Source organism: Gossypium hirsutum, chromosome D03, assembly GCF_007990345.1.
Source record: "Gossypium hirsutum isolate 1008001.06 chromosome D03, Gossypium_hirsutum_v2.1, whole genome shotgun sequence".
Classification (NCBI taxonomy): domain Eukaryota; kingdom Viridiplantae; phylum Streptophyta; class Magnoliopsida; order Malvales; family Malvaceae; genus Gossypium; species Gossypium hirsutum.
In genome coordinates this window covers 52,700,105-52,772,193 of record NC_053439.1, presented here as the reverse complement: position 1 = coordinate 52,772,193, position 72,089 = coordinate 52,700,105, and the positions used below count along the sequence as shown (strand labels likewise).

The 72,089-nt window shown below is 32.4% G+C and overlaps 6 protein-coding genes and 3 long non-coding RNA genes across 12 annotated transcripts; 3 read left to right on the top strand and 6 right to left on the bottom strand.

The window, feature by feature from the left end:
* The first annotated feature begins 14,856 nt into the window (after positions 1–14,856).
* LOC121215603 (auxin-responsive protein SAUR36) lies at positions 14,857–15,590 on the top strand. The gene has a single exon (XM_041090526.1). The coding sequence runs from the start codon at positions 15,054–15,056 to the stop codon at positions 15,534–15,536; it is 483 nt and encodes a 160-aa protein (XP_040946460.1). The 5' UTR covers positions 14,857–15,053; the 3' UTR covers positions 15,537–15,590.
* A 9,178-nt stretch (positions 15,591–24,768) lies between these two features.
* Positions 24,769–26,515, bottom strand: LOC107918618 (NADH dehydrogenase (ubiquinone) complex I, assembly factor 6). The gene is made up of 2 exons (XM_016848209.2): positions 26,361–26,515; positions 24,769–25,961 (listed from the first exon to the last, which is right to left on the bottom strand). Exon 2 carries the CDS (start codon positions 25,938–25,940, stop codon positions 25,035–25,037), a length of 906 nt encoding a protein of 301 aa, XP_016703698.1. The 5' UTR covers positions 25,941–25,961; positions 26,361–26,515; the 3' UTR covers positions 24,769–25,034.
* Positions 26,516–36,867: 10,352 nt separating this feature from the next.
* On the bottom strand, positions 36,868–37,845 carry LOC107919624 (uncharacterized). The gene is made up of 3 exons (XM_016849048.2): positions 37,728–37,845; positions 37,343–37,567; positions 36,868–36,998 (listed from the first exon to the last, which is right to left on the bottom strand). Exons 1-3 carry the CDS (start codon positions 37,766–37,768, stop codon positions 36,953–36,955), a joined length of 312 nt encoding a protein of 103 aa, XP_016704537.2. The 5' UTR covers positions 37,769–37,845; the 3' UTR covers positions 36,868–36,952.
* A 6,603-nt stretch (positions 37,846–44,448) lies between these two features.
* LOC107918846 (uncharacterized) lies at positions 44,449–46,550 on the bottom strand. 4 transcript variants are annotated; one of them, XR_001690261.2, is made up of 6 exons: positions 46,311–46,550; positions 45,697–45,791; positions 45,389–45,460; positions 45,010–45,055; positions 44,777–44,891; positions 44,449–44,701 (listed from the first exon to the last, which is right to left on the bottom strand). It is a non-coding gene; the product is annotated as an uncharacterized lncRNA (long non-coding RNA). The 4 variants fall into 4 exon arrangements; XR_001690262.2 differs by lacking the exon at positions 46,311–46,550 and having other exon boundaries at positions 44,453–44,701; positions 45,697–46,037; XR_001690263.2 differs by lacking the exon at positions 45,389–45,460 and having other exon boundaries at positions 44,456–44,701; positions 46,311–46,538.
* A 1,038-nt stretch (positions 46,551–47,588) lies between these two features.
* On the bottom strand, positions 47,589–48,560 carry LOC107918594 (21 kDa protein). Its single transcript, XM_016848184.2, has one exon. It carries the CDS (start codon positions 48,513–48,515, stop codon positions 47,904–47,906), a length of 612 nt encoding a protein of 203 aa, XP_016703673.1. The 5' UTR covers positions 48,516–48,560; the 3' UTR covers positions 47,589–47,903.
* An 11,133-nt stretch (positions 48,561–59,693) lies between these two features.
* LOC107918720 (non-specific lipid transfer protein GPI-anchored 7) lies at positions 59,694–61,390 on the top strand. Its single transcript, XM_016848303.2, has 3 exons — positions 59,694–60,152; positions 60,643–60,675; positions 60,995–61,390. The coding sequence occupies exons 1-3, from the start codon at positions 59,843–59,845 to the stop codon at positions 61,075–61,077; spliced, it is 426 nt and encodes a 141-aa protein (XP_016703792.1). The 5' UTR covers positions 59,694–59,842; the 3' UTR covers positions 61,078–61,390.
* Positions 61,391–63,029: 1,639 nt separating this feature from the next.
* Positions 63,030–67,674, top strand: LOC107918586 (uncharacterized). Its single transcript, XR_001690165.2, has 3 exons — positions 63,030–64,370; positions 64,494–64,596; positions 67,249–67,674. It is a non-coding gene; the product is annotated as an uncharacterized lncRNA (long non-coding RNA).
* Positions 67,675–68,429: 755 nt separating this feature from the next.
* LOC107918924 (uncharacterized) lies at positions 68,430–68,938 on the bottom strand. The gene is made up of 2 exons (XR_001690302.2): positions 68,900–68,938; positions 68,430–68,698 (listed from the first exon to the last, which is right to left on the bottom strand). It is a non-coding gene; the product is annotated as an uncharacterized lncRNA (long non-coding RNA).
* A 1,010-nt stretch (positions 68,939–69,948) lies between these two features.
* Positions 69,949–70,659, bottom strand: LOC107919155 (non-specific lipid transfer protein GPI-anchored 9). The gene is made up of 2 exons (XM_016848675.1): positions 70,350–70,659; positions 69,949–69,965 (listed from the first exon to the last, which is right to left on the bottom strand). Exons 1-2 carry the CDS (start codon positions 70,657–70,659, stop codon positions 69,949–69,951), a joined length of 327 nt encoding a protein of 108 aa, XP_016704164.1.
* Between the last annotated feature and the right edge of the window lie 1,430 nt (positions 70,660–72,089).

Genomic DNA, 72,089 nt, shown 5'->3' with positions numbered 1-72,089 from the left:
GGAACCGTGTGTAACACTGAATAAGGAGCCACCGAATACACCAACTATGCCTTACATGTGAAATAGATGCATAAGGATATTGTGTTAAGCTTAGAATACAATCATGAAGTTGAAAGTACCAAAGATTCCTAGAGCCATACCATCAGAAAAACTTCCTTGACCACTTGAATAGATTAAGAAAATAGCGGTAGCAGTTGCAACAGGAATTGAATATGCAACAATGATCCAAAGGTGCATACTTAGACGGAAACTAAGTTCCCGCTCACGACACATGTAACAAGCTACACCAACTAAGAAGTGTAGAACAATTAGCTCATAAGGACCGCCACTGTATAACCATTCATCAACAGATATCGTTTCCTAGCTAGATTATTTAATAGAAAAATTGAGTTTCACTTGGATTCCAACCCATGCCAAGGTTGAAAAGAGCGGGGACTCCTTGTGCCACAGAAACAAGCTCATTTGCTTGGGTCGATTTTGTATTGGATCTAATTATTCATGCCTTCCAATTTTGATTTATATAAAAAAAAACAAACTTAAATAATTATCCAACCCAATACTTAACTTTTCTATCCATAAATAACTATTTAATTTAATTATCCCTACTTAAAATTTAAAAATTTAATGACTTAATTAACCTATTATATTTTAATTAAAATAATAAAGTTTATTTTTATATGTTTAGCTCATTTAAATTGAAATAAACTAATAAAAGTACATACTTAAATAGAGAAAAAATAATTAATTTTAAGTTTAAATAAATTAACAAAAATATTTATTCATTTGAAATTAAATAAAATTAAAATTAACATATTTAAATAAAATAAGTGTCAACTCTAAATATTTAAAGGTATTTACATCATTCACAATTAATTTGAGACAAAGTAACCCAAAAGGGTTGTAAGTAAATACCCAATTGTTGTATACCTATCAATTAGGTAACATGAGTTGATTTTATATTGGGTTAATTTAAATAAGATAATTTAGATTTGAATTTTTTTTTTTGTTTGTTTCGAGTTTTGATCAATTTAGATTTGGGTTGTTTTAAACTTTGGTTAATCATTTCATGTTTGACCCTTGAGTTCATATCATTTTGAGCTGCTTGTTTGAGTCATTTTTGGTTTAATCATTTTGGATTATTCTAGATCTAAATCATTTTAGGTTTAAGTTGAGGTAAAACTATTTTAAATTTGAATTATTTTCGGATTCATCTATTAACCTTTTATAATAAATTAAGTTATATTAACCAACAAGTTTAGGTCAAAATTAACATATCAAAATTGCTATGAGAACTAAACTCTTGGAGATGACCCATCTACAACACAAACAGCTAAGATAACACCATGTTTTTTCTCTGACTAGAAGCCAGATTGCCTTGTCTGTTGCTTACCCTCAAAGGCCCTGAAGTCTTGAAGAGTACTCTCCTCATGTACACCATATTGCCTTTAGCATTTGCCTGCATGTGAAATGTTACAAAAAGGGGTTGGCACTACACAATAGGGAGCTCTTCCTATGTATATATTTTTATCATATTATTTTCCTTTATTGCTCAAGGTACATCATATTGAATATAGAAATGATTAGAGTTGTCCCACAAAGCAATCCATCTAGGGATTGTTGTGTAGGATAGTAATGTAGGATAATCCTTATATAAAGGGGTAGCCGTAAGGTCCATATATGGTAGCCAATCCCTTTATATATAGATATTGAATTATGTATGATTTTGTAATTACATTGAAGATGATAAAATGAATTGGACTTTTTTGTTTGATGATTAATTTGATCTAACAAAATGAATGTGAATGCCTTTTTTTCCGTTCCAATAGATGAAAAAGATGGCATAATTTCAATGTTGTTGGGTATGTTTTTCTTGTAGTGCTTATGTTGTTAGGTATGTTGGAAGAGGTAAATGGGGCTGGTTTTCCTAATAATTTTGTATCTAATAATCATACCCACGGTAATGAACGTCTAATTATCTATATCCCAATGTAGCCACACAAACCTATATGCTCTCTCTTATAAATCATTTGAAAATGTAACCAAAATTATCATTTCAAATTTCCACAAAAAATATTAAATCATTTCAAAAATTTCCCTAAAACTCACATCGATAAAAATGATAAAACTTGAATAATATAGATTCAAATTATGTTCAATGATTTTAAGAGTTGGACTACTCGTCCAGGTCTGAAGGTTTAGTTAAAATTTGAGTATGTTTGTGAAAAATTATTAGGCCCAAAATATAAGCTTGGACAAAAAATTTAGACTTGTTTAAAATATAGATTAGGTTCGAGTCTTGAATGAGCCCAAACCCAACTTGATTTGTTTTCTAAATTTATAATATAGTATAATATATTATGTTATATATTATATTATATAATTTATATCACATATAAATTAATTTTTTAGTTATTTATAATATTATAATATATAAATATTAAATGAATGTTAAGTTTCCGTTATATAAAATTTTAATGAATGAAAAATATAAAAATATTAAATTAAAATGATAAAAATATTTTAAAATTTTAAAAGAATATAAGGGTGGACCTAAAATGAGATTGAGTTAATCATTTACAAATATAAATGGATTCAGGTAAAATTTTAAGCTCATATTTTAGATCTGCCTAAGCTTGAGTAAGTATAAAATATATTAAAATCATACTTAAACCTAGTCTAAATCCAATTCAACTCATAACACCTCTACTCCCAACAGTAATAATATTTTTATGGATATTCTTCATGTTCATTTAATGATCTATGTTCAGAATTTATAATTATCCTTTCTAATAATATCACCTCCAAAATTCAAACCTATGTCTCCCTTTAGAATTACTATGTGTACCCAGCGTTTGTTGATAGAAGAATTTTTTTTAATGAAATGAGAAACTACATATAGACACCATAGCCCTAACCCAAAGAAGGCTTGAGAAATAGTATAGCCCAAGTATGTCATGTCAAATGTTGGGCCTGCAGTAAGTTAACTTTCAAATGGCTTTGTTATCTGAATTTGTTCAAAAGTATTTAGTCGGTAATTAAAATTTTTATTACTTAATTAGTACTTGAACTTGTATTCCGTCACTTAGGTCGGTACCTTTGCACTAACATCATCAGTTTGTACTGACATGACACCGGTAACCAATTTAGTGGTGACACGTAACAAATTTTCAATATGTCATGTGACGAATATAAATTAAAAATATTTAAAATAAATAAATACATAAAAAATATAATTTTTTTTCCAAATTCATTCTTGATGTAAAAAAAGATTTTTTTTGAATTTATATATTTTAAAATATTTTTTAATTTTTAAAATTTATGTTTGTCACACAGCGTAGTGAAAGACTGTCACGTGTCACCAACGAATTAGTTATCAATGTCATGTCAATATAAATTAATGGTGCTAATGCAGAAGTACCAATCTAGATAATAGATTCAACTCACTACATATCAACCCAAAATCTATTTACTTTACCCATCATTTTCAACCCTTGTTTGAACAAAAGTCTGGAGCAGCTGGCCAAGCAAATCTATTTTACATCCAATATGTTCATATAAATTAGTAGGGACTAGGGAGGGAAAGTAGGAGTAGACAAAAGGTTGCCCATTTTAATAGTTTAAAATGAATGATAGAATTAAAAGTAATTTTGAGTCTTTAAAAATAAAGAAGTCTTTATTTATTCTTTTTAAATGTGATTATATTATAAATTAATACAAGATAAAATTACACTCTAATTTTATAAAATAAAAATTATATTTCAATTTCAACTCACTTATAAGAAGTCATCAAAGCCTTATTTGATAAGAGTACTTATAAGAGTACGACAACTCTTGCTGAAGGACAGTGGTGGTTGAGGTATATATCTAGAAAAGATAACATAATTGTGGACCGCTTAGCCAAATTGAGTCTCACATGAAAATCAAGCTTACAAATCTCCGATACTATTCCTAATGAAATTTTAGATATATTTCAACAGGATAAAGCGAGAGGTGATTTTGATCTTTCTAACATGATGTAATAAGTGTTCTTTTTCACAAAAAAATAAAAAAAAATTCTGAATTCCGCTTGATTTTCAAGCCATGTTTGAACAAGGTCTAGAGCAGGTCGCCAAGTAAATCTAATTTCCATGCATTCTTGAATGATCCAAGGATTTTGTTTTACATTTACTTACAATAAATATTCAATTCTTAATTGCATTTTAGTTTAATTGGTATCATTATTGTAATTCGAATGAGCTTAAATCTGTAAAATTCTTATCATTCAGTTAATCTAAAATTTGAGAATTATGAATATTTTAAGATATATATAGAAAATGTTAAATTTTGTTATTAGTTCTTGTATTTTATAAAAATTATAAATTTAATTTTTGTATTTTTACTTTATCAAATTTAATCCCTGAAATTCTGGAATTGAAAGCACAAGAGTAATGGGAGAGTTTATTTCTAAAAAGAATATATAAATGAGGGAAAGTAGGGTTAGACTAAATGTTGCCCATTTAAAGGGTTGAATATGTATCAAAATTTTAAAATTTCAAGGGCTGATTTGTTAGGTTGGTGCAGGATGACTACCAACCAATTAACAAATGCTGTTCTCCGCAAATTAAGGTCTAACCATAGGACAATAAAAAAACCCTCATTATCTTTGAAATGTTGTAAAATTGGCAACATTGGTCAATATTCCTCAACCAAGTCAATATGATCCTTTATTCACAGTTGTTTTCCTATATATATTCTAGAGTGAGACTGATCCTTTACTCAATCAATTCATCTCTCACCAATGCCGTTGATGTTAAAACTTACATGAAGAGATGATGTAAGAGATTTTTTTGAGGGATTAAATTTGAATTATAAGTTTTTGTGAAGGTTAAAAATGTAATTTCAATAAAATTTTTCAAATGATTAAATTATAATTTTTTATTTTTAGAGAAGTCATAATTAAATTTTAAATTTTTGGAGGGATTAAAATATAATTTTACTATTAAATTAAACAGTTTTTTATTTGAAGTAATAAAGATGATTAAAGAATTTTAGAAATAAAGATGATTAAAGAGCTCTGCCTCAAATCTGGAAATTTTATTCAAATAATTTGAATTCAAATTCAATTTAATTTAACGTGAAAGTAAAAGGTGAATGATCGAATCTATTTTACTGTAAATTTAATTAATCAGAATTCAAAATGATTCAAATCTAAAAAAAAAAAATATGATCTCAAGATGACTTGAATCCAAAGTGATTTGAACTTATAATAATTTAATCCAAAAAATTCAAACTCAAAATGATCTAAATCCGAAATTATTTAATACAAAATTATCCAAATATTTTAAAACTCAAATTTACCAGATTCAAAATTAACCCGTTTAATCGATAAGTATAAGTAAATTCACTTGAACTTGTCATCATTTTATCCTTATCGTATTCTTTTAGAAGTGTAAAATAAACTACATCAAATTTGTTCAAAACAAACATCATTAATTAATGATAGATAGGTCAATTTCTTTATATTAAACATAGAAAAAGAAAAAGCCATCAACGTGGAATATAGCCCCCAAAATAATTTTTTTTTTATTTTAGTTGTTTTATAATTTATAAAAATTTAAATTAATAATAATAAAATTATATTTTAAATTTTAACCTTCTAAAAATAATAAAAAATTAATTTATCTTTTTAAAAATTATAAAAATTTAAACTATTAAAATAATAAAATTATATTTTTAAGATAATAAAAATATATAATTTAATTTCGACCCAAAATTTTTTTTCCTAACCTTTAGATTTGTATCCATATATTACATAACAGTGGAAAAACAATAAAGTGGTAAATAAGGAGGTGGCCTTTTGTCCAAATGTCTAAACAATTTCATTAAATGCTGATTCCGGAACATAATTATCTAAGTAATTTGTTGGTTTTAGGGTTTGCGATTAAAGTAGTTAACTGCAATGAAACAGACAAAATTAGAGTTTGGTTAATGTTTCATACATTAAATTAATGTAATTGTATAATAGGAATGGCTGCAATGTTGTCTCTTAGTTTTTGTCCCATATGGTAGCATTCTAACCCAACCGCAATTGAATTTTGTTAAGAAATGGCTTAAAATTGGTAGTGGATTGTTGTTGTTGGTAGTGGGTTGTTGGTGGTAGTGGATTAGTGGATGGTTGTTGGTGTCCATTTTCAACCACAAATCTTTGCCAAAGTTTTGGACAATTATGTCCTTGAACTCTCTTATAAATAGAGAGGTTCATTAGCCATATTGATTATCCCAAACCAAGAGAGAGCAAAGCTTGTTCTTTGAAAGCTAGGATTTTAGCTTTCGGGTTTTCTATAGGGGTTGAGAGTTGTGAGGTTCTCGGGTTGTGTCTTGAGTGTAAAACACTTGTAATCTTCATCTTGTTATAGTGAAATTTCTTTTCGCCTCTGCCCGTGGACGTAGGCATTAAAGCCGAACCACGTAAATCCTTGTGTTCACTTTATTTTTCGTTCCGGTCAATTTACTTGTAGTCATATCGGAGTTCTCGAAACGATCCTTTCCGCAACAAATTGGTATCAGAGCGTAGTTGAAGGAGTGATAATATTTTCTGAATTGCCCTATGACTGCAGCTTTGTCTGATCTTTCACATCAGGAAGAAAATATTATCATTCATTCAAAGGTTCCAAATTATGGCTACAAGTGTTTCATCGACTAAGTATGATGTCGAGAAATTTACCGGGAAAAATAGTTTCAGTTTATGGCGCATCAAGATGCGGGCAATGCTGGTTCAACAAGGATTGCTAAAAGCATTGTCTGGTAAAGATAAATTACCAAGCACGCTTTCGGAAGAGCAAAAGGATGACATGCTAGAAAGAGCACATAGTGCTATTCTGCTATGTCTAGGAGATGAAGTGCTACGAGAAGTAGCGGATGAGAAAACCGCGTCCGGTTTGTGGCTCCGGTTAGAGAGCAAGTACATGACGAAGTCATTGACGAACCGGCTCTACCTCAAGCAAAGACTCTATGCCCTGAAGATGGAGGAAGGTACACCTGTTTCCCAGCACCTGGATAAATTCAATTCCATTATCATGGATTTGAATAATATCGATAACAAAATCGATGATGAGGACCAAGCAATAATTGTTTTGTGTTCTTTGCCTCCCTCGTATGAGAATTTTGTTGATACAATGATGTACGGTCGTGATGACCTGACTCTAGAGGAGGTGAAAAATGCCTTAAGTTCCAGTGAGTTGAGGAAGAAAATCACTGGTAAGGTGGTCGAAAACAATGAAGGCGAAGGCTTGGTTGCTCGAGGAAGATCCAAGGCAAAGGGTGGAAGTTCAAGTAAAAGCCATCCTAGATCGCAGTCCAAGAAGAGAATACAGTGCTACTACTGTAAGAAGTACGGGCACATGAAGGTAGATTGTCCGAAAAGGAAGGAGAAATCAGAATCACAGGAGCAACAAAATGATCGTGCGAATGTAGCTGATGCAGATTCTTCAAGTGATGCCGAGATCGTTCTTGCAGTATCCGACTCTTACGCTGGTGGGAGATGGATTCTTGATACGGGAGCTACATTTCATATAAGTACTTCGAAAGATGCATTCTCAACATACGAGAAGCATTCTGGTTCAGTACTAATGGGAAATGACCACGCATGTCAAGTCATGGGGATTGGCACAGTTCGTATAAAGATGTTTGACGGTATTGTTAGAACTCTAACTGATGTTCGGCACATTCCAGAAATGAAGAAAAATTTGATCTCTTTGAGTACGTTGGACAAGAAAGGCTTTCGGTACTCTGCTGAAGGTGGAGTTCTCAAGGTATTCTCGGGTGCTTTGACTGTGATACGTGGTAATTTGGAGCGGGGCCTTTACTTCCTCGATGGTTCCTCGGTTACAGGTGTTGCGGGAGTGTCATCATCAGATGATCTAGATTCTGACACCACGAAGTTATGGCATATGCGGCTCGGGCATATGAGCGAGAGAGGCTTATCGGTGCTAAGCAAACGAGGATTATTGTCTGGGCAGTGTACAGGAAAGTTGAATTTCTGTGAGCACTGCGTCTTCGGTAAGCAGACTCGGGTAAAGTTCAGCACTGGGATTCACAAGACAAAAGGCACAGTGGATTACTTCCATTCTGACCTTTGGGGGCCTTCTCCGACAATTTCTAAAGGTGGTTACAGATATCTGCTTACCTTTATCGATGATTACTCGAGAAAGGTTTGGGTGTATTTTCTGAAGAGCAAGTATGAGGTTCTCATCAACTTCAAGCAATTTAAAGCTTTGATCGAAAATCAAACAGGAAAGAAGATCAAGCGATTCCGGACGGATAATGGCTTGGAGTTTTGCTCAGGTGAATTCAATGAGTTCTGCAAAAATGAAGGAATAGTGAGACACCGCACTGTTCGTCGAACACCACAACAAAATGGAGTTGCAGAACGCATGAATAGAACTCTCTTGGAGCGAGCTCGTTGCATGCGATCAAATGCTGGGCTCGGTGAAGAATTTTGGGCTGAAGCTGTTAATACTGCTTGTTATTTGGTTAACAGATCTCCGTCAACAGCTATTGAGCTGAAGACTCCTGAGGAAGTATGGTCTGGTTCTCCTGCTGATTACTCTGGTTTAAGAGTGTTTGGCTGCCCTGCGTATGCTCATGTAAATGAGGGAAAACTCAAACCGAGGGCGAAGAAATGCATATTTCTTGGATACGGCCAAGGGGTGAAAGGATACAGGTTGTGGTGTCCTGATCCGGTTTCGTCCAAGTTCATCATCAGCAGAGATGTGACTTTTGATGAGTCATCCATGCTTCGATCCACCACAAATTCCCGGGAAAAGGAGGAGTCAGATAGAATGGGAGATCACGGTGTTGAGAAGCAGGTGGAGTGTCAGGTGGACGCTCCAATTCCTACGGAAGGTACTTCAGTCCAGGATGATCAAGTTGAGGTGCAAGATTCCGATGAAGATGAGTCACCTCAAGAAAAACCATATAGCATTGCCACTGGAAGAACGAAGAGACAAATCAAACCAAATCCGCGTTACGCTAATCTGGTGTCTTTCGCGCTCAGTGTGGCGGAGTCCATTGGTATAGAACCTTCCAGTTATAATGAGGCTGTCACGTGTGATGAGTCGGCACAGTGGGCAATTGCTATGAGTGAGGAGATAGAATCTCTTCACAAGAACCATACTTGGGAGTTGGTTAAGCCGCCAAGTAACCAGAAGATAGTTGGTTGCAAATGGGTCTTCAAGAAAAAGGAAGGCATCCTAGGGGTTGAAGCAACTAGATTCAAGGCACGATTGGTTGCTAAAGGCTTCACTCAGAAAGAGGGGATTGACTACAATGAAGTTTTCTCCCCAGTCGTAAAGCATTCTTCCATTCGTGTATTACTTGCCATGGTGGCCAAGTCTGATCTAGAACTTGAGCAGCTTGACGTAAAAACGGCGTTCTTGCATGGTGAGCTCGAGGAAACAATCTACATGCGTCAACCAGAGGGTTTTACAGTTCCTGGTAAAGAAGACCATGTCTGTCTATTAAAGAAGTCTTTATATGGATTGAAACAATCCCCAAGGCAGTGGTACAAGCGGTTTGATAGCTTCATGATTCAGCATGGTTACACAAGATGTGACTATGATGCTTGTGTCTATCATCGGAAGCTCTCAGATGGTTCGCACATTTATTTGTTGCTGTATGTTGATGACATGTTAATTGCTTCCAAAAACATGTCGGAAATCAACAAGTTAAAGTCGCAGTTGAGTGGTGAGTTCGAGATGAAGGATCTGGGTGCTGCCAAGAAAATTTTGGGCATGGATATTCACAGAGATCGCAAGGCGGGCAAGCTTCGTGTGTCGCAGAAGAACTACATTGAAAAGGTTCTTCAACGCTTCGGCATGGATAAAGCGAAAACTTTGGAAGCGTGATGTATGCAATGGTTTGCACTCGTCCAGACATTTCACATGCAGTTAGTGTGGTCAGCAGATACATGAGTTGTCCTGGCAAGGAACACTGGCAGGCCGTGAAATGGATTCTCAGGTACTTGAGAGGTTCTGCAGATTTATGCTTGGTATATGATCAGAGTGACTGCACTAGCAGTGTCACGGGCTATGTGGACTCTGATTATGCTGGAGATCTGGACAAAAGAAGATCTCTGACGGGTTATGTTTTCACTTATTCTGGAGGAGCCATTAGTTGGAAAGCTGTGTTACAGTCTACCGTAGCCTTATCTACGACTGAGGCGGAATATATGGCGTTAGCAGAAGCAGTGAAAGAAGCATTGTGGATGAAAGGTCTAGTAAGCAGTTTGGGTTTACAACAGGATTTCACTGTTGTATTTTGCGATAGCCAGAGTGCCATACATCTGACTAAAAATCAGATGTTTCATGAACGGACCAAACACATTGATGTCAGATATCATTTTGTTCGGGAACATGTTACGCAAGGTGACATTGTTATCAGCAAGGTTGCTACCGAGAAGAATCCTGCAGATATGTTAACTAAGGTGATCCCTGCATATAAGTTCAAGCATTGCTTGGACTTGATAGGTATTCGGGATTGATTAGCGCCAGAGAGGCGTTTGGAAGAGGTGATCCAGTTCGAGGAATTCACTATGATGTTCAGCTTGGTAAATTTCAAGCCAAGGTGGAGATTTGTTAAGAAATGGCTTAAAATTGGTAGTGGATTGTTGTTGTTGGTAGTGGGTTGTTGGTGGTAGTGGATTAGTGGATGGTTGTTGGTGTCCATTTTCAACCACAAATCTTTGCCAAAGTTTTGGACAATTATGTCCTTGAACTCTCTTATAAATAGAGAGGTTCATTAGCCATATTGATTATCCCAAACCAAGAGAGAGCAAAGCTTGTTCTTTGAAAGCTAGGATTTTAGCTTTCGGGTTTTCTATAGGGGTTGAGAGTTGTGAGGTTCTCGGGTTGTGTCTTGAGTGTAAAACACTTGTAATCTTCATCTTGTTATAGTGAAATTTCTTTTCGCCTCTGCCCGTGGACGTAGGCATTAAAGCCGAACCACGTAAATCCTTGTGTTCACTTTATTTTTCGTTCCGGTCAATTTACTTGTAGTCATATCGGAGTTCTCGAAACGATCCTTTCCGCAACAAATTTTAATGGTGATAAAATAAAGATAAGAACTAGAAATGGGTACAAAAATTGTACTTTTAGCTAACAAACATGACATTAATTTAATCAATACAATAAAACACATTAAAATATGTCTTTAAATTACTTTATATGTCTTTTAAATTATGTATTCAATTTTAAATCGGTAAATCTCTGAAGTATAAATATCATATCAATTAGATTTTTGTGTTCGCGTATAGCATAGTTGTTAAATATTGACTTAAATTTGACGAGGATCCTATTTCAAATACATGTTTATCTATCGTAGAAGTAATTTGAATTTGACTTGTTAAAAAAAGGTCCTGCTAAATTTTATTGAAATTGTTTTTTTTTTCATAATCAATGTATCCATGATTGATAGCAGTGGCTAATTTTCTCACAAGTAAACCTGTTCATAAGTTGGGCTATTCGCTTAGGCCTAAAGACCCATTCGAAATTTGGGAGGATTAAGATAAAAACATTGGGCATAAAAAATGGGATTGGGCAAAAAAATTAAGCTCGTTTAGAAAATGGGTCAAGCTCGAGTCTGAGCCAGTCCAACCCATTTTTAATTTTATAATATTTTATATTATGTTTGTAAAAACTATATTAAATATATAATGCTACTCTAATGTAAACATTAAAATAATGTTAAGATGGTTTTATAAAAAATATATAAAATTATTAAATATTAAATTAAAAAAATATAAATATTTTTATAAAATTTTAAAAAATAATATGAGCAAGCCTAAAATGAGTTTAGTTTAGTCTTTTGTAAATATGGGCGGGTTTTGACAAAATTTTAGGCCCATATTTCTAGTTGAGTTTGAAAAAACATAAAGTATGATAATATCATACTTAAAACCTACCTCGGTCTTATTCTTGAACACCTTTACTCACAAAAACATATGCTTACGATTTGATCATTATATTTTAGATGTAATCCATGTCATATCCATATTTACATATAACATCTACATTAATAATTAGGTTAATGAAAGAATCTATACAATTTTAATAATTTGATGACTCAGTTTAAAATTTAGACATAATTATAATTTAAGAAGATTTGGTACAATTAACTCTGATTTTGATATTAAAAATAGATAATTAATCACACAAGTACCATACCTAGGTGATTTGTTTCATACAAAAGGCTGCTTTTTCGCCTAGCTTCCATTTGTGTTGTGTCTTTTGGTCTAACCAATGTCTGTCCATTTTCATAGTTTAGTTCTTATTCAAATACAATAATGCATTTCCTCTCACCATCTTCATGCATCAAATGGAAAAAAAGGGCGGCTCTTAAGTTCTTGTTTTATTTTTATTTCTTTCAAATAAAAATATGCTTTATTTTTTCTTGGTTTTGGGATGAATAATTTTGGCAATAATCTTACATATGCAAAAAGAGTGCCTTTATATAGATATATATGTAATGGTTTAATAAAAAGGAAAAGTGTGTGGTTTTCTTGAGAGACCGATGTCTACAAGTTATTTACATGTGGTCCTTTTTATTCCATAATTCCATATGTTCAACGTGACCATAGTTTTCAATCTATAAAAAGTTCCTTGTTATATTAAAATTTGCTAGTATTCCAAGTAAAATTGGCAACAAAAAAAGAAAAGAAAAGAGAATAACATTTGGAGAGCATAAATCTTGTAAAGTATCGAAATATGGCATATGGTTCAATGCTTTATCTCACTTTTTCATACATATACATATTATAAAACGTAATGGCACACTGATAACGTAAGTGAAAAAAAACGAGTATAATAAATATATTTATAAAAATTTTATACTATTTTTTTTTATTGAATTGATAAAGTTGAGGCTTCAAAAACTATGATCCAAGTGAAATCGAATTTTTTTTCTAGCGAGTGGAATTTAAGTTATTATTTTTGAGAGAGTTAAAATGCAAAATTCTCATTTCTAAAGGGTCAAACAATGCTTAGAACTACTCATAGTCCCTCCCCAACCCCTAAATAGAAGGATAATGTACTTCAGCGTACTCGAACCTATGTCCTCCTGCACTGACAGGTAAGACTCAATCGGCAGTTTTTAATCATTTCTTAACTAAATTGATATCCAATTAATTCGTGACACCAACTCAATCAAACATATTGTATACTACATATATAATTATATGTACCTAACAAATGGTTAGAACTTTGAACCATCTCTTTGAACGCAAAGTCCATTCGCCTAGCTACTAATCTAGTTTAACTTCCAATCGACCCAATTAATTATTGATTATATTAAACGATTAATGTGTTAAATATTTATAAATATTTATTAAATTAATGGCACACCTTCTTATACTAAAGTCCTGGTAGATCAATTATTGGAAATTAGTCAAATAGATGGGACATTGTAAGTTACTAGTTAATTATAATAACTAAATAAGAACATTATTCTTTAAGCTTTAAAAAAAAAAAGGTTACTAAATAAGCATAAAAGCTTACTTGAACAAATAGTTGGTAATTTGTGTATTTTGGGTTTCTCCAAATGTGTGTTACTTTTCATTAAAAGGGACTTATTTAGTTAAAAAACTACAAGGACTTATATGAATAAAATGTACTAGTTTAAGTACCTTTTTAGTATATTAGCCATAAATTTTTTTGTTTTGTAATATTGAATTCGGTATGTACTTTGATTATTTGAAGGACAAAAAGTCCGTACTAAAGGTCAAGAGTTTAACACAAAGTAGCATACTACCTAGAGGTAAAGAAAGTAGATAATTTAATGGTAATTAGATTTTAATCCAAAACTAAATGGGAGTTATAAATCCTTGATAATTATTATTCAATTTGATCCTTCAATTTAACAAAATCCATTTGATTACACTCTAATTAGAGGAGTTTAAAAGTTTTGCCAACAAATTTGATAGTTATCTACTTTTATGTACATCAATGGATGAAAAAAAAAACGATTATTAATAAAAAAATATAAATAGTTTAATTAAAAAAAGCTACGTGAGAGACTAAATAAAGTATGAAGGAATAACTTTATTCAATTATTGATAAAAAAAATTTAAGGAAAGAGTCAACAATCATAGAAAAATGGAATAATATAATTTTCAGCCCCTCAACTTGGCAATTAGGTTAACTTTGGTACTTATATTTTTTTGTTTACTTTGGCACTTGATATTGACAGTTAGGTCTATTTTGATCCTTTAGCTTGAAAAATATATATATATATATATAGTATGATGATGTGGCATTCTAAAATTGTGCAACATCATCACGTGAAAAATTATATAAGTTATCAGGTGACGATGGTACAACCTTAGAGTATCACATTCAGTATTTTAATAACCACGCCGATAGTTGAATAGATCAAACCATCAACTCTCAATTCAACCAATTTGATAGCCAGACTAATAATAATCAAATAAATAATTAAAATTTTAAAAAATCTAAAAAAATATTAAACAGGTTCAACATTTTCAATTGTCAATTTTTATCTAAAATTTCAATTTTTACTGATATCAAGTAATTTTCGAGTCAATCAGTTTAACCTCTTTGTTCGGACTATTATATCAATCAATTCTCAACCCATTCAAAAAAGTATTATTCTAATACAACTGAGCTCATAATCAAATCGTGATTGAATCCAATTTCAGAAACCAAGATAGATTTAATTGCCAAATTTAAAGATAAAATAGTACAAGTACCAAAATGAACATAATTATCAAGTTTAGGATTCAAAATTATATTATCAAAAAATAGCTTGTTAGTTTGTAGCGTAGATAGATTGCCTCTCTATATAAACCGAACATTATTCTCTTTCTCCTGCTTCAGTATTCACCCCTTTTCCTTCACTACATAAAAAGACCAAACCTCAAAAGCCAACAAAACCAGAGAAACATAACCAAAATAGCTTCCAGACCCATGTCTGAAACCAGACATCATTAACAAACCCAACAAAAACCCATTCCCCAAATCTATATTTCAACACTACCCATTTCATTATTTTTCGCAAAAAATATGAAGAAAATTGGAGGGTTCAAGCTTCGACGCAAGCTGGTAACAGTTTTCAAATGGATATTCCGACCCAGAAAAAGCAACCGCTTCAGTAGTTTCTTAACACGTCCGATCCGAACCCGTAACCCATTATCCAGACTTTGTTCTTTCCTTCGACGGGGTAGAATCAAGGGGATATCAAATTCGGATCCTGGATATATCCAATTGGGTGAGCAAGAAGTGAAGCGGGTTGAGGTACCCAAGGGACATCTTGCTGTGTACGTGGGCGAATCAGAGAGTGACACGAGGAGAGTGGTGGTGCCTGTGATTTATTTTAATCACCCACTGTTTGGGGAGTTGCTGAAGGAAGCGGAGCGGGTTTACGGGTTTAATCAATCGGGTGGGATTACGTTGCCTTGTGGGATTTCGGAGTTTGAGAAAGTGAAGATGAGAATAGACGATTGGGATCATTGCCGACGAAAAAAATATCGTCGCTATTTGTTATGATATTTATTTTCCTCTTGTTTTTTAATGGTGTATAAAATTTCTAATTTTAGCTAATTTTTGTGAATCTAGGATATTAATGATTTTTTTTCAAAAAAAAATATACTCCATCATACATTTGTAATGTACCCTATCTTTTTTTTAGGATTTAAAAATATAAATTAAAATTTTTTATTAAATTCTAGTTAATTATAATATTACAAAATTATTTTTTTGTTATATAGCTGCTGAGGTTTTTTCTTTTTTACTTAAAAATATTATTAAAATGTAAAAGAGTATGTGAACTTGAAAATGTTTTTATAATCTTCCTATCTTTATTTTTTGTAATATTATCTTTCTTTTTCTAAGGTGATGTTTAAGGTAAGTTTTTTTATAGTAAAATTTCGTGATATCTTTTTTAAATCAGTGAGTATAGTTAAAAATAGACAAGAATAATTATAACTGTTTGATAAAATCACGCTAGAAACTAAGAAAATGTGCTAGTAATATAATTAAATATATAATTTTTCTCTAAAAATTCTTTTGTAATATTGAAATGATTGAATTAATTTAAAGGTAAATTCTTGTGACAAAAATCGAGATAGTAATTATTAAGGCTCCTTTTATAATTTTTTTTTTCCTATCTTCGATTTCCATGACTGCTATTTGTTTGGCGGATTATTTGGAGGTTAAACTTTTTACATAATTGAATATTAATCGTCACTAAAAATTAGAGCTTATCTTAATAGCTTATTCATGCAAGACAGCTAGATTGCATTTCATGTAGTAAAGGGTTTTTTTGTTTCAAATTTATATCAAATCGTTTGAAATTCAACCTTCTCTTTTACTTTTGGGTCGCACCAATCAAACCCCTTCAAAGTACTTATATTAAAAATATTTTAATTGAATTGTCTAAAAATATTATTAATCTAATAATCAATATAAATATTGTATTAATTAAATTATTTTAGCAGTTTTAATTATCATATAGTATGTTTTTATTGGACATTATACATCTTTAAAATAAAATAAAAATTAACCACTTTTGATAATAAAAAAAACTTTGAAATTGGAAAAATATAGTTCAAGAATAAAGTTTATATAAAATATTTTTAAATTTTATAAAACAAAAAATAGATTTAGGGGTTAAGTTTGATGTGACATTGAAAAATGTATTCAAATTTTATTTTATTTTGGAAACCTAACGCGATAGACAAAATCCATGAGACGATTTTTTATTTGATTAACAGAAAAGGAAAAAGAAAAACAGAGCATGTGCAAGCTTGACTTGCTCAAGAAAAATAAAATAATAATTGTTAGATTAATATGCAAAACACGAGAAACCACCATGGTGGGAGTTGGCCGTACAAAAATAAAATTAAGATGGCCATTATCCAAATACACTAAGCAACGTGCCCCGACAGATCTGGTTTTCCTTTTTTAATCCATCTAAAACCTTTGATCTTTAGCCGAAAGGCTAATTTAGGATGTTTTTTCGATCGAGTCTTAACTTAATTGATATGTGTATTATTGTTAATGCATAAGGATTTAAATTTGACTATGATAAAGCACATTATCTTTTTATTTATGAGTTCAGAAAAAGTTATTGATATTTTTAAATATTGTATAAAAGAGAACAGATATAATTATAACTTATAATGAGATTATTTTAAAAAAACTAGACAATTAATTAGAAAAAAATAAAATGTGTCGCGGGTTCTATATGGCTTAAATAGCTTTTTGTACTTAATAATAATTTTATATTAGAGTTTGAATTTTTTGGATTAGTTTTAAATTTGGTAATTTTGTATTGGAGTTTGATTTTTTTTTTCAAATTAGTTGTTGATATTCTTTTGAAAACCCTAAAATTCAAGTATTAATGTGAGAATAATTGCTAAGTTTAAGGGCTAACTTGAAAAAAAAAGTTTCAATAATGACCTAATTCAAGCAATAACATTACCCAACCAATTGATCCATAACATGATAGTTAAAAGGAATAAATATCAAATTTATATAAGAACTTTTGTCCAATTTGTAATTTAATACATGAATTTTGATTTGATGCAATTATTCACATGAAATTTAAATTGTGATTCATATGTATGGGTCGAATTTTGATTTTGATTTAACCATACATATTTAAAGAGATGAATACACTTATTTATTTTCATATTGGGTTAATATAATTGTTTGTGTGTGTAATATCAATGTAAAATGATGCTAATTCGATAATATTGTTAGTGATTTGTGAAAAATGAATTAAATCAAAATTTCATGTATAAAATTGCACAAAATTAAAGTTCATGCATTGTTTTGATATTTATCCCTAGTTGGAAAATACTTGAATTTTGTTGGTGATAGTTGAGTTTTTTATGAGTCAGGTCGGGTCATTGGTAAATCAATTGAGTATGACATATTTTGTCCAAATTATCAACAACTTAACGAAAATTGTAATGGTGTCATGATTTGAATAAATTTTAGTTGTTTTCTTTTAGGTAAATATACAGGGGCCATTTACCAATAAAAGCTTAATTTTTTTATAAATTTACCGAAATGGGCCCGGTATTTTATTATTTACTGGAATGAACCATTTTCCAGCAAATCGCGTCCACGTCAGCGCGATGTCAGAGGACGTGCCAGGAAATCGCGTCCACGTCAGCGCGATGTCAAGGGACGTGCCAGGAAATCGCGGTCACGTCAGTGCGCTTTGCTGACGTGGCAACAAATCGGTCCTCGAGGGGGCGATTTGTTGCCACGTCAGCAAAGCGCGCTGACGTGGCCGCGACTTGCCCATCTAATGAAATTTCATGTATACAGTTGCACTAAATTGTTTAAATTATTTATAATACCTAAATTATCCCTATTTATTTGTTATATTACATAAAATACTCCTTTGAAAATACAAAACATTATGATAGCTAATTTAAAATTTATTCTCCACAACTAATGAAAATCATTTAAAATGCTAAAACTAGATCTATCTGAACAAACTATAAGAAAATCCCTGGAATGCTGTCCACGTCAGCGCGATGTCAGGGGACGTGCCAGGAAATTGCGGTCACGTCAGCGCGCTTTGCTGACGTGGCAACAAATCGCGTCCTCGAGGGGGCGATTTATTGCCACATCAGCAAAGCGCACTGACGTGGCCGCGATTTCCTGACTTGTAGATTTTTGGATTTTAGAGTTTAGGGTTTTAAGGTTTTTAGGATTTTTAAGGTTTTGGAGAAAAAGTAAACAGATAAGTCGCGCCCAAGTGTACGCGCTTCTTTATTGAAACATCTGCCCTTGAATCTACAAATGTTGAGCATGCATTCATTGAAATACTAACTCAAATACATCATGTGATCAGTCGAAAAGCACTCGAATGAGGGAATGATCAAACAACATTGCCCAACGGACAAACCATCAATGTCGGCTCTCGGGATGATGTTTCAACTGTGAAAAAAGACTGCTGCTGTTCTGCATAATTGTTAGATGATTCTGAGTGTCCAAATTTGCTACCTCATTAAGCACAAGCTTTCCTCACCGTGATCTTTCTTGAGATCTTTCGTTGAAGACGAAGAAATCACAGCATTCTAGGGATTTTCTTATAGTTTGTTCAGACAGATTAGTTTTAGCATTTTAAATAATTTTCATTAGTTGTGGAGAATAAATTTTAAATTAGCTATCATAATGTTTTGTATTTTCAAAGGAGTATTTTATGTAATATAACAAATAAATAGGGATAATTTAGGTATTATAAATAATTTAGTGCAACTATATACATGAAATTTCATTAGATGGGCAAGTCGCGGCCACGTCAGCAAAGCACGCTGACGTGGCCGTGATTTCCTGGCACGTCCCCTGACATCGCGTTGACGTGGACGCGATTTGTCGGAAAAAGCCCATTCCGGTAAATAATAAAATACTGGGCCCATTTCGATAATTTAAAAAAAATAGGATTTTTTTGGTAAATTGCCCAATATACAGTTTGGCACGTGAATTTAGCTTCAGGTTTAAATTGGTACCTAAGAATTTTTTTATCCAATTAAGTACATAAACTTGGCTTCAAAGTTCAACTTGGTACCTAACTTTTGTTGCTTCAATTAATCTCATGAACTTAGCTTAATAATATAAGTGCTAATTTGGACAAAGAGCCAAGTTCATTTACCTAATTGGACCAAAAGAAAAGCTTTAAGTATCAATTTGAACCTTAAAACTAAATTTAGACATCAAAATGTATATTTATTTATTTTTTCTTTTTTAATCTAAAGCTATTTTAACTGTAACCCGGAAGATTTAATATATTTATTCATGTTTAGGATTTTTACAATAAAATAAATACATAAATTACCAAATTTAGTCAATACACTGCTTTGGGTACTTCATGATTAACACCCGGAGGGAATAATATGTTATGTCAAAACTAGGAAATGGGAAAAAGGAAACAAAAGTCAAGGTTTAGTGAAAGATAAAGAAAAGAAATCAAATTAAAATTTCCAATTTTCCTTGAATAAAAGTGATGATCTTTGTTAGACTTTCGAACTCTATGAATACATTTGAGAGGTAACTTTTTCGATTAAATTATTTTTTTATTATTAAATAATTTGATTTAATTTTTATATTATTTAAAATAGCTTTTTTTTTGTTTAAATAGAATAGAGTTAATCTTTATTGTTTAATCGAGTTAATATTTTTAAAATTTTTATAATTTTGTATGAAATTAAATTATAATTAAAAAATTTTAAATTTTTTATACAGTAAATATTAATTTTATTTAAATTTAAATTGATTTAATTCTTTTTTAATAATATAGAAATTAAATTAATCTATTTAATAATAATTTAATTTAATTTAATTTAATTCTTCTCTCCCAACATAAATGAGACATATTCTTAGGTTGAATGTAGAGTGGGAAAATTGGACCGCAGTTGTTGGAATAGTCCCACGAAAACAACACAAATTTTAATTAATGGATGGCGATGTTAATTATCAATAATTTTTCAACTTCATTCTGAGTTATTTTATGTAAATAAATTTTGTTACATCCATTTAAAGACAAGATAATAGTTGACAGTAGAAGTTATAATGAATTTATGTAAATTTTGATTTAAGTTTCAATATGTATAAACACCATTTGAATATATTTTGAATATCAATTCAGTCATATTTTATTATAATTAATTTTAATTATTTAATCCAAAACAAATTAATTATAATTATAAATATGGTTGTAGCTATAACTTAAAAAAAAATTCAATCAATATCTTAGCTTTCTTTTCATTGCAAAAATACAAAGGAAAGGAACCTTGTCAATCAAATTAAATTTGAAATCCATCTCCATTATTTCTCAAATCCAAAATTAATCATGCATTTTAGTGCTGCTAATTAAGTTCTAAGGAGATTTTTATCCTATTTCTCCAATAATTGTTTTTCGAATGAGATTTTTATCCTATTTTTATCCAATATGGTTGTAGCTATTTATCCTAATAAATTTTACCATTCTTCATTACTTTTGTGTGTTATTATTCAATACAAATTTGATCATTAATGCCAACACCGGAGCCTAGTAGAGGCTCAGGTGCCAAAGTTTAAAATTTGTACAATTTAGCCTTTTGAAAATATACTATATTCCTCCCAAAAATATAAATAGGCCTCCCAAGGTTTAAGATTTTTGTAATTTCCCCCTTTGTATATATACTTGTTTTTGGATGATCAAATTTGGTTGATTTTGGATTGAATCGATTATTTTTATGTTTAAATCGATTGTTATGCTAGAATATTGCTTTGTTTGAATCGATTGTTTATATGTTTAAATTGATTGTCATGTTAGAACACTGCTTCTTTTGAATCGATTGTTATGTTGGAATATTGTTTCTTTTGAATCGATTGTTTATATGTTTAAATCGATTGTTATGTTGGAATACTGCTTCTTTTGAATTGATTGTTTATATGTTCAAATCGATTGTTATATTGGATTGCTGCTTCTTTTGAATCGGTTGTTTATATGTTTAAATGAATTGTTACGTAGCATGTTTAATTTTAGCTCCCCAAAAGATTAACATATTGGCTCCGCCACTAATTAATGCTTTACTTGATGGAGTAAAAAAGAAAATTGAAAAAATGGAGATGGAAAATCGAAAGGTAGAAATATTAAATATATATATATTTTTTTTTCTTTTCATTGGCATACTTGGTGGGAAAGATGATGAAATTGAAAGAAAAAGTAAATTTCTTTTTATCTATTACTTGGTAGAGTTAAAAAAAATGAGAGGAAAGAAAGTGAAACTTTTGAAAAATGCATTGTCTTGTTATAGCATATACCTCTCTCACATTTTTTCTCCTATTATCGTTCCAATTTGGAATGATTGGTTTTTATGTATTAGAATGAAAAAAATGATCATCTTTCCTTCTTCTTTTTTTCTCACTTTTCTTCCCTACCAAGTGCACTCAAATTTTATTTTATTTTTTCAATTTTCCACTCAAAAGTGGAAGGTGAGGAGGAGGGAGTGGGAAAGTGGGAAGAAAATAAATCTTGAGTGTGCATAATAGGGAAGAAAAGTGGGAGAAAAAAAAAGAGATTATCATTTTCCATCCTACTGCATAAAACCAATCATTCTAAATTAGATTGATAATAGGAGAGAAGATTGAGAAGAATGTATGTTAGTTCAAAATTATGCATTTTTTTAAACTTTCATTTTCTTTCTTTTCATTTTTCAATTCTACCACGCAATTGGTAAAAAAAATTATTTTTTCGTTTAAATTTTCTATATTTCTTATCAAGTACATTTATGAAAAAAAAAAGTTTTTCATCCTTTTATTTTTCTGTCCTTTCAAATTTTCATCTTTCAAATTTTCTTTTCACTCTATCAAACAATACCAAAAGAAAATTATAACGAGATAAAATGATGAACACACATTTATTGATATGAGAGTTGAGTATATATAAAGCAATACTCAATCAAAAGCCATAGAAGTCTCAACAAGAAGATTAGAAGTAGAAACTTAACGGAAGATAACAACAAATTAGTCACTAATAGAATATCTTAAGAAGATGGAAAACATTTAAACTAGATAAGTTTGACAAAGTCATGCACCCCTCAAGTTGGGTTGATTGGAATGATCCCCAACTAGACACAGAGTCAAGCAAAAGTAAAAGCTAGAAGCAGTTGGTGAGAACATCCGTCACTTGCTCAATGGCATGAAGATAGGCAACAGTGACTCGATTGGCTTGAACTTGCTCGCGGACAAAAAAAATCTATGGCAATGTGCTTCATCCGATACCAGGTTTTCACAAAGATGAGCAATCCCAACATTATCACAAAGTATCCATGGAATAGTAGCTAGCTTGTAGTGAAGTTCCTACAATAGATCCAACTGGTTTCAGCAACAGCCTTATGCCTGACTTTTGTAGAGGATCGAGAGGCGAATCTTTGATTTTTGGAAGAACAAGAGATGAGAGTACCCCCAAGCAAGGGTGAAGCTAGCAATTCATTACTGGGGAATATAATTTTTAGAAGTTTGAGGGGCCAAAGTTAAAATTTTGTTCCAAAAAAGCTTAAATTGTATACCTTATAACTAAAAGGGACTAGAAGGGATATTATACCTTTTAGCTAAGGGGGCAAAGCCACTCCCACTGGTTATACACCTGCTCCCAATATAAACCACAAAATTAGTGTAACCAGTGGTAGAGGTACGATCATTGAGATCGCTGACCCAGTCAAAAATAAAATTGACGAGTAAGTTGTTCGGAGATGTGAAGACCATAAGTGAAAGTGTTGTTCAGATATCAAAGAGCTCTCTTATTAACTTTGTGGTGACATTTTTGAAAAGAATGCATATATTGAAAGAATTTGTTGATTGCAAGATCAAGATCAGGTATAATAATTGACATATAGTGGATGTTGGAATAACAAGTTGTATAATCAGTTGCAACTTACTTGGTACTTGAGTAATTGAGGTGACAGACTTGTCTGTTTATTTCGGTTGGAAATATTTAAATGATTTCATGGAAATTTTTTTAAAAGTAAATTAATATGGGATATTATTGGCAATAAGGAAACTAGTGTATGGTTTAAATTTGATTCATTGGGATTATCTTTTCATAGTGTGGTATGAGATCAAATTTAGGATATGTATAATCCTTATGCACCCATATATAACCAAGCTATTATGATAAGGATATGAGAGATATTTTAGTTATCAATATTGATCCTTTTATGGCTATTTTACATTTGGACTCTAATGCATTTCTATTGAAACTTAATTTAAACTCTATTAAACTCGAAATTACTTATAGTAAAATATGTAATCACAAGAAAATGCGGGTTGATTTTATGAAAATTTATCTCAATCCTTTTTATGGTTAAAATTTACTTACTAAAACTGGACTCTAACTCTTTACATGAAAGCGTTGTTTAACCTTAGAAAATATTATTATTCCTATTTTAGTTAGCATCTTTTGACTGCATCTTTGTAACTATTTTTGTGCAACTTTTTAATGGATTTCACACGGTAAGTTTTGTAGTTAATATAAGGAATACCTTAGCAAAAAGAAAGTTAATATAAGGAAGTATGCAGTCAATAAAGAACATCATTTGAAGAATCCTAGTGTTATCCACTAATCATATTTGAAGAATTTTCAAACACCTTAACCATATTTATAATAGAGGGACCAAATTTTGGTAAAATGAATATATTACAGCAACCCTAGGTCCCCTTTTCATGAGTGTTGAACTTATATTTTGGGTCCAATATCTCTCTATATATGTTGAAAGCAAGGAATTTGCAAGTTGTCCGAAGAATGCCCAAAGATAATGAAAATTTGGGGGACCAATGTCCAATAGAGGCCGAAGGGGAAAAACGTGGCTATAGCATTAACCTTAAAATTCAGGCCCCAAAGTAGATTGCCCCAACTTGGCCCAAGTGAAAATAAAAGAAGCTTTTTCTTTTTGCAATTTGGGTCTTCATAAATTCATACACCTAACCCCATCTGTCTTCCTTTTTGTTTTTGGATATTCTCACAAGCAAAATTTTCTTTTTTGAGATTAACAATGAATTGGTCCATCAGTATGCACATCCACCCAAAATTTCGGCTGTGACAGCTTGCCTCTTAGTGCCTAACCGGTTAGGCCCTATTAGTCTTATCCAATTCGATTCAATAATAATTCATAATTCAATAATGATGATATTATAAAAATATAGGTTCAAATTATGTCAAACATACGGACTAAATCCCAAACATAAACATTTCAGAAGGACCAAAACCATATTTTGATTTGTTGAAATGTCATCAACCAGAGGCAAACCAGGTTGACTGGACAGAAAATTGTTGATTGTGTCAAAATAAAGCCATAATAAATTAGAAAGGATCACAAAGCTGTTGGCCACAATGATCATAGTTCAATGGTTAATAAACACGTTTCATGAGGACACTCAATCCCCTTATTATGAAAGAGCAAATACAACAAAGCTCTTGTTTCTGGTTCGTTTAGCCGACTGCAAAAGATTTTCCGGTCAGCAGAAATTGTAACGATATGTTATTTAGTATATCCCTCGCCATGAATACCACTTTAGTTTCAGTTGGAACCACAATGGAGGTTTGCCTAGAACCCCTCTTGCTAACCTTGAATCAAATACATCAAACTGCACTTTGCTGAGGGAATCCAAGAGAACTTGGGCAGGCACAGCCGGTAGAAGTGCTTTTCGTGCTTCAACCGGCACAGAGTTGGCTAATTCACGGGCTTTCACCAAATGGGCATTGGCTACTGATGCCATTTCAAAAACAGCATCACATAAGCCCTCCCGAGAGTCCAAGCGGATCTCTGAGCGACCTCCTTCCTTAACTAGCAGCCCATGCTTGGCTGCCACTTTAGCTGGTATGTAAGAAAAGTGACGGTTGCGGCTAGCATGGTATGGCAGCGACTTAAGTAGCAAAAGGAGGCCACTTGCCTTACCGACATGCGATGCTGCATGGTCAACTGCAGTAGACTTGATACCACCAGCTTGAAGAGTCATGTATAGAAGAGTTGATGCAGTATCTTCTGAATATTTCTCTAACTCCTCGATACTCTCCGGTAGGTCAATAACGTCTCTATTTGCATCATTGATCCGAGCATTAACTACCCGTTTTAACCAAGCCTTGCTGATTTTACTTTCGGATATAACTGATGAGAGTGCCTGTGCTGTCGGGTGCTCGATCAGTTTATTAGCATAGATTTTGTCAATGGCTTCTTCCCACCAAAGAAGGCGCATGAGACCAATCTTGGGATCAGAAGCAACATCCATAGCTCTAGCAGTTTCGACATTGAAAGCACGGAGTGCAAATGCAGCCTTTCGCATATTTGCAGGAAGCTCAAGGAGGCATAGGTAGTGATGATAATCATAGCTCCGCACTTGCACTACACAGTGGGAGAAAGCTGCCCTTAAGCTACTAGATGCAGCCTTCATCAAGCCCCAATGTGACTCCTCCTGCAATGCAATTACTACATTGTCAATGGATATTTTCAACAGATAAAGCAAACCCAACAACAAACAGAGAAACAAGATCTCGGTATACCAACACTGATAAAAGCCATTGGCATACAAATTTTGAGAAGGTTCTAATAAAGACACTTATCGGCGTCTACTAATACATGAGACGAAAAAGGAACCAATAGGAAGAACGGGGTTTCTGAATTTTAAACACACTCCAGCTAATAAATTTTAGCTCATGGACGATCATCATATACAGAGTAAATTCATTGAAAGCTAATAATTCAAAGAGGTATTTCATCGAGCATGTTGAATGCATTATTAAAATCAAAACTACACGCTTTCATAATATGATCCTACGAACAAGACGTTAAAGAAGGTAAAAGGGTAACGTACCGAGAGTGATAAACAGCTTTTTTAAAAAATGGAAAATAGCAAAGGTAAAGGATGAGTGCACCCAGCGAGCGAGCAAGCAATTGGTCGTGTGGAAGCCACGCGAAAGCAACAAATACGGCAAAGACTTTAAAAGGTCATTTGCTCCTCTCTAGTTTTTTTTTTTTTACATATTTGGGTCGGGCTTTTTATTTTTTTGGATTTGAGCCTATTGGTATAGGAAATAGGCTTGGGCTTTTTCTTTTGGCTTGGGCCGAAAATAAAAAAATTTAATTCAATTAGTTTTTTTTACTACTAGTTCAACTGATTCTCGATCGATTAATCCGATTTCAACAACTATATACGTTAGTCTTATCCAATTTCAACAACTATATATAATATGCTAATGTAATTATTTTATTAAGAATAAATGTAAATTAGTTTTTGTTTGAAGCAAATTTGAGTATCAGCCTTGTGTTTTTCTTGGTATATTGAGTTAGAATCTTATATGTATTTCCATGTTATTTAGAAAAAATTAAAATAAATAATATATTTTTATAAATAATATGTCGAAAGGTATTTTATGTAATAGCATAACTTATGAAAATAGTTAACAGCTTACTTAGAAGTATCTTAATGTTGTAACTTATATGATAAGCTATTTTTATAATTATGAATTGAGTGTTTTAAGATTTTGTTGTATGTCAAAGCATAATAAATCTTTTAAGAAACGTGTTTATACATCAAATTTTATTTTCATTATTTTATAATCTTTTCTAATATGGATTTAATTGTGTTCAGATATTACGGAATAAAATGAGGTAAGAACATTAAAGTTTATGTTTTGAGATGCAATTCGATATTTAAATGAGTACAAATATGGTTATATTATGACAGAGGGAGCTACAATTTTTATATTTAGTCTATAGCTTGTTTAGAGTTGTCTATAGTTAAATTAAATTTAAATCGAGCTCATGTATTGTATCAATGATTTATTAAGGTAAGATTCGAAATATAAATCTCAAACTTTAACCAAATAAATTGTAAATGATAAGCCTTAACCATTAAACCTCACTCATATTACTTTTAAGCTATTAACAAAAATCAAGTAGCAACTTCTTGCTCTTTAAAAGCAAGCTTGTTTTGGATATGTTGAGAGACAACATCGGAACTTGGACAATTGCATGGTGTAGGATGCTCGACCTTTCGTCCTTCCTCGAAGAGTACCGACATACTGGAACATTCCTGCCAACAGAACGATCGAATCCACCACCTGCATTTATCCGACACCGAACTCGCAAACATCTCCTCCAAATGTGTTAATCCTAGGCCTTGCCTTTTTAATCCCTTCTCCATAGGCTCTCCTAGCTGCTAACTGAAACGTTAAGAAGCTTGAATCAACCTCGTGGTAAGAACCGTCTACTGTTAAAATTTAGAATACACAGGAGAGAAGAATAATACTTCCATGCATTATCACAAACTGATTACACGTATTTAATGTAGGAATAATAACAGTTCCTTAACTGCTTGCATAACGAACTGTAACTAACACTAACTAATAACAGAAACTATATTATTCCCTAATATTCCTCCTACTTATCTATTATTTGGCTGAACAAGCATCTTCTAAGACATATTAACAACACGGAGCTGACTGCGAAACCTATTGAACAATGATGCCTACAGTGGTTTCGTTAGTACATCTGCAATCTGGTGAGAACCTGGAACATGACCAACCTGTAGGACACTGGCTACTACTTTTTCCCTGACAAAAAAGACATCCAACTCCACATGCTCGAATATGGAGTGCATAACGGGATTTTCCGCTACTGCTACCGCTGCTGAACTGTCACACCAGACCAAAGCCTTGGGCAACACTGGAACACGTAACTCTCCTAACAACGACTGAATCCAAATCATTTCCGCAGCTAAGTGGGCAACACTTTTGTATTCTGCCTCTGCTGTAGACCGGTAGACCACCTGTTGTTTCTTAGAGCTCCAAGATACCGGATTCCCTCCAAGAAAAATACAAAACCCAGAGGTTGACCTGCGGTCATCAATGTCAGACCCCCAACTTGCATCTGAATAACCTTCAAGTAGAAATTTAGATGATCGAGTAAACTTTAAACCATAGCTTAACGTCCCTTGTAAGTATCGCAATATCCTCTTAACTGCTTTGAAGTGCACATCTAACGGCTTATGCATGAACTGGCATACTTTATTTACTGAGTAAGCAATATCGGGCCTGGTTATTACCACGTACTGTAAAGCACCAACAAGGCTTCTGTAATGACTTTTATCCTTAACGGGTCTCCCATCAGTAGCTGACAAATGGAAATTTGTAACCATTAATGTAGGAAGAGCATTAGACCGATCCATGGAGGTTTTACGAAGTAAGTCTTAAATGTACTTTGCCTGTGACAGAAACACTCCTTCTGTCGTATACTTAACCTCAATGCCAAGAAAGTAGCTGAGCTTGCCTAAGTCTTTTAAGGAAAATCGAGCATCAAGTTGAGTGACAAACTGATCCACTGCTTGAGAATCTGTTGCGGAAAGGATCGATTCGAGAACTCCGATATGACTACAAGTAAATTGACCGGAACGAAAAATAAAGTGAACACAAGGATTTACGTGGTTCGGCTTTAATGCCTACGTCCACGGGCAGAGGCGAAAAGAAATTTCACTATAACAAGATAAAGATTACAAGTGTTTTACACTCAAGACACAACCCGAGAACCTCACAACTCTCAACCCCTATAGAAAACCCGAAAGCTAAAATCCTAGCTTTCAAAGAACAAGCTTTGCTCTCTCTTGGTTTTGGGATGATTAATATGGCTAATGAACCTCTCTATTTATAAGAGAGTTCAAGGACATAATTGTCCAAAACTTTGGCAAAGATTTGTGGTTGAAAATGGACACCAACAACCATCCACTAATCCACTACCACCAACAACCCACTACCAACAACAACAATCCACTACCAATTTTAAGCCATTTCTTAACAAATCTCCACCTTGGCTTGAAATTTACCAAGCTGAACATCATAGTGAATTCCTCGAACTGGATCACCTCTTCCAAACGCCTCTCTGGCGCTAATCAATCCCGAATACCTATCAAGTCCAAGCAATGCTTGAACTTATATGCAGGGATCACCTTAGTTAACATATCTGCAGGATTCTTCTCGGTAGCAACCTTGCTGATAACAATGTCACCTTGCGTAACATGTTCCCGAACAAAATGATATCTGACATCAATGTGTTTGGTCCGTTCATGAAACATCTGATTTTTAGTCAGATGTATGGCACTCTGGCTATCGCAAAATACAACAGTGAAATCCTGTTGTAAACCCAAACTGCTTACTAGACCTTTCATCCACAATGCTTCTTTCACTGCTTCTGCTAACGCCATATATTCCGCCTCAGTCGTAGATAAGGCTACGGTAGACTGTAACACAGCTTTCCAACTAATGGCTCCTCCAGAATAAGTGAAAACATAACCCGTCAGAGATCTTCTTTTGTCCAGATCTCCAGCATAATCAGAGTCCACATAGCCCGTGACACTGCTAGTGCAGTCACTCTGATCATATACCAAGCATAAATCTGCAGAACCTCTCAAGTACCTGAGAATCCATTTCACGGCCTGCCAGTGTTCCTTGCCAGGACAACTCATGTATCTGCTGACCACACTAACTGCATGTGAAATGTCTGGACGAGTGCAAACCATTGCATACATCACGCTTCCAACTGCACTCGAGTATGGAATGTGAGACATTTGCTGCTTTTCTTCATCAGATTGTGGTGACAACTCTGCAGAGAGTTTGAAATGTGGTGCCAACGGAGTACTCACAGTTTTCGCTTTATCCATGCCGAAGCGTTGAAGAACCTTTTCAATGTAGTTCTTCTGCGACACACGAAGCTTGCCCGCCTTGCGATCTCTGTGAATATCCATGCCCAAAATTTTCTTGGCAGCACCCAGATCCTTCATCTCGAACTCACCACTCAACTGCGACTTTAACTTGTTGATTTCCGACATGTTTTTGGAAGCAATTAACATGTCATCAACATACAGCAACAAATAAATGTGCGAACCATCTGAGAGCTTCCGATGATAGACACAAGCATCATAGTCACATCTTGTGTAACCATGCTGAATCATGAAGCTATCAAACCGCTTGTACCACTGCCTTGGGGATTGTTTCAATCCATATAAAGACTTCTTTAATAGACAGACATGGTCTTCTTTACCAGGAACTGTAAAACCCTCTGGTTGACGCATGTAGATTGTTTCCTCGAGCTCACCATGCAAGAACGCCGTTTTTACGTCAAGCTGCTCAAGTTCTAGATCAGACTTGGCCACCATGGCAAGTAATACACGAATGGAAGAATGCTTTACGACTGGGGAGAAAACTTCATTGTAGTCAATCCCCTCTTTCTGAGTGAAGCCTTTAGCAACCAATCGTGCCTTGAATCTAGTTGCTTCAACCCCTAGGATGCCTTCCTTTTTCTTGAAGACCCATTTGCAACCAACTATCTTCTGGTTACTTGGCGGCTTAACCAACTCCCAAGTATGGTTCTTGTGAAGAGATTCTATCTCCTCACTCATAGCAATTGCCCACTGTGCCGACTCATCACACGTGACAGCCTCATTATAACTGGAAGGTTCTATACCAATGGACTCCGCCACACTGAGCGCGAAAGACACCAGATTAGCGTAACGCGGATTTGGTTTGATTTGTCTCTTCGTTCTTCCAGTGGCAATGCTATATGGTTTTTCTTGAGGTGACTCATCTTCATCGGAATCTTGCACCTCAACTTGATCATCCTGGACTGAAGTACCTTCCGTAGGAATTGGAGCGTCCACCTGACACTCCACCTGCTTCTCAACACCGTGATCTCCCATTCTATCTGACTCCTCCTTTTCCCGGGAATTTGTGGTGGATCGAAGCATGGATGACTCATCAAAAGTCACATCTCTGCTGATGATGAACTTGGACGAAACCGGATCAGGACACCACAACCTGTATCCTTTCACCCCTTGGCCGTATCCAAGAAATATGCATTTCTTCGCCCTCGGTTTGAGTTTTCCCTCATTTACATGAGCATACGCAGGGCAGCCAAACACTCTTAAACCAGAGTAATCAGCAGGAGAACCAGACCATACTTCCTCAGGAGTCTTCAGCTCAATAGCTGTTGACGGAGATCTGTTAACCAAATAACAAGCAGTATTAACAGCTTCAGCCCAAAATTCTTCACCGAGCCCAGCATTTGATCGCATGCAACGAGCTCGCTCCAAGAGAGTTCTATTCATGCGTTCTGCAACTCCATTTTGTTGTGGTGTTCGACGAACAGTGCGGTGTCTCACTATTCCTTCATTTTTGCAGAACTCATTGAATTCACCTGAGCAAAACTCCAAGCCATTATCCGTCCGGAATCGCTTGATCTTCTTTCCTGTTTGATTTTCGATCAAAGCTTTAAATTGCTTGAAGTTGATGAGAACCTCATACTTGCTCTTCAGAAAATACACCCAAACCTTTCTCGAGTAATCATCGATAAAGGTAAGCAGATATCTGTAACCACCTTTAGAAATTGTCGGAGAAGGCCCCCAAAGGTCAGAATGGAAGTAATCCACTGTGCCTTTTGTCTTGTGAATCCCAGTGCTGAACTTTACCCGAGTCTGCTTACCGAAGACGCAGTGCTCACAGAAATTCAACTTTCCTGTACACTGCCCAGACAATAATCCTCGTTTGCTTAGCACCGATAAGCCTCTCTCGCTCATATGCCCGAGCCGCATATGCCATAACTTCGTGGTGTCAGAATCTAGATCATCTGATGATGACACTCCCGCAACACCTGTAACCGAGGAACCATCGAGGAAGTAAAGGCCCCGCTCCAAATTACCACGTATCACAGTCAAAGCACCCGAGAATACCTTGAGAACTCCACCTTCAGCAGAGTACCGAAAGCCTTTCTTGTCCAACGTACTCAAAGAGATCAAATTTTTCTTCATTTCTGGAATGTGCCGAACATCAGTTAGAGTTCTAACAATACCGTCAAACATCTTTATACGAACTGTGCCAATCCCCATGACTTGACATGCGTGGTCATTTCCCATTAGTACTGAACCAGAATGCTTCTCGTATGTTGAGAATGCATCTTTCGAAGTACTTATATGAAATGTAGCTCCCGTATCAAGAATCCATCTCCCACCAGCGTAAGAGTCGGATACTGCAAGAACGATCTCGGCATCACTTGAAGAATCTGCATCAGCTACATTCGCACGATCATTTTGTTGCTCCTGTGATTCTGATTTCTCCTTCCTTTTCGGACAATCTACCTTCATGTGCCCGTACTTCTTACAGTAGTAGCACTGTATTCTCTTCTTGGACTGCGATCTAGGATGGCTTTTACTTGAACTTCCACCCTTTGCCTTGGATCTTCCTCGAGCAACCAAGCCTTCGCCTTCATTGTTTTCGACCACCTTACCAGTGATTTTCTTCCTCAACTCACTGGAACTTAAGGCATTTTTCACCTCCTCTAGAGTCAGGTCATCACGACCGTACATCATTGTATCAACAAAATTCTCATACGAGGGAGGCAAAGAACACAAAACAATTATTGCTTGGTCCTCATCATCGATTTTGTTATCGATATTATTCAAATCCATGATAATGGAATTGAATTTATCCAGGTGCTGGGAAACAGGTGTACCTTCCTCCATCTTCAGGGCATAGAGTCTTTGCTTGAGGTAGAGCCGGTTCGTCAATGACTTCGTCATGTACTTGCTCTCTAACCGGAGCCACAAACCGGACGCGGTTTTCTCATCCGCTACTTCTCGTAGCACTTCATCTCCTAGACATAGCAGAATAACACTATGTGCTCTTTCTAGCATGTCATCCTTTTGCTCTTCCGAAAGCGTGCTTGGTAATTTATCTTTACCAGACAATGCTTTTAGCAATCCTTGTTGAACCAGCACTGCCCGCATCTTGATGCGCCATAAACTGAAACTATTTTTCCCGGTAAATTTCTCGACATCATACTTAGTCGATGAAACACTTGTAGCCATAATTTGGAACCTTTGAATGAATGATAATATTTTCTTCCTGATGTGAAAGATCAGACAAAGCTGCAGTCACAGGGCAATTCAGAAAATATTATCACTCCTTCAACTACGCTCTGATACCAATTTGTTGCGGAAAGGATCGATTCGAGAACTCCGATATGACTACAAGTAAATTGACCGGAACGAAAAATAAAGTGAACACAAGGATTTACGTGGTTCGGCTTTAATGCCTACGTCCACGGGCAGAGGCGAAAAGAAATTTCACTATAACAAGATAAAGATTACAAGTGTTTTACACTCAAGACACAACCCGAGAACCTCACAACTCTCAACCCCTATAGAAAACCCGAAAGCTAAAATCCTAGCTTTCAAAGAACAAGCTTTGCTCTCTCTTGGTTTTGGGATGATTAATATGGCTAATGAACCTCTCTATTTATAAGAGAGTTCAAGGACATAATTGTCCAAAACTTTGGCAAAGATTTGTGGTTGAAAATGGACACCAACAACCATCCACTAATCCACTACCACCAACAACCCACTACCAACAACAACAATCCACTACCAATTTTAAGCCATTTCTTAACAGAATCACTGCCAGTAACAATAATGTCATCAACGTATATTAGAATATACAACAATTGGGTACCTGATTGTAGAATAAAGAGAGAGTTATCGGCCTTGGACACCTCAAACCGCATGGAAACCAGAAATTCCTTTAGCTTCTGAAACCAAGCCCGAAGGGCTTGTTTGAGGCCATATAGAGCCTTCTTCAACTTGCAAATAAGAAATTCATCATTCGAGCCACACAATTCAAAACCTGGTGGTTGGACCATATATATGTCTTCACTTAAATCCCCATTTAAAAATGCGTTATTTATATCAAGTTACCGAAGAGGCCAACCGAGAGAAACTGCTACCGCAAGGACAATTCGAATAGAGGTTGGCTTGACAATGGGACTGAACATTTCCTGAAAGTCAATGCTAGCTTCCTACAAATACCCTTTGACAACAAGCCTGCCCTTGTACCGGGCAATGGAACCATCTACATGACTCTTAATCTTGAATATCCATATGCAGCCAACCGCGCGACGACTTGCTGGTAAGGGGACAAGATCCCACGTATGATTAGTAATTAAAGCTTTATACTCATCTTCGGCTGCTGTAGTTTAAGCAGAACTCTGAAAAGCTTCAGCTATGATTGACGGTTCAGTCTCATCCATAATAGACGCAAAAAACTTTGGTCAGAATATACCATTTTTGGAGCGAGTCTGCATAGGATGACAATTCAGACGTACTAGAGAAGATGCAACTATTATAGGTTGCTGAACTCGACTACCAGTAGTGGACTCCTCAACACCTGTAGGAGAGCCAGCAGGTATACTTTGACTACCAGTAGTAGAGTCCTCAACATTTGTAGGAGAGTCAGCAGGTATACATAAAAACTCTGATTTGGGTCTAACTGATCAGAGGAAGCTCCTATTCCAGAGTGCCTGTTTGAACTAGATGATGTTTATGCTAGAGTGGACGCATCGGAACCAAGAGTTGTAACTAAAGGAAGTACAGAACCACGATGACGTACCCTTCCATATTTTGCCGGAGGTTCTTTACAGAAACACTACGGAATGGAAACTTGGTCTCATCAATAGAACATGTCTGGATATAAAAAATCGACCATCTGCAGTAAGACACCTATAACCTTTAGTGTGAGGAATACTTCTAAGAAATACACATTGCTGTGAGCGACAACTCAACTTGTGCTGTTGAAAAAGTCGAAGATCAGGGAAGCAAGAACATCCAAACACCCTCAGGGAGCTATAGTCAGGATTGACCTTAAAGAGCACTTCATAAGGACTAGTGTGAGACAAAACAGGAGTAGGTAGCCTGTTAGTCAGATACACAACATGCACAAAGGCATAAAACCAAAACTTTAAAGGTAAATTAGCACGTGCTAATAGGGATAAACCCATGTCTACTAGCTGGCGATGTTTCCTCTCAGCAACACCGTTTTGTTCCGAGGTATAAGGACAAGTAACTCTGTATTGCACACCAAGTCGAGACAATTCAACAGACAAAGTACGATATTCACCTCCTCCATCAGTTTGGAGTATTTTAATAGAACAAGCAAATTGAACTCTAACCATCTGATGAAAATTCAAGAAACATTTGGCCACTTCTGATTTATTTTTGAGAAAATAAACCCAGGTGTATCTGCTCTACATGTCAACGAATGAAACATAGTAACGGAAACTGTTTTAAGGTAACGTTGCAGGACCCCATACATCAGACACCATAAGTTCGAAAGGACTTGAATACACTGTTTTTGAAGTTGAAAACGAAAGTTTGTGAGCTTTGCCTAGCTGACAGGCTGTACATACACTACTCAACATATGTTGCTTGAAAGAAATATTACAGGACCTCAACACACTAGCCAAAACATTATTACAAGGATGACCAAGTCGATCATGCCATAAGGTAGAGGAAGATAGTTGAGCAATGTTCACGAAATTGGAGCTAGGCTTCATGGTCAACTTAGCACCAGTAGGAGTAGACTTAGTGAACTGAAAACGATATAACCCTTCATGCATGCGGCCCTTGAGTAACATCATTCCTGTCTGAATGTCCTTCACAAAACATAAGACTGGGTGAAATTCAAAATAAACTCCATTATCTCTGGCAAATTGAGCCACAGACATCAAGTTCTTGCATACTACAGGAACATGCAAAACATTTTGAAGACGGAGAAGTCTAGCCCCTACTAAGAGAGTGGATGAGCCTATATTAGTAATTAAAACAGACTCACTATTACCCATAGTAACATGATTTGTACCTGCATATGGATAAGCAGTCGTGAGATTGGAAAGCTCAGGTGTAATGTGGTTGGTTGCGCCAAAATCAGGATACCAATTGGAATCAGATGGTGAAGATGTTGTCGGTTGAACAGACAGGTGACTAGATGAATTGGGAGAGAACACTCTACAGCAATGAGCAAGAGTCTAGCAAGAAGGAACCGGGGAAGAACAACCCGATCCATGCAAATGATGACAATTAACTTGTACTGAGTTAGACCCTACAACACCAGAAAAGTTTTCATCAAACCTGTGATAACAGGTCTAATCCGTGTGGCCCACCTTTCCACATAATTGACACTGTGGTTTAGTGCGAGATCAGCCCCGGCCATTACCACGAGACCGTCCCCGAGTCCAGCCTCGACCCTGTCCTCTATAGAGTTGCTTAGAACCATGACAATAGCTTGAAGCCTCAACTGACTGTTTCAAATCACCCTTTTGTCAGGCTTTCGACTCACCAAATTTGCTTGACAGGTGTAAAAGTCCATTTTTGCCCGGGCCCATACCAACAAAATAACCCAAATAATAAAATCCAAAATAAAATCCCAAGCCCATTTAACCCATCCTCAAACCCAAAACCTAAAATTAACCTAGCCCAACATCCAAGCCCAATCCCAAAACCCTAAACTCCCACTTGCCTCTTTCCACTCTCCCATGCTGTCTGCCACCAGCACCACTCCCACTCTCCCATGCTGTTTGCCACCAGCACCATCACACACCCCCATACCGTCTACCACCACCATGCCTTTTGCCGCACCTGCAAACAAGCAAAGGAAAAGGACAAAAAATGGAGCAATAAACATTAACAGAATATTGTATTTTTGGCTATAAAAGCCACAAGCAAAATCGAACCAGATGGGGAGAACTAAAAAAAAGAGGGGGGACTTTTGTAACAAAAAAAAAGAGAAGATTCGGCTTTTGAAAAAATTGAAAAAAATAAAAAAGGGGGCTTTAGAAGGTGATTCACCTTGTTTTTTTTCGATTGCGTTTCTTTATTTCCGTTCTATTTCGGTTTTTCTATAGTATTTCTTTCTCTTTTTTATTATCATTCAATCAACACATATATATAAGATAAAAAAATAAAAGTAAAAAGGAGTTTACCTGTTTCCGGCGGCGGTGGAAAGAGGAAGAACCGAAAGGTCTCTTTCGATTTCGGCCTTTTTCGCCGGGATTTCGGCTTTTCTAACCCCAGATCTGGACTCTATTCGCAAAAAGGAGAAAAATGGAGCTTTTTTTGGTTTTCCGGCCACCGTGAACGGCGGCGCCGTCGCCGGCGTCCGGCGACCGGTGCGGTGGCCGATGGCCGGCAAAGGGGGCTCTTCCTCTCTTTTTACGGACACAAGAGCAATAAAAACATAAACTTTGAATCGGAGAAGTAATTTTCGTTTCTTTATTTTTGTGTGTTTTTACATCTAGTTTGATTTCTTTTTATTTCTTTCTACTTACGAAAATAAAAACAAAAGAAATAAGGAGAGGAGAAACTCACCGGAGTTGGCCGTGACCGTGCCGCCGGGGTTTCTCTTCCATCGTCGGCCGTCGGTCTTGGTGGCGTGGTGGCACTCAAGGTATTAAGAAACCCAAGTGTTGGGTGTTTGAAAAAATGGTGGTTTGAAAGAAGGCAAAGCCTTTTTCCTCTAGCAAATTCAAAAAGTGAAAAAATAAAAATATAAAAACATTTTTGGTCTTTTTTTTTCAATCATGAAGGGCGCATTAGTGGGGAATCTTGCACATGCTTGTCCTTAATGGGTAATTTATGCATTTAGTCCCTCCAACTTGCGTTGAGGTGCAACACAACTTTTTATTTCTTTTAGATTTGGGCTGCAAATTTTGATTCTGTTTCAATCAGGTCCTTTGACCATGTGCGGTCATTTGCATTGAAACGCTGCACTCTGGGACTGGGGCATATTGCCTGATCAGTCCTCCAGCCTTTAGGCGCATTCCATTTCAGCCCCGAATCGCCTCTTTTACTTATTTGCGAATTTAAACCCCAAATTTTAGTTTAGTTTTCCATTTAATCCTTTATTTGTTATTTTAGTTATTTTATCATTAAATTAATTATTTTAATATTATTATTACTATTATATTACACTATTATTATTACTACTACTATTATTATTATTTCCTCATTTTGAAATATATATATACATATATTTTTTCATATTTTTTTTTATAAATTTATGTACATACACCTTTTTTTATAACGTATATACTTATATTACACATATATATATACATATTATTTTATAATCTATATACCTATATATGTAAATATTTATGCTTTTATTCTTTTATAATCCATATGCATATCTTTTGTTTATTTTCTTCATTTATTTATTTATTTGTATGTCCGTTATTATTATTTATTATGCTTTAGAATCTTTTTTCTTCATTTATTGCTCGTTATTGTACATATGTGATTAATTTTATTTACATACATATGACTTTTTATTTGTTCATCTTTTGTTTTTATCTGTATTATTTTGCTTACATCATCATCATTGAACTTAAATAATTGAGATTACTCTTTTAAAAATGATAAAAAACTCATTATCGAGAATTCAATATGTTGTGTCCTAACGCATTGGATGTGACACGTTGTTTTCTCGGAAAGAGGATTTTTCGAAATAAATGTAATATTCAATGTTTAATATTTTAAGAAATTGTGCCCTAACGTATTGGGTTGTGATTTCTTCATTTGATTTAAACAATTGAATATTCTTTTAGATTTTATTATACGAATCTTTTCAAATTCAAGTTTTAAACGATATCGGGAATTAAAATGGGATTGTGTCCTAACTTACTGGTCGTGATCCCCTTTTTAATCCAAGATAGTTAAATATCTTTTAAATAAGTATTTTTTACGTATTGGGAATTCGAGACATTGTGTCCTAACTTACTGGATATGATTCTCTTTCTCGGATAACGTGAAATATATCCCTTTTTCTGGAAATTTTTAACATTTTAATACATGGATCGTATTTTTTTTTAAAATTCTTCAAAGTTATCAATTTTCGACATTAAGACATTAAATAATCAACTAAGGTACCAATTTTGGGCGTGTCGAGGGTGCTAATCCTTCCTCGTGCGTAACCGACTCCCGAACCCATTTTTGGATTTCGTAGACCAAACTCGTTGTTTTAATAAAATCAAATCGTTTATTAAAAACAACCACTTTTGGTGACCCGATCACACCTCATCAAAAAAGATCGGTGGCGACTCCCATTTTCGTTTTTATCCAAGTTGACCCCGTTTTCATCCAAAAAATGGTGTCAACAACAGGGAACGTCTGTTAACAACTCCAACTGACGTGATTCACAATCAAGTAACATCTCTGTTAACAAATTAAGAGATAACGGAGTAATAGAAGCAAAAACCCGAATGGATTCAAACTCAACTGACAAGCCAGCTAAGATGATGCTTATTTGTTCTTGCTCAGAAATTAAACTGCCAGCAGCAGTTAGGTCATCACTAAGCTGTTTCACCTTAGACAAATAGTCTTTAACCGAAAGATTAGCTTTCTTTATTGAGTATAACGCATGACGCATGTTCGAAATCTTTATGTTTGATTTTGCACTAAATATTTTCTCAAAAGTAGTCCAGATATCAAAGCTGGTTTTAGTAGTTGTAAGATGAACAAGAAAATCACCTGTAACAGTCGATAATAACCAGGAAGCTAAAAATTTATCTTGCTTCCTATAAACAAGAAATGCTGGATTTTCAACCTGTTGACCATCAGAACCAGTAATAAAAGTAGGAGGAGGAGAAGTGGTACCTAGCACAAATCCTTCAAGATCATAGCCTTCAAGAATCAACAAAAGTTGATGTTTCCATAAAAGAAAATTATGTGAAGACAGTTTGATGGTGTCATGTTTGGAGAAATAGTGAACTGTCGATGTACAAACTCTACCATTTCCTTGCGAATGCTCAACATCCTTAGTGTTGGAGGAGTGACGCGGAGTGTCAGTCACAAGTGCTCTATCTGGAAATGCATCCATGGCCATGATAGAAACCGGGAGAAAGAAAGAAAAAGAAAAACTTTTGTTTACACCAAGAAAGTCTTAGCTCTCGATACCATGTTAAAATTTAAAATACACAGGAGAGAAGAATAATACTTCCATGCATTATCACAAACTGATTACACGTATTTAATGTAGGAATAATAACAGTTCCTTAACTACTTGCATAACGAACTGTAACTAACACTAACTAATAACAGAAACTATATTATTTCTTAATATCTACTAGCACAGCTCATCAATCGACAACGGGGAAGCCGACGAGCATGTCAAAGCAAATTCGTCACTATCATGTCCGTAGTCCGAAAAAAGTTCACCCCTAGACGATCCATCTTATTCCCACCAGCAAAACTGTCAAACAAGCATATAGCACCATCCAAAACACTTAGTGCTCGCTTTACTTCGAGTGTGAAGTCGACATGGCCATGGGTATCGATGATATTTATCTGATGATTCTTCTAAAAGGTAGTAGAAGCGACCCCTGTTATAGTAACACCTCTTTCCTGCTCTTGCTCCATCCGATCCATCGTAGCTGTACCCTCGTCTGCTCTTGCTCATGTCATATATTTGCTCCATAGTAGAGTATCATATTTATCAATCTATATTTATTGGTTTAATTTTTTACATAAAACAAATAATTAGATATTTTTAAATTATTAAAAATTAATATAAATAATTTAAGTGAATAGAATATCGAATATGACATGAGAAAAAAAATTATGGCATGCATTCAACGTCCAATAAAATACATTATTAATGTGAAAATAATTTTTTGTAAATTTATAATATATTGAATCTGCAAAAAATAATATAACACAAAATTATAAATTGGTATTCAAGGAAATAAATTTTATGCTTTATTGTTTTCCAAATTATTTTATGAGAGATTTTTTATTGTTATGAATTTTCCATGCTCATTCTTTTAATAAAGTTTGACTTTTTTTATGAATATTTTAAATAATAGTTTGTAATTAAATATTCAAATAAAATATTATTGATGTATCAGAAGGTAAGTGTCACAATTGTCAACAATCTATCTACTTAAAAAATTGATTATTTCTTTCTTTATGTTAATACATTACTATAGAAACTAATTATCATTTAATCATGCAAATCATATTTGATTATGCATTTTTTATGGTAAATTAAAAGCCAAGATTTTCCATTTTCTGGGATTTTGCATAGTATAAATACATGGTATTACACTATGGTTCTCACAAATTACAATCATCAACAAATCATTTCTTTTAAAAACCTCAACGGCTATACGAATGGAATCGATGCTGCTATTTGTGTTTTTATCAATGTTAGCAGACTCCTATCTGTCGCAATAAATGATTCTTATTTATACTCATTCTCGTAAGATAAAAGTGCCATCAGGATCTGATCCTATCCATAATCTTTCGAGAGAAACGGTTCCTATTCATGCTCGTTTTCGCAAGATAGAGGTGTCGTTGGGATCGGATCTTACATATAATCGACCAAAAGAAACGGTTCCTATTCACACTCATTCTCACAAGATAGAAGTGTCGTAAGGACCGGATATTATCCATAATCTGTTGAAAAAAATAGTTCCTATTCACACTTGTTCTTATAAGATAGAAGTGCCATCAAGAGTGAATCCCATTCCTAATCCTTCGAGAGAAAGGATTCCTATGCACATTTGTTCTCGCAAGTTAGACGTGCCGTTAGGACTGGATCCTATCCATGGTCCTTCAAAAGAAAGGTTTCCTATTCACAATCGTTCTCGCAAGATAGAAGTGCCGTCAGGATCGGATCATATCCATAATTCTCCAAGAGAAACGATTCCTAAGCACACTCATTCTGGCAAAATAAAAGTACTGAATCCTATCCATAATTCGTCAAGATAAATTATTCCTATTTACACTTGTTCTTTTAAGATCAAAGTACCATCAAGACCGAATCCTATCCATAACTGGCTGAAGATCAAATCATAACTATAATTCGTATTTAGACATAATAATCCTTCTTAATATTTTAGAAACTTATGTTAATGATTCTAGCATGGCAAATGGCGATATTAAAAAACCTTGTCAACTTCATTGCTGTTTAGATTAAATTATCACTAAGTACCTTATCACTCAGATTTCTATAAATTATCGATAATTTATTACTATGTAAGTATTAGGGCATGTTTGGTTCGCTGTATTGGAATAGAGGCGTAATGGAATAGAGGCGTAATAGCAAATCAATTGTTTGGTTGAATGTAATGGAATAGAGGCGTAATAGTATTCTTATGTTTGGTTGAATGGAATGGAGGTGTAATAGCATAAGGAAAAAAGCTAAAATAACTAGAATACCCTTAGCAGAAATTTGTTTAGATAAATGATTATTGTTATTGTTATTAAATTTTAATAAGATTATTAATATCAGTAATAAATAATTTAATCATATTTTAACATAATTATTATTAAATATAATTTAATAAAAATACATAATTTAATAAAATTCTTAATATTAGATATTCTTAATATTAAATTACTAAAATCATAATATATAATACTATAAAATATAATTTAACATAATTATTATTAAATATAATTTAATAAAAATATATAATTTAATAAAATTCTTAATATTAAATATATTCTTATATGAATTTACTAAAATCAAAATATATAATACTATAAAATATAATTTAAAATAATAATTATTAAATATAATTTAATAAAATTCTTAATATTAGATATTCTTAATATTAAATTACTAAAATCATAATATATAATACTATAAAATATAATTTAACATAATTATTATTAAATATAATTTAATAAAAATATATAATTTAATAAAATTCTTAATATTAAATATATTCTTATATGAATTTACTAAAATCAAAATATATAATACTATAAAATATAATTTAAAATAATTATTATTAAATATAATTTAATAAAAATATATAATTTAATCTAAAGTTTGAATGTGTATTTACCTAGCAAAAATCAACAAACTCTCGTGTAACTATAACCTTAATAATATATGATGTATAATTAATATTTCGTGACTAATTAATAGCATAGAGATAAATATAGTAATGACAAATTTATAGTATACGATTAAAATGCTAATAATTTATAGTAGACAATTAAAATATTATAAATAAAATAATAGTAAATGATATATAAGATAAATTAACATATAAATAATTCATATATTTAGAAGGAATAAAGATAAATTTAGTGTGATAAAATACAGCATTACTTTGAAATCAAGGTTGCGAATTAATTTTCGTGCAAGCTTTTCCAAACGCTATATTAATGATATTGAACAAGTAGTAATGTAAAGCTCTTTTCTTATATCCTTCAAACACTTCAACTGATTTCTCCATTTATCAGCAAAATAAAAGCCATCCTGATCAGCAAAACAACTTCCAAATATAGCATTTGATCCAGTCATCCTCATAAACAAACAAGTCAACCCCCTATTACAAGCCTCAGTTCCCAATAGGCAATAGGAGAAAAACAAGATTTCGGTGGCAACATAATTCCAAAATATATAAACATGCATTTAAAAACTTTTAGATCAAACATCAAATTTACTGGCAATGCTGCAACAAAGCTGCTTCGCCGCTTCAAAGTTGTTATCGTCAAAGGAGAAACTGCTCAGTCTATTAACCAAGGCATCCTCAGTAACTTGATCAAATTGGTACCTATTCCTGAACAACAAGTAGCCCTTACATTCTCAGGCTGAGATGACATGAGAGGCTGCACAAGTTTTCTGTTGGATGGATTAAAATTAATCCATCAGTAAGTTTTCAACAATATTGAATCCTCCAATTTGACATCAGTTTTCTAAAAATACTTAATAAAAATGTACAGGTCCATACTTCTCAACTAAAGAACACTTTATTGTATGTTCTTTTAAATGAAGTAACTTGTGAGCAGAAAACAAGCTTATTTTCACGATGGAATTATACAAAATGTTCATACATCAAAAGATCATGTCTACTAACCTCAAACTGATAACTCAAACAACAATTTGTTCAGTCATAACTTGCTTTAGCCATATGGATTATGGATTGTCAACAATGACTTCACTGCCTGCTTCATGTATCTCAGAGCAGACCGCAACGTTGCCCTAGCTTTCCTATCAGGAGTGCAACCAGATAAAATCATCTCTTCATATACAGCTGGGACCTTAATCCAAACCACACAGTATCTTTAAATAACAAAACATGGATGTTACAATTGTAAATAAATGATGCATGCAATGCATTACGTTAAGAACAACTGATGCAGAAGCAGAATTTATCAGACCAATACCACAAATCTGTTTGATCTTTCAACGTTTTTTAGTGGACAGGAAAACTAGATTATTTGACTTTGAACAATAAGGATGAGGTAAGTTCTTACACTCTAAATATAGTCCATAACTTCTTTATCTCTAATTTTATTGCCATCATTGTCAACAACATTAAAGACTGAAACATACAAGTAACTGGTTAACCCGGGATTTAACACACAATTCAAGCAGGTTTTAAGAAAAAAACCCTTACCATCCATAAACCATCCTCCATCAGATGATATGTATGCCTTTGTTATTGTAAGATTCATATCTGTAAGCACTTGGACAACTTCCAGGAGAATCCCATGTTTGTTGACACTGTCAACCTAACCAGAAAAATTCATATTTAAACCATTATAGATAGGTTGATAAACAGAGATCTAAGGAATTAATTAGCCACATAAGATAACCTAATTACAACAAAGGCAGAGGCAAGAAGCTTACCTGGATAACAGTGGCATCCTCACAAGCATTGTTGTCAATCACAACTCTGCAACAAAAATAAGCATACATCTCATATTAACCCTACTTTTTTTTTAGAGAAGAGAGGGGAGGGGTGAGGGATAGTCAGATCTCGGTAAGATTTAAGTTTATAGTTGTTTCAATAGATGGTGACTTACAACCGAGATTCAAATCTCCAATAACTATAATCAAATGACTCAACATAGTCATATGGGGAGAAAAAATACAAAAACAGCAAAAAGCAAAGCTAGCATGCAACTGATCCAAATGGCTATCTATAAAAAGGCACAAAATATTATTTGTGATGCAGAAAAGCGAAGGGCTATTATCTCGTTCTCATAACAGGAAGGACACGTTATACCTTATGAAACTTGTCAACACGGATAAGAGCTTTCATAAGTGTGGTATATGTGACAACGTTTGGTTTCACACCCTGTATGTAAATTGAACCAGATAATAGTGTCATAATTATGACCTAAAAGAATAGTACCAATAACTTCAAGGCAAGTAAACGAATGTAACAAGGTACTCACGTTTTCCTTCATGTATTGCAACACAGAAAATGCCTCAACAAAGCAAATGAAATGTGTGTGTGCGCAATAAAACTAATGAGATACCAAGTTTCAGTAGTAGGAGATAGATCTACAAGCTATGAACAAACTTACTTACCTGAAGAAACAAAAAACTCTTTTTGCCAGAATCAGAAATCATCAGATTATATTGAATGTTCTTTTCCTCTAACTGAAAACATATCACAGAAATAGCTGCAGCCAGAAAACAGATTATAAGGTGCTTCTGAAGTTACTTTTTTACTCTCCAAAAAGTTCTTTTTGACGTCCAAAACACTTCTAAAAGGGCTTTTGAAGTGAAACCAAAAAACAGATTATAAGGTGCTTCTCAAAGAAGTGTTGCCGTCTATATGAAACATGCTGGAAAAATAAAATGAAAATAGAGACCAAAGGCTGCCGCCCTCGCCTGGGCCAGGGTAGTGAGAAGTTAAGGTAATTCATAGTCCTTTACCTGGCATATGGAATTTGTTGATCAGGATATTATGGGATATTTTATGCTATCGAAAAAAGAAAAACGATGACGACCTAAAAGTGGATAACTGTTGCTTCTTAGAGATCTAACTAAAACGATTCTAGCATCTTTTTCTAGGCTTTTATTTTTGGAACACATGTTGATTTCCTCTTCCTGCATGTTATAAACTAAAACAGCAAATTCATGCAGACCATGACCGTAGCTGCAGTTTGAGAGCAAAAGAGAGTTAGAAACCGGTTTACCTTTCAGTTGCACTAACTTGGAAACCCACCAACTGAGAGCAAGCGAAAGAGTGACAGAGAGAAAAAAAAAAAGAAAAGGTTGAGAAGACCAAGTGTAAATTGTGTTGTAAAGAAAAAGAAAAGAAAAGGTTGAGAGACAGAGGGAGAAAATCGGCAGAAACCCCAAACTAAAAGGAAGGAACAAAAGACGGAAAGGGGAAGCGTCGATCGGGAGGGTAAAACAGGGTATAAAACTAAAGCAGCACCTAAACTGAGCGAAAAGAAGGAATTAAAAATCAGTGGATTTTAGGGATTAGGTCTATAATGTAATAGACCCGTATTAGCAATACACTAAACCAAATAAAAGAGATTAAAGGAGGATTAAGTGGGGCCCACGGAATAAGGGTGTATTAGATAGCCAATACACCCAACCAAATATAGTGTTACTATTAATTTATGAAATATTTTTAAGGATATATACTAAACTAACGTGAAATTCGATATAAAATTTTATATTAAATTTAATTTAATATGTAATTTAACATATTAATTTTGATTTTGAATAATTATATATATAAAAGTTTAATTGTAGATCAAATATATACTTAAACTTAATTTTGGTTTAATTTTTCACATTTAAATAAATAAAATCATCAACTTATTTTATATTAAATCGAATATATACATGCACTTAATTTTAATTGGTTTAAATTGTTTTGTATAATTTCATTTCAACCATAATCGACAGTTTTGTGGGAAAAGTGATTTAAACCAAATCATTTATTTATATTTAATGTATTGTAGTTGGTTGTGCATTGAATGCATTTTTCTAAATATAATTAAATTACGTGTAATTATGATACACTCACAAGTTGACTGAAAAGTTTATATAATAAATTTACAAAAAAGTTGATGTAAAAATAAAATATGGTTTTAGTTTAAACGGTAACTTGAGATGATGAAAATTATGATTTTTCGATTCAAATTTTATAATTTTCGTGATGTGTATGAGTCTTTTTTTTTAATATTAAAATATAAAAAAAAATTGATACCCTCAAAATAATATTTGTTACTTTGACAATTTTACAAATGAGTTGGGATCAGGTTAACAAGGACAAAGCGAGGAAATTTTGGTTGGGGGTATCAATTGTTGGGGGCTAAACTTGAAATTTTCGTACTAAAAGGATTAACTAGTACTACAAAATAATATGAGGGTCTAAAATTGCAATAAACTCACTTTATCCAAAGGAGACAAGGACCTACTCACTACTTCTGGATTTGTTCCTGCCAGTTAATGAATGATACCGACTTAATTTCACACACTTAAATTTCATATTCCTTTGGTACAATATAGTGCAGAAATTAAGAAACAAATACAGTTCACAACACAATCTGCAATCTCCTACCATCTTAGTTTGAGACAACATTTTTCTAATTGCCCTGTTTGTTTGATGATAAGCATACAACACCCAAAGCAAAATAAACATAAAAGCAGCCTAGTCGACCGAGTCACAGTTGATATCTAATCTTTGGTTGACACCAATCCCGAATTCGAACCTAAGATATACCTATATACATATTGATCTTTTTTCTCTTTGAAGTTTTCATGAGAAATTAAGGTAAATAGTAACCTTGAGTTGAGGCATAATTATTAATGAGAGCCAAGGCATTGCTTGTCAAATGTGCAACTTTAATGATACGTTTCCTCGCCATTGTCTTTGCATATCCATTCATGTTGTTCCCAGCAAATCCATCCATACAAGTATCCTCATCTGTCAGTGCCGCACTAACCCATGTTTGAACATCGCTCATCGTTAGTGAAATGTTCGAGCGACTAATGTGACCGAGTTCCCCTAACGACTGTTGCAGCTCATCCACCGAGTCCCCGATCACCTCGATACAATCAGCCATGGCGGCTGCTACCCTTGGTTCCAAACCGTGGAATCTCGAGATCTTTACCATCAACCTCGAAGTCGCTTTGCTGGCTCTAAGAGTTACATTGAGTGCAGTGTGGACTAACAATTTGGGGCTGGTGTTGATGCTGGTCGCATAGACTGAGAGGGACCGGTAACATAATTTGGGATATGTTGTGGTGCTGCATGAAGATTTGATGTATTCAACGTTTCTATCGTTGAGAAATGGTGGATAAGCTAAGGTTAAAGCTATTTGTGAAGTGAGGACGATGAAGAGGATTGCTAGTCCATGGTGTGAAGATGAGGCTTCCATTGCTGAACAGTTCAAGAGGAAAAAGTTATGGGTTTACAGTGGGGGAACAATGGGTTGATTTATAGACAAAATTAAGCTTTGTGGGTTCCCACAAATGAGGAAGAACAAAAAAATTAAAAAAAGCCTGATTTCAAGGGAGAATAAAGATATATGCTGGGTAAAAAGTAGAAATGCAAATAAGCAAGAAAAGATGCTGATAAAACAATCAATATAAAGCGTATCATTGTAATTATAACATTATCAGCTTTACAAAAAGGTGAAAGAGAGTGATTAAATTTGTCTATAAAGTAAGACATGGTCTTTCTTTATTAATCCTAGGTTTAAGAGAACCTCTTTAGAAAAAGATGCGAGGGAAGATTAATTTGAAGTCCGAAAGCATGCTGCGATTTCTGAGTTGAAAGTGATACTTACAGAGTCGCGGCTAAATCACCGCAGGAACTTTGAAATATCAGAGCAGATTAGCTATTAAAAAATTCAAAATTATTAGGTAAAGGATGTAAAAGTAAGACATGAGAAAGATCAGGGGTCAAGAACCGTTGTTGAAAAACATAAAAGCTAAAATACATGGCTGATAGTTGCTGATTGTGTTTTTGGTGACAAGCAAATTAGGTTGCTGATAGTTCGATTTGGAACCGACAATTATGAGACTAAATATCAAACTGTAAAATCTAACATAAATGATAAAAAAATGCATGATAATAACTTTAATAGCCAATGTTTAAATTTTTTTCAATTTTATCCTTCTTTTTTTGAGTTAAAATTGATCATTAACTTTTTGAAATGAGTCTAATCACTTTTCTTTAACGAAAATATTGAGTAAAATATTAATTTTTTTAATAATATTGGTATGGCAACTTATGTTACATGTCACTACTTGTCTTATATATCATATCAACAAATAATTTAAAAATAAAAAAAAATATGAAATACGCATGGATTGTCATGATGGTTTTCATGTTTAAAAATTTAATCATTTACTCAGTATTTCTATTAAAAAATCAATTTAACATTTTTTTCAAAAGATTAATAGTTAAATTTGACTCTTTTTAAAATATTGAGGATCAAATTTAGTCAAAAAAAAACAAACAAAACTAACAAAATATATAAATGTTAAGTACTAAATTTGATATTATGCAAAAAAGCTTTAATTTACTAAACCAACAAATTAAAAATATATACTTAAATTCAATTTCAAGTTGAAGTTTTATGAATGAAAAAATAGATTTGGAAAAACTTCCCCCATTCGAGGAGTTCAAGTTTTATGAAGGAAATGATGTAATATTGATTGATCATGAGTGGTTGAAAGTGATCAAATGAGGTGTAGTCTCAGCAAAAATTGATTTTGGCTAAAGCTTTTTCCTCCTCCTCAAACCCACATCCAACCATTACCTATGAATTTTCTGAGGTGGGAATAATCCAACATCATCCTCCACGTTGTAGATCAAAATAGCAAACTCGACAAAGAATACAATATACAATAAATTTCACCATGAAATTTAAAAAGAATTAAATTAAATAGAGAAAAATCGAATAAAATATACAGTAAAACTAAAAATTCATATATTATAATTACATACGATGAAACACGAAATTGAATATACAATAATTTAAAAACTTTAATCAACAAGTTAAGACCTCGTTGACGACGGTTCTATTTTAATTTATTTTTATATTTTATTAGTAGATCCTAACCCAAAGTGATTGGTGATACTTTGCATCAAGTTGGATGCATATGAATGAGAAAGAAAATGATTCGGAATTACGTTAATTTTAAGTGATTTGATTTGTTATTTGCCGTCGACCATATAGTTTTGGTAGTCCTTGATAGCTATTTTTAAGATAAAAATTACAAATCAATTTTATTTTCTCAAAAAGTTTGATAAAACGTGGTTAATTTTTTTTAGCTGTTCTTATATATAAAATATGTTACAAGTATATAATACTCAAATAAAATAATAAAAAATATTATTTAAGAATTAAACACAAGACTAATAAATTTATATAAAAATCATTTTTCACTCCACCAATAATTATTTATTTGAAATATTGTTATAAATATGTTTTTAATATAAAATATTTTCTTCCATTCATATCGTGAGTGTGATAAAATCTAATATTAATAATGTTGTTGATTGAGTTGGTGTCACAAGTAAACTTGATGCTAGTTCAAGATTGATGACAATACTATGATAAACAATTGTAGTCATTTAGTATCCTTAATCTGGTATATTTATGTGTTCAATTTTTTTTTTCATTTTAACATTGTACACATTTTATGTGTTTATTAATTAGTTTCAAACCAGACATTTTATTATTTATTGTACGTTATTTTTAAATATAAATATATTATTTTCATTGAAAATATATAATTTTATTTACAGTCATTGAATTAGATAATATATTACTAAAAATAAACCCACTTTTATAAACTATTGATGTTATGTTACTATCATTTGGCCGACTAGTGTGTACTATTGTTCCCTCCCATCTTTATAATTATTATTTAGATTAATTGCATCAAACATCCCTATTTTATTAGCTAAAATTTAGATTGATCTTAAATTTTAAGACATCCATAAAGTATTGTTTTAATAAAATCTTTTTGTTAATTTAGTCATATTTTTTGCGTTAAATGTTAACTTGAATTTGATGTGTTTAAAATATTTATTAATTTATACATATATTTTTTGAAAAAAAAAAGAATGTAAAATCTAAACTGACATTTAAAACAAAAGTTGACAATTAAATCACAAAAAGACATGATCGACACAATACTTTAGTTTGAATTTTCAATTGAAACATTAACCAATTTAAAATTTTATTCATAATTTGAGGATATATTTTAAATTAATCTTACCTTTTGAAGTTATAACAATTTTAATAGAATCAAGATTTGATCTAAATATTTAACTCATTTCAAATTAATTAGCTGATCTTAAATATGAGGACTCAAAATTTCCGGGATCTCGATTTTTCCATTGAGCCAAGTTCGGACATCATCTCCAAACTAAATTGAGCGTATTTTCATGTGTATATGAGTATAAAATAAACTAATGCATCTACAAAAAGAAGAGGTCGAGGAAAGGTAGAGATGGGGGCAGGAGAATCTGAGTGATAACGTGTTTCCAAAAGCATGCACATCAAAATTATGTCCATGCTGGTTTCACAATAACTTTACAGATTCCTTATCTACAATTTTCTTTCCTTCTTGCTTTATAAATTTATATTTCAAAATTCAAACTATTCAAGAGGTTTTGATGGGAGTTATCTATATTGATATGGCAAAATATTATCCTAGAGTCTAATTGTTGAACCAGATCAAAGTAGTCAATCAGATTAGAAATCGGTCTGAACAAAAGAGTTGAACCAGAATGAAAATCGAGTGAATCAATTTCATAATTTATTGAAAAGTTAACGGTACTTTGCCTCGGAGCAGTTGAGTTACTGTATTAGAGTGCAGGGGGGGATTTGTGTCCCTACTGAATTTTAAAAACTCAAAATTTAATGTTCAAATAATTGTAGGTTGTGGGAACGGTTTATGCAACCCATCTGGCCATAGCTGTGAAGCTTTGAAGTTTTTTCATGTTCCAAAGAAGTGACTTCAATCATTTGAAACCCGAAAATAGTTTTTAGTGCTATGAATTCAACGTTTATCATCGATTTGAGAATGGAAGAAATTAAAATTGGAAAAGAATTAATAATCCATAAGTAGGTTAATAAATAAACTATGCAAATTAATGCATGGGACAAGCAGGGTTGGATGACAATTGAATTGGGTTTACTTAATTAGTAATATATAAAAAGTGAAAAATATCAAAATTATACTTGAACTTTGATTTAATGAGTAATTTGATACATGAATTTTGATTTGATGTAATTATATACATGAATTTTCATTGATTTAATGAGTATTATATTGATAATTGTACTAGTGATTTGTGAAAATTGAAGCAAATCAAAATTTTACGTATAAAATTGCTCAAAATCAAAGTTGATGTACAATATTGAACATTTAACAAATATTCATGTATAGTTCTTATATAAAAACAATCAAAATTTTCAAAACCTATAAATTGAAACAAACTTTATCAACTTTTTTTACTTTGAATCTGGTTTGACGCAACTTATGAATAAAATCTATTAAAATTTTTATTAATAATAAAAAGATGTTGAGTAAGGTCTAGATTAAGGATAAAAAAACACTTGATAAATTGGTATGGCCCTATATTATTCCATCAACTTTTTTTGTCTTTGCACTTCACTCTCTCACATGATTTCACATTACTATGTGGGGACTTTAATCTTTTCATGCATGCCTTTCATGACTTTTTTTTAATTCTAAATACTTATTTTTATATATTTTTTTAAAAGTTTGTACAATCACATTTGTAAATAGATTTGTAAATTAGATTAATTTAGATTTTAATTTTAATTTTTTTCAAGTTTAGTTCATATTATTTTAAGTTAACATCAATCATTTCGATTTTTAATTTAAAGACTAGTGTTCTTGCAGATCTCAATTGTAAAGATTTTCTTCAGTTGACCAAGAGATTGAGCTTGCAAATGTCATGTAAATATCTTTTAGCCTTTATACTTTATGAAAGTTGTGAATTTAGTCTTTATATTTTAAATTGGTCATTTTTAGTTTTTAGATTTTTTTTTAACTTTAAAATTTTAATTCTCACCAAACAATAGCTACTAAATTCATTAAGTTCACATATTTCCAAAATCTAATGTGGTAAACATATTATCATATATTTGATGACATATCAATTTATTATTTCCACATATTACTTACTAAAAATTCAATTAATAAATTAATGATTGCCATTTGCATCAAGACTAAAATTTCAGAATTTAAAAAGTATAAGGACTTAGAATGGTCTAATTAAAGAATATGGATTAAATCTACAACAGTGCACATAATACATGACTAATAATTGAATTTAACTGTAACTGTTTAGTCTACAAATACTAAAATTTTAAAATCTGAGAAGTATAAGAATAAATCTACAACTTTCACAAAATATAACTACTACTAGAAAAATTTAACATCGTAAACTAAAAAAGAAGATTTGCATGGAAAAGGAGAAAGAAAGAAAGAAAAGGAACGGCGTTAAGTGAGGTGAAAATTTAGGTAAAACCATAATGGGATTCGGTGGCCTGCCTCTCCATTAAAGGGATACCATTAGTATCTCATTCGCAATGGCTTTTCAGTTTTCAACCTGCTTTTAACCACTCTCATCTTCATAACTAGATTTGGTAGACACCTTTTTTTTATTTTTATTTTTAATTTTTGATTGCATTAGCCATTATTAAATTATGGTCTTAATTTCAAAAGTTAAATTTAACTTAATTATTAATTTATTTTTATTTTGATGCTTTAACTATAAAAAAATTAATTTCGTTATTAATATTATCTGTCGAAACTATTTTCATGTTTGAAAAATGGGGATCGACTTTTAAAAATGAAAATGAGAGTCGCCACCGATCTTTTATTAAGGTGTGACCGGTTCACCATTAAAATGATTTTTGGTCTACAAATTTTGAGAAAAGCAGGTTCGGGAGTCGGTTACGCACGAGGAAGGGTTAGCACCCTTGTAACGCCCAAAATTGGTACAAATTAATAGTTGGCGAACATTAATTACCATGAGATGACATGCTATTTCTTTCTTGTACTTTAAATGTTTAATTACTTTTAGTTTTATTTATTTATTTTTATTAATTTAAAATAATAATTTTTTTATTTTGGGTTTTTAAAACTCTTGTTTTCTTATTTAATATTAATTCATTAAGCATAATTCAATGCATAAATTTTTAACGTGAATTTCCTTTAATATTGATGATATTTTTGTAGCATAACACGAATTTTCTAACATAATTAGTCTTTTGGAATGATTTGTATACTATTTAACAAATTTAGATACCAAATCGAACCCAAAAAATATTTAAGTGCAAAATTAGGAAAAAGAATATCAGGTACCAAATGTTATTAAACCAATCCTTTACTATTTGACTAGAATAATGGGCCGCGCATTGTTGGATTATGGCTGGAACAATGGCCCATCTGATGGATTTTTAGCTCTCATTTGGACCGTTATTCTCCACATAGAGCATAAATGGGCCTTTTGTATTCACTTCATTTTGTATTTTTATTTTCATACTATAAGAGAAAAATCTTTACCGAAATTAGTATCACGGGTTAATTAGTTATCAATCCAATTTTAAATATATATATACTCACTTTATAAAATAAATTGTATTATTTTCTAAGAAAATTATTTAAATAATTTCATTAATTGAATCAATGTCACTTATATTATAAAATGAAATTATAGGGTGTTACGTGTTTAATCATATTCAAGCACACAACTTTCAAATTGTTGCAACAATAACAATACAGATTAAATAATCATATTTTATCGATAGCGTATAATAAAGATAACATCCAGAATACTAATAATTTTTATAGAATTATTTAAAAAATTAAACTAAACCCCAAATCATAAGAATTCTAGAACAAAAATAGAAACTTCAAACATTATATAAATGGTCAACACTAAGAACAACAAACAATAGATTGAACATAAACTATATTATTGTGGTCTACTTTCATTTGTTAGATCAATGTTTTCGGCTTCTTTTTCTTATTTTTATTCATTCACTAATTAATTTATTTGTAATAAAACCAAAAGATGAAAATTAGAAAAAGAAAATAAGATACTTATTTACTTGTTCGTTTTGATTTCTATCATTGACGTTGACTGGGTTCTAGGCGAAATTCACCGATTAGAAAGAAAAAAACCTGTGATAAAAAGCAAACACGTGGCCTCTATCCTATTCTTTTATTTAATTTTGTAAGCTTCTAGTAATTCTTTTGGGTTCAAGATTATACATAAATTAAATTTGTAATTACAAACAATTGTTATAATAAACATCGATAATAACGGTAGAACGATCGTAAAAAAATAAGAAAAGAAAAATAAGAAACACAGATTCTACGCGAAAATCCTTTCGGGAAAAATCTACGAGCAGAGGAGAAGAAATTCACTAATGTTGAAACGAATAATACAAGAGGAATTTCGACTATATCTATTTAAGGGTTGAAAAGCTCTATTATAATCAAAGTCAAATAATAGAAGTATAATTATATACGGACTCAACTTATACGGTATGGTCCGTAACTATATTCAAGATCAATCAGAATGGTCAAAATATATTATAGAACATAAACTAGATATAAATTGAGAACTCACACATTATTTACATAGAATGCGATTCATACTTATGACCTTAAAGTTCTCAGAATATTAACCTTACCACTAAATTAATGCCTCGTTAGTTATAAGTTTATTTTAAAATTTGTTATTTTTTAAGAACAAATTGTTATTAATGATAATTATATTTTGTTTCTATCCTCTACTTTTTGTTTCGTTTTTAAAAATAATTTTTATGCAAATGCTTGTTAAATATCTAAAATTTTAATTTATTATATTGAATTCTTTTTTTTTTCATTAGAACTTTTTAAATTAATTAATTTTTCATAAAATAATTTAATAAATCCGTCTTACTATTAATATATAATTTTTTTAATTTTTTTAATTTCGTGTGAGATTTTTAATTTGCCTAACTTTTTTTTGTTTATCGTTTGCTAATTGCCGTTGACTAAAAATAAAGAACGTGGATTAATTTGATTGGTTTAACTTATAGTGAATATGACAAAAATGGTTAATATAATATTAAATATTTTTTTGAAAAAATATAATACTAATTTCTTTGTTAATGGGTAGGTAATTACCTAGGTAAGAAAGCGATTAAGTTCGCTGCGAGTAGGACCATTGATTTAAGATTGGATTAATTTTACATTAAGACTTCTTCTCTTGACTCCTGCATGCCGTCGGATAACGAATGACATTCCTTTCGGTTCAATTTTTAAAAGTTTGGATTTTTAATTTCATCAAATCTAACTTTTATATTTCTTGAATTTATCAATTTTAATTTTTATATTTTTTTCGAATTATAAAATTTCAATCACGAAATTTTATTATTGATATTGCACTATGTGTAAAGTTGTAGTTTTGGTCTCTATTGATCTCCATCGAAGTTATTCATACTTTTTTTAATTTCGAAAACTTTAGTTTTGATGCAAGTCTATTAACAATTTTTTTTTCATAATCAGTAATATATAAAAATAATAATAAAATAACCTTACACATATAATAATATATTTGTCACGAGCAAATAATTCTTACGATTCAGACTCACAGTAAAATGAACATATATAATCAATACACCAGATATTCGAATTCGAGGAGTAGAAATTGCATGAAAGAACTCCTTATTTTGTTTCCCCACCAATCAAGGTATAGTATGAGGCAATGTCGTCTCACGCGTTAACTGGATGAGATGGCACAGAGCCGTGATCGACGAGGCAATGGAAACGTTCCAGCATTCTTTTCAGCTTACGCATATATAGAAGCATTGTTGTATATTTGTCAGTTTCTGGTTGCACTGTAATGGAAAAGAAAGCAAGAAAAATATGCATAGAATTAATTAAGAACAATAAATGGATTGAAATATCAAATATTGACAACCCTACCCTATCCTTTCTGTCCACACCTTTTCTTTTTCTTGAATTCTCATTTGGATCATTTTATTGGTTAGGCCTCCCCCAGTCCCTATATTTTTCTTTAACTAGGGATTGTAAAGTATTATTTGTTGATGGGGTTTTATTTCTCATACTTGATCGAGAGTTAATATATCTTAAAAGAGCTAATTAGGGGTGTAATTGAGTTTAGCTAAGTATAAATAATCAATAGGAATGTTGGGGGTGGTTGGTTTAGAATTTCCAGGCTAATTCCAATATTACATTATTTCTAATTGTTGATTTAAATTAAGTCAAAGATGGAAGTAGTTGGGAAAATATAAAATAGGGGAGGCCAGCCAAATGCTCCTCCTACTCTAATACATAATTATTTTTAAGTCAAAGGTTATATTTTATTGCAAATCATTTCATTTTACAAGTTCAAATTATACTCTTAATAATTAAATTTTAAAAATTTGAAACCTTTTTATGTAATTTATTTCAATACTTCTTTTAATAAAATAGAATTTGAACGTAAAATCAATTAATTTTCTCGAAAATAGAATTAACTTAATCCTTAATGTGAATTGAAAAATAAATTAGAAGAAAATGTCAAACTCTCACCAATACAATGACCAAATTTAAAAAATATATAAAGAAAAATCATACACTTTGTAAAAATATATATAATAAAATCAAAAGATATTTTAAAATATTAAAAATTATATGATTGATTTTTCTAAGTTGTTCCAAAGTCTTCTAATAAATGCACGTAATACTTTCATTTTGAAAATTAATGTAATCCAAGTTAAGGGTAAGCATTCGATTGAATCGAGTGAAAAAATTCGAGTTGATGAGTCATATTTTATCATCTTAATTCGATTTGAATTTTTTTTCAAATCGAGTCAAGTAAAATGAAATTTAAGTTAAATCGAATCCAGTGAAATTGTTCGAGTTAAATTAAAAAATGAAACATGTCAAATTAAAATCTTGTTACAATATAACTAATTCAATATTAGAGCACATAAATTTAAAACCATATATATTAGAAGCTTTTTAAAAGCAAAATAATAAAAAAATGATAAACTTGAATAATTAATTAACTTATTTAGGTTCCAAAATTAAATTTCATTTTTTTTAAAAATTTAACTTTCTTTATATATTCTTTAGAATTTTTTTAAAAAATATATAAATTTTAAAATTTTTATAAATATTTTAAAATTTTAAAATTATTTTTTTCGATTCACCCATTCAAAGCATTTTACGCGAGGGACTGACGTTAATAGAATATATCATTTCTTGCTATGGAACCCGAAAATGGGTTGTCGATACCGCCGTACTAACAATAGATGCTGGATATCTTACGCGTAGACTTGTGTAGTAGTTCAACAAATTGTTGTACGTAGGACAGACTGTGGCACCACCCGAGGGATTTCTGTGAGTCCTCAAAAGAGGACGCTTCCGGAAAGAATTTTTATCCAAACATTAATTGTTTGTGTATTAGTGGATGATATATATATGGGTCCGCGGCGCATTGTCATTTGAAATCAAGATATTGGGCTTGGGCTTGTTGATCGATTCAACGCCTTTTTATATATATTTTTTAGAATTTTTTTAAATATAAATTTTAGAATTTTTATAAATATTTTTAATTTTAAAAATTATTTTGATTTTTTTTTTGTAATTTTTGTTGAAAGAGAAACCAATTTGCTCATTTTCAAAATTGACAAGGACCAAAGGGGCATTTACACTAATCTGTTATTCGAATTGTAAAATTCAACTCGATTTGAACTCGAGACTCGAATTACTTATTCAAGTTGACTCGAATAAATCGATTCGATTAACTCGAAATTCAAATTTATTTTTAATTTTTCAAATCGAATCAAATTTTATTCACGCCTAATCTGAGTGTATTATATTTCCTAATTTATGGAATATCATTTTCTTCTCTCAAACAAAAAATAATTTTTTTATTTTAACAAATTTCTGCATCCGACAGGGTTGAATTTTAAAAGCTTGACCAGTGATTTGGTTTTTCTCTCTAAACGATTGAATAGATTTGAACATGTGCCACTCTCATCGATGCATGTGAAACAATTCAATTCTATACCTCCAAAAAAATAGTATAATTTTTCTATTTGATTTAACAATGTATTTGTAATAATCATACAGAAAAGTATGGAATCCATCAATATTTTTATGATATACATAAATAATAATATTCTTAATGATCAAATCAATAATTAATTTTTAATTAGATAAAAATTAAATCTCTATAACTTATAGGAATAAAGAGCAAAACAGACTTATTAGATTCAATTAATATAAATTTTTGTATTTAATATAAATCTTTACATTAACCATTTTTGTATTAAAATTAACGGATTTTCCGGGGAAAAAGGTATTGGTTCGGGGCATATTTAACTACAAAAATAACTTAAAGGCTTGTTTAAACAATGTAAAATAATTTAAGGGTTTTGAGTTTATTAGCCAATAATAAATTTACTTTCATAAAACCAATTAGGGGAAATTAGGGAGCGTGAGATCAACCTCTATTATGTGCACGTACGTAAATTTACCTTCTTCTTTGTCCTTATTGAATCAAATACTTGTCTTAAACTCTGACCAAAGTTCTCCACAAAATCGGTATATAAGCACTAGCACGGCAGCCAGGGGAGGGCAGAAAAACAACAACAAAAAACACATACACAAACAGGGTCGAATTACAATTGAGAAAAACGCAATGGCTCAAAAGATGATGATGATGGCGGTCCTTGTGATATTAGGGACGATGATGGCAACGTTCACGGTTGCGCAAGAGACTTGTGCGCAGAGCCTGGTGCCTTGTGCTCCTTACCTTAACAACGCCACTGCACAACCGCAGGATGATTGCTGTAATCCTATCAAACAAGCCGTGGAAACTCAACTTACTTGCCTTTGCAACCTCTTTAACGACCCTACTTTGCTTTCATCTTTTAACGTCACCGTCTCTGAAGCTCTTAGGATCGCTCGTGAGTGTGGTGTCACTACAGATCTCAGCGCCTGCAACAACGGTTAGTGTTTCTAGCCACCACCACTGTTTTTGTTTGGATGAAAAAAAAATTGGTTGATACCTTCGTTTTTTATTTTATCATCTATGTTAATATAATCGGAATCGACTAATTAGATCAAAAATTGATTGGTATATCAATTTAAACAGTATTTAAGCGAACGGCTAGCAACCAGTAGAAAGCCAAAAGCTGGAAAAAAAACTGGCAATTGAACCAAGTTGCAGGACTTGTTGATGGGTTTAAACAAAGGGGTTGAACCAATATTTGAGTAAACTACTTAAAGCCGGTGAAAAAGGGCGATTGAACTAAGTCCATAAAATTTGAAGTACTTTTAAATTTTTAATTACTATCTGATCAAATTCGTTAAATCAAGAATTAGCAGTTTGACTGACTTGATTACTGGTTTGATCAAAATAAGTAATTTTTTTAATATTATATATTCAGTTAATGAAATACTAATTATTTATATTTTGGATTACGTTTCGTTACACAGCTACTTCTCCCACGTCTGCTCCACCCCCGCCAGGTAACAAACCATATTTTTAATTTCTTTTTCGATTAAACTTTCTATTTTTTTCCTTAGGATGCAAAAATAATATAAAATGACTTGATTCCTCGAATTTAAATTTGAACAACAAAAATAAACAAATTAAAGTTGGAAATTGATTTAAATTCGAAATAATTTAGAATTTTTAGAACCCAAAATTAATCAAACCTTAATTGGTGAAACCTAAAACCAACCCAATCGGGTTGTCTAATATTAGTATTAGCATGAACTACCTTTGCTTAGTTCTTCATCCTTAATTTCGTTTTTTTTTTCCATTTTTGCTTCTAAATTTTTACAGGTGAAAGTGGAGGTGCTGATAGGATAGTATTGACCGGAATCACCACTTTGTTCTTATTTTTAGCGTCTATAGCGTTGTACTAAGATGACATTTGGGACCTTGGTGAGCTGATGAGGATTTTATATCGGAGTAAATAATACAGAGATCATTCATATTTAGGCATTTCGAGTTTGGTTTATCTTGAGATTTTTATTGTTTGATACTCTCTTATGTATTTGTATCCTTATTTGATTAATATTGTTAGCACATATATTATTTATTCAGTAAATTTTATTGTTGTTGAATGTCATTGTCAGCATCATTTTGGGTGTCCAAAATTGTATTACTTATTCCTTTGTAGTTAAGTTTCAACTTTGGCATACTTGATAGCTTGATATTTTACTATTATTATTTATATATTCTTCATTGTTGACTTATTTGTTCACTTTTTGCTTATTGATGAAACTTGATTCACAGTCAGACATAGGTGAGGTTAAATTTTCAGAATTAGAATTGAATTATAATTATTCATAAGATTAAAATATAATTTTTATTATAATATTAAATTATAAATTTATAAGTTTTCAAAAAAATTAAAATTAAAATATATTATTGTTGACTCTTTGATGCCGCCTGTGCATAAAAACATCAACTAACGGATTGCTCACGTGACATTCTTTTTTACTTTTGGTTAAAGCTAGTGACCTCTTTATGGTTACTCTTAAACACTTTATTTATTCATTTATTTGCAACATAAAGATTTCAATGATAGCATAATCAACATTTGAGTCCTCTTTAAGAAGAGAGAATCTAAAATGGTAAGGAAAAATCATGATCATGACCCTATCCTTTTCGATGAACCCATCTACTATCCTAACATCACCGGCCACCCTCCCTTCACCGACCACCACAACCATCATTGGATTCCAGGAGGAAAATAAACCAAAAATTATGCTTCAGATTGCCAAAACTATCAAGCTATGTATAACAAAGAAGCATTCTAAAAGCCATAGGGGATACAGTCGAAGATATTGTGACGATTTACTATAATACAAATATTACAACGAGCGACAAATTTGCAGGAATGACTATTAGCCATGATTTAAATGTTCCACTGGTATCTAAAATTTGTATTGATAACTCCATTCAAAGAGTTGAGTACGGATCACTTTTGAGTAGATGATCTGAAGGAAATATGTTGGATGCTGTTAGACCAGAAGGGGACCAAGTGGTGAAGAAGAAGACAATAGAGTCCAATGTGGATGCGCTAGTTGCCACCGAAAATTATGGTAAGGGGATGGTGGTAGAAAGAAAAACAAGGAGAAATACTAAGGACACTAGCAGTAAAGAAAGAAGGGAAAAAGGGGAATCTATCATATCAAGTTTTGATTTACTAGCTGGTTTAACAGAGGCTGGTGATACTACTATTAATGAAAATCAGGATGGGTCGGAGGTAAATAAACTAAAAAAGTGTTCTGAACTAACTATAGAGTGGTCTCTAGCTTTAGCCAAAAGTAAAAAAATACCATGTTAACAATCTGTTAGTGGACTAATAGAATTACGAAAACTTTCAAAAACCCGATTGTACCTCTAAGACCTGATAGTAGGGAATTAACCCATATATGTAACAAACAAGTAAATACAATTAAATTGAGAAGATCGAACACGCAAATTTTATGTGAAAAAACTCAAAAGATGATAAAAAAAACATAGGCAAAATGAGATTTCACTGTAAAAAAAAAATACAAAATATGAAAAGAATTAAAAAAAAAAACTGAAGCCCTACAAATCATTTATACCTTTGAGTAATTTTCGTGCTATTTTATGACAACTCCCTTCCTCCCTTCTTTATTTTATCATTTATGCCTTTTTTTTGAAATAAAGACAGGGATTTTATTAAATTGAAAAAAATAGAATAAAAATAAACAAAAATCAGACCTAATAAAGCCCAATCCAAATGAAATCGAAAAAACAAGACCTGAAAAAGCAAAAAAAAAAAAAAAATAGAGAAACAACCTAAAGGCCAATCCAGCAACAAACTCTCCAGAAAATGGAAGGACGTAAACAAAAATAAAATAAGATAAATAAAATAAGATAAATAAAAACCATCCCAGTCAAATCAAGAAACGTTTGGAAGCCATAAATTCTGATGACTAGTCATTTCCAATGCTCCAGAACATCTTGTCGATAGCTATCCCCAAAATCTTTTTAAACTTTCATTTTGCTATCTACTTTCAATTACTCATCTGCACATTTCTCCTTCAATCTGGTTCTTTAAGCCAAGTTTTTGCCGAGGCGAAGGCGTGACCTTCCAGATCTTCTCCCATCAGATAAGTATCTTCTTCTTTCTCGAGCGCGGTCTTTGCTAATCTATGGGCATATGTGTTCTCCGATCTGTGAATAAACTGAAAAATAACTTCTTGAAAATCTGCTTTCTTCTTCTGAATATCGCTGATAATGGCACCGATAACTGACTTGTCTGTAGAAGATGCTTGACATTTTTTTATAACTGATTTTGAATCCCCCATGAGTCTGACTGATTGGATTCTAAGTGAACTCCCTAATTTTGCACCTTCCAGACACGCATAAGCCTCTGCTGCAAAAGGTGAAGGGACATCTCTGTGGATAACCGTCTTTAACACCATTAAGTTTCCCCTCAAATCCCACCCTACCAAACCTGTCGCTGAACTGAAAGTTCTACTGTCGAACGCTGCATCAAAATAGATTCTCGTACTCGGTATGCCTTCTTGTGTTTTATGACTTCTGTTTATACTTTCGCTCTTTTTCAAGTTTTTTAAACCTTCAATTCTGCCATATGTCTTTGAATATTATGTGCTAAATCTCTACCTGTTGTATTTCTTCTCTCGTGTACTAATTGATTTCTGGAGGACCATAACATCCATAGAGCGTAGCAGAAAAGTAGACACTGACCGTTGTCGCTTCTCTTGAAGACCCAGGTAAGCCATTCCCATATATTTTGATTCGCATAATTCATAACCCATGAAAGATTTAACTGTTGCCAAACTTCAATTGTGGGCATTCGTGACAAACATGGACACTTTCTTCAACCGCCGAACAGCATCAAGGACATCTATCATTGACAGTAACCTTCCTGTATCTAAGATTAGCAAAATTAGGAATAAAATCCCATGAAATTCGCCAGATTGTAAATGTAATTTTTGAGGGCAACTATAAGCTCCAAAGTTTCTTGTAAAATTCTTTTAATTCGGTCTGTAATAAATAATCATTAGGGACCCGATTAGCATCTTGTAATAGTTTATAGGCATTGCGGACAGAAAACTCGCCAGAAAGCTCCCCCTTCCACACCTGAAAGTCCTCATGTTCAAACTCTGCTAAGGGAGTCTGAAGAATTTTCCTAGCAATTTCCTCTTGGAACGTACTATTGATCACATCCCTTCTCCATTTCCTGCTAGTTAAATTGATAAGATCCGAAACTAACTTTAATTCACCTCTGTCTGTTCTATTTTGTGCACCAATTTTGTCGACCCCCTGAATCCAGCTATCTTCCCAAATGGAGATTCTATCCCCTCTGCCCACCCTCCAACTCAACCCTTTTTGGAGAAGACCTTTCGCTGCCCATATACTCTTCCAGGTATAAGAAGGTAAAGTTCCCAATTCTGCTTTAAGAAACTAGAAAACGGAAAATATTTTGCTTTAAGAACTCTGGCTAATAATGAATCTGGAAAATTAATGAGACGCCATCCTTGTTTAGCTAGTAACGCAATATTGAATTGGCTAAAATCTCGAAAACCTAAACCTCCACATTCCTTTAAAGAACATAGATTATTCACCAATGAATCCCTCTATTGCCTTTTCCTTTTTGCCACCAAAATTTAGCGACAATACTCTCAAATTCTTTACATAAAGCTCTGGGTAATAAAAAACATGCCATTGAATAGGTAGGAATAGCCTGAAGTATGGCCTTAATGAAAACTTATTTGCCTCCTTGAGATAAAAACCTGATACTCCAGCGATCAATACTTTTCTTGAAACGATCCTTCAGATTCTGAAAAGCTTCCTTCTTTTTTCGGCCCACCATATTTGGCAACCCCAAGTATCTTTCTGGATCGTTCGACCTACGAACCCTCAATAAGTTGACAACTTGACTTCTGTCCTCTTCCAGTGTTTTTGCTAAAAAATACTGATGATTTTTCAAAATTTACGCTTTGCCCCGAACAGGATTTATATTCTTCTAGAATTTCCTTAAAAATGATAGCACATTTCCTTGTTGCCTCCCCAAATAATATGCAATCATCAACAAATAGTAAATGGGAGACCTGTGGTCCATTCCTGCTAATCTTGATACCTTTTGAAATACCTCTCTTCATTGCCAATCTTAATAGACTCGACAAGCCCTCTCCACACAAAAGAAATAAAAACGGACTTAGCGGGTCTCCTTGTCTAAGACCTTTGGTTGGCGAAAAATTCACTCCTCTAAGCCCGTTAATGATTACTGAGTAGGAAACTGAGGATACGCATTTCATAATGGCCTTCACCCAGTTAAGGTCAAACCCCATCTTGACCATGATTTCTTCAATAAAACTCTATTCAACCCTATCGTAAGTTTTACTCATATCAAGTTTCACAGCCATAAAACCTTTTTTCCCCAGTTTCTTCTGTTTTATCTTGTGCAGTACCTCATAGGCTAACAATACATTGTCTGATATCAATCTCCCTGGCACAAAAGCGCTTTGGGCTTCATCAATACATTTCTCAATAACTAACCGGAGCCTATTAGCAATTACTTTTGCTAAAATTTTGTGAAGAACATTGCATAGACTGATCGGCCTAAACTGCGACATATTTAATGGGCTCTCAACTTTGGGAATAAGCACTATATTTGTATAATTAATTTGACTAATCTCCATTTCACCGTTCATCATTCGAAGACAATAAGAAATTACATCCTCTCCCACTATTTGCCAACATTTATGGTAAAAAGCTGCTGGAAAGCCATCCTCCCCTGGTGCCTTTGTTGGGCCCATGTCAAAGACTACTTCTGTAACTTCTTCCCTGGAATATGGAGCTGTAAGTCTTTGATTATCTTCCTCATGAATACACCGCTCAATCCCTGATAATATATGATCAAAATTCCCCATTCTATCTGCTGAAAATAGATTTTGAAAGTAAGCCCGTCCCGTAACCTCAATATCCTGAAAAAACACCATCTCGTCCCCTTCTTCATTCTTTAATTTGCGAATAAAATTCCTCTTCTTCCGTTGTGAAGCTTGACTCTGGAAGAATTTTGTATTTTTATCTCCAAACTTCAGCCAATTTATTCTAGCCCTCTGTTCCCAAAACATTCGTCTTTTTCAATCTCAAAATTTAAACTAATTTTTGTATCAATCAATTCAGCTAGAGTCTTATCATCCCTTTCAGCCACAAACAACTCTTCAAACTTTTCTGTCAGAACTCTTTTAGATCTTTTCCTGTTGAATTGAATTCTCCTAGCCCAATCCTTCAGACCTTCTTTAAGTCTCTCCAGTCTCTGTGGCAATTCCCCTGAAGAATTCTCCCACAAAAACTTAACCTCACAAATAAAAGATTCCTCCAATAACCATCAGGCTTCAAATCTGAAATTACTATTCCAAACTCGATCTTCATCTTTCCTATGCCTTTTTAAAGTGCCAAAAAACTTAAAAATCACAACTTTTAGTTGTTAGAGCACATGGTTCCCAAAATCCACACACCTTGGACACACAATTGTGTGGCTCACATGGCTGTGTGGTATGGCCCTGTGAAACTCTGTTGCCCATGTGCAGCTTCCAGATTACTCTAATGTTTTGATTTTCACTCATTTTTTGCTCCTATTGCTCCTAAATGCTATATTAAACTTCAAAACATGAAGTTAAAGGATTAGAATTGCATAATTCACAATTAACACCACATAATCACCCAAAGATGCATTAAGAATGTGGCTAAAATATGTTACTTTTGAAACTTATCAAATATATTTTTATAGGTTATGCAATTGTAATAAAATATTACATTTATATATCGATTCTTTTAGAAAAATATCAAACTGAGAAATTATTTGGAAAAGGCATTAAAAGTATATGTTGAGGCAAGTTGTGGAGAAGCATTCCAAGTGGTACTTAGTAGTGGCCATTACCATTCACCCTCACAGGAGTGCAACAAAACTTTCCGTGTTGGAAGTTTATTAAGTCAAAATATTTGAGATATTAACTATGTTGATATTTTGGAGATATTGAAGCCCAACAACAAAAACTAATCCATTGCTTTATGACGATTAGATTTCATGGAGAATCGTGCCGGATCAAATTGAAGTTTACCTTGAAGATTGAATCTCCATCAAATCACGATTTATTTGACTTTGTTATTATATTTCTTTTTCTATTTTGCAGCTATTGATTTTAAGGGGTTGCGTTTGTATTCAATCACTTGTATGTTAGCAACCCTAGAAACTTATATATAACGAGGATTGTATAGGTATGTATGAGAGCATCTTGAGAGAACTTTATTTGTTCATTAAGGAACTTTTTGTGTGCGTGCATTGAAGTGTAAACTTTTAGTGTTTACTGTCTTAATTCTCAAAGGGAGAATTTAGATGTAAGTGTTTTAGTTTTTAGGTACAAATGTGAGATCTGTATACTTAGGGAGTAATAAAGTGTTATTCACGTGTTGTATTTTGAATCAAAGATAGTTGAATTCCTCACTGAGATATAGGCTTTGTAGATGTAAAGGAATTGAACAGCATAAACAAACTATTGTGTTCTTTACTATTTTGTTTACACAGATTTCGTAGTGCCAAGCTGTAGTGGTCATTGCAATCATAAATTTCCATTCAATTTAGGCAATCCAAACAATTAACCACATTAGGTCCCAACAATGTATACTTTTTATTTCGATTTTAAGGAAAAGAGGCAATTCTATTAAAAGGATGACAAAAGCAATAAACAAAAAAAAGTACAGGTCGACAAATTAATCCCAAGTTAATAGACTTACCCATTAGATCACGTCCTAAGTCCCTTAACTTTATTGGTGCTAGTTAGTTGATGCATATATGCAAATTTACTTTAGAAGGCAATTATGTTGTTAGATGTGCAAAGTTGATGCATATATGCAACATCGGCATTAAAGGGTAGGTAACAACTTTAACCCCTCTAAAATATGATAAATTAGTATTTTAATTTTTTTGTGAAAATTTATAAAATTATAATTTAATATTATGACAAAAAATAAAATTTTACCTCTTGAAATAATATAATTCAATTTTAATTTTTAATATAAAACTTTAGATTCACCACTACATTGTGAATCAAGTTTCACCAATAAGAGTGAAGTTGAACAAACAATATATATCAATCTATCAGAATGCCAAAATTGAAATAAAAATACAAAGAAATATGTAGTTTCAATTTTGGACACCCAAATTGATGCTGACAGTGACAAAAATAATAATAAGCCTATTGAATAAATAACGTATATGCTAACAATATTATTGACCAAACAAGCATACAAATAAATATATAGAGAGAGAATCAGACAATAGAAATCTCAAGATAATCTAAACTCGAAATGTCTACATCTGAATGTTGTCTTTATTATTTGTTCTAAGATGAAATTCCCCTTCAACTCATGTAGGAAATACGTTACCATAGTACACAATGATCCATGCTAAACATAAGAACAAAGTGATGATTCCTGACAAAGCAATCTTGTCAACACCTGCGCTTTCACCTCCTGTAAATTTTAAGATGAAAAATGGGGAAGAAAATTACGATGAATTAACACTAGGCAAAGGCGATTTATACTAATACCAATGTATGATCGAATTATTGATTTTTATCATCAATCAAGTTGAATTAAATTCAAATTGAGTAAATTGAGTTTGGTTTTCAGTTCATGCCAAATGAAAAAAAGTTAAAAGATATGCTTTACTACCTGGTGAGGGGTGGAGCAGATGTGGAAGAAGTAGCTGTGCAACAAAACATAATCCAAAATATAAATAATTACTCTTTGATAAAAAATTATGAAAAAAATAAACTATTTCTTACAATTAAAAAAATCCAAAAAACAACAAACATTATGAAAGAAGATTGAATAAATAAAAAAGAAGAAAAATAATAAGAAAGTCGTTTTTTTGTAATTTCATAAATATGGATATTTATTTTTATACTAAAAATTAAGTTTTATATTTTCTTATTTAAGTTATAATCATATGCTTTTGAAGTTAATATAATTCGATAATAAATTATAATGAGATAAATGTTTGAAGTAAAAATTTTAAATTAAATAAAAGTTAAACCAACATTCAACTTGTTTTTAATTTTTTTTATTCCTTACTTGCATCTAAATTAAACCTTTCAATTGGATTGGATTGGATTGGATTGGATTGATTTTCAGTTAGATCAATTAATATCAAATTAATTCAGTTTTAAAATTTTTATATTATCTCGGGTATGAATTATTTTGGATTTAAGTCATTTAAGGTTTGAATCGTTCTTCACAAAAAAAAGAAAGAATCATTTACGTTTTTTGTTCAATATCATTTTGAATTTAGATAATTTTCAAGCTCAAGTTTTAACTTTTATGATCAATCAAATTAAATTGAATTTAAATTTGAATAAATCAAATCAAGTTTTTTAATTTATTTTTCAATTTGTTGGGAAATATTTATTTTAATATTTTTACTATATTTGATGTATTATTTTTTTTAAAAAAATTATATAAAAAATTAATAAGAGTCGACCAGGTCCGAGTTTGGACAAAATTTTAGGCCCATTCTCAGGCCTAGAATTTTGGTTGGATTCGACCTGATGCATGAACACCTCTAGTTAACCTCCGATTAATCTCATGAATAATTATGGAAATTAAGAATTTATCACAATCTTCTTTTGTTAAATATATAATTTTTTTTCCTTTTTTCCTTCAAAGAAAAAGAATAAAAAAGTTTAAGCGAAAAAAAAAAAATAAAGATGTGGTTTGTTACCTTATGGGGAAGGAGCAGCTGCAGCAAGAAGACATAATCAAAACATGAGTAATTAGTCTCTCATCAAAATTATGAATGATTCAACCATATCTTACTATTTGGAAGCTAAAAAAAGAACAGATTATTTTTGCTATTTCAGTAAACAAGAAAACATGAGTTTGAACTTACTGATAGAGTTTTGAAACTTAAAAAAAAAATTAATCTGTATACTAAAAGATTAATAATTTTGATGAGAACATCTGCTGAATTAAGATTTTTTTTAAATAAATTTTTTTTAAAAATATATATTTGAAATATCGGTTGAATCCCTTTGTAGGAACCAATGTAGCAGCTGGTTAATGTATCAACCAAATTTTTTCATCCAAACAGGAAAATAAAGAGGTGATGGCCAGGAACACTGACCGCTGATGCAGTCGCTGATTATATCAACGACACCGCACTGATTGGCGATCCTAAGAGCTCCAACGTAGGGGATGTCAAAAGAACTAAGCAAAGAAGGCAGGTTGAAGAGGCTGCAAAGGCAAATAAGTTCAGTAGCGACGGCTTGTTGGAGAGGTTTACAGCAATCGTCTGGCAGTTGGACATCAGTGTTGTTGAAGTAAGGAGCACAAGACATCAAGCTCTGCAAACAAGTCGGATTTGCAACCGTAACGGTCGCCATCGTCGTCCCCAATATCACAAGAACCGCCATCATCAACATCTTTTGAGCCATTGCGTTTTTCTCAATTAATCTAATTCCGCTGTGTGTGTATGTGTTGTTTTTCTTCTCCCTGCCCTCCCCTGGCTGCTATGCCATTGCTTATATACTGATTTTGTGGAGCGTTTTGGACAGAGTTCAAAACAAGTATTTGGTTAGCTCAATACCGACGTAATATTTTTTTCTCCAGGGTTTAATTAATAATTAATATTTTCAAAAATTTAATTAATAATTAAATGATACTCCAGGGTTTACGAATACACTTGGATTACGTGGTTTTTAAAATCAAAGTGTTACATGCATTTTTTTCTGGGGAATAAAAATTATCTATTCAAAAACATGTTTAAAATACAAACACTGTGAACCTTGATTAGGAAGTGCCTTGCACAAAGAAACACCAATAAAGAAAGAAGAATAGGTAAAAGAACTCATCACCAAAAAATCAATTATTCTGATTAAGTATTAATTTAGAGGACATTTTCATTATTATAATAACAAAAAGAATATGACTTAGAACTGTATGTATACATACATACAATGTTAGGCCCTGAATCTAGATTGGATAATCAGTGCAATTGAACAGGAGTCTCGTTGGACTTTGGAGAAGGTGATAAAATATTAAAAAAATGATGAATAGATTTAATGGTTCTTTTTGAGAATGGAAGCTTCTTACACTGTTTTCTTGATATTTTTGGATCCGAAATAATAAATTGGATTCCTTTAAAAAGAAAAAGTTATAAAATGTAATGCAATAAAATAAAAAAAAATTAGGGCACCATTTTTTTATTTGTAATAAAGCGTAATCAGAAAATTTTAAAAGTTGAAGATTCTTTTTCTACGTTAAAAGCGAGAGAAAATTTTTATTTGGATCCTTTCCAACCCTAGGTCATGGGCAACCGCACTCCCAAACTACTCCAGGGTCGAGCCTAACTTCTTAAATTATAACAAATGGGTAATACTTTATTATGATATGCGAACCAATTATTGTTATTATTAAACCATTTAAATGTATTAAAAAGATAAAATAAATTAAAGACAAATTAAAAAAAAATTAACTTCCTAAAAATAATTAAAATAAAAGTATATATAGATAAATTAAAAAAAATCTAACTTCTAGAAAATTTAAAATAAAATATAATTGAAAAAATTAATACTAATAATATTACAATATATTTAAATTTTCTATTTTAATCTCATACTTCAATCTATCTTTCTCATCTCTATCTTATATCTTGATCTTCTTGCTCAATCTATTATCTTCGTCATGATCTTCAATCAACATTGATTAGATTTCTGATGTACTTGATTCTTCGTAGTTGCAAATTTCCTAAGCAATTAAAAAAATTATAATAAATAATATGAACTTATTGTTGTAAATTGCATATTTTTAGTAATTAAAAAACCATAGAGTAAAAATAATAAGTTCATATTAAATAGGGAAAGTG

Coding starts and splice junctions, on each gene's coding strand:
- LOC121215603 (XM_041090526.1), top strand. CDS start 15,054: ATGAAGAAAATTGGAGGGTTCAAGCTTCGACGCAAGCTGGTAACAGTT.
- LOC107918618 (XM_016848209.2), bottom strand. CDS start 25,940: ATGAAGGCTGCATCTAGTAGCTTAAGGGCAGCTTTCTCCCACTGTGTA.
- LOC107919624 (XM_016849048.2), bottom strand. CDS start 37,768: ATGGAAGAGAAACCCCGGCGGCACGGTCACGGCCAACTCCG. Junction 37,568..37,727: donor CACGGTCACGGCCAACTCCG/GTGAGTTTCTCC, acceptor GTCCGTAAAAAG/AGAGGAAGAGCCCCCTTTGC. Junction 36,999..37,342: donor TCCACCGCCGCCGGAAACAG/GTAAACTCCTTT, acceptor GCTTGTTTGCAG/GTGCGGCAAAAGGCATGGTG.
- LOC107918594 (XM_016848184.2), bottom strand. CDS start 48,515: ATGGAAGCCTCATCTTCACACCATGGACTAGCAATCCTCTTCATCGTC.
- LOC107918720 (XM_016848303.2), top strand. CDS start 59,843: ATGGCTCAAAAGATGATGATGATGGCGGTCCTTGTGATATTAGGGACG. Junction 60,153..60,642: donor TCTCAGCGCCTGCAACAACG/GTTAGTGTTTCT, acceptor TTCGTTACACAG/CTACTTCTCCCACGTCTGCT. Junction 60,676..60,994: donor GTCTGCTCCACCCCCGCCAG/GTAACAAACCAT, acceptor AAATTTTTACAG/GTGAAAGTGGAGGTGCTGAT.
- LOC107919155 (XM_016848675.1), bottom strand. CDS start 70,659: ATGGCTCAAAAGATGTTGATGATGGCGGTTCTTGTGATATTGGGGACG.